At 35.1% G+C, this 72,089-nt stretch overlaps 1 protein-coding gene across 2 annotated transcripts; it reads right to left on the minus strand.

The window, feature by feature from the left end:
* Positions 1-18,130: 18,130 nt before the first annotated feature.
* LOC136226800 (MADS-box transcription factor 23) lies at positions 18,131-38,260 on the minus strand. 2 transcript variants are annotated; one of them, XM_066015456.1, is made up of 9 exons: positions 38,206-38,260; positions 37,808-37,992; positions 30,305-30,383; positions 20,410-20,471; positions 19,126-19,225; positions 18,986-19,027; positions 18,828-18,911; positions 18,454-18,605; positions 18,131-18,377 (listed from the first exon to the last, which is right to left on the minus strand). In XM_066015456.1, the coding sequence occupies exons 2-9, from the start codon at positions 37,987-37,989 to the stop codon at positions 18,362-18,364; spliced, it is 717 nt and encodes a 238-aa protein (XP_065871528.1). In that variant the 5' UTR covers positions 37,990-37,992; positions 38,206-38,260; the 3' UTR covers positions 18,131-18,361. The 2 variants fall into 2 exon arrangements, with proteins under 2 accessions (XP_065871528.1, XP_065871527.1); XM_066015455.1 differs by having other exon boundaries at positions 18,986-19,045.
* Between the last annotated feature and the right edge of the window lie 33,829 nt (positions 38,261-72,089).

The following is a 72,089-nucleotide window of genomic DNA, read 5'->3' on the forward strand; positions in this document are numbered from 1 at the left end:
AAACACGGTTATACAGTTACACTATTATTTTTAATAATTATATTTTTTTAGATACTAATAACTAATCCCTAAATCCTACTTAATAACTTCAAATATTTCTATTTTTCTTCTTTTGATCATTTTACTTGTCATTATTTTTTGTCTCCAAATCTTTTTTTTTTTCAAATACTCATTTAAGAAATTCATATATGTTTTTTATCAAAAAAAAAAAAAATCATGTTTATGAAAATGTCGAATAAAGGAAAAAAATGTTTTTTTTTATTTTTTAAAGGGTTAAGGTGCAAAAATACCTCTACTATTTTGGGCCAGGAGCAATTTTACTCCTAACATCTAAAATTGTGCAATTTTACCCCAACGTTGGGAGCCAAGAGCAATTTTACCCAACGTTTATAATTTGGGTCAATTTCAGACACTATTATAAAACACAGATATTTTTATTCCTTATTCTGCACCAATTGCATATCAATTCGTTCTAAAAAAAGATTTCATGTTTTTTATTATTAAAGAATAGAATTGAAGATTAATATTTATAAATTTAGTGAATTTTTTGAATTTTTTTTTTTGTCAAATTCGTACAAAAGACAATATATACTTTTTTTCTTTTAATTTTTTTTTCACATCCCAACATATGTTTGTAATTTGTCATTGATAAAATGACGCACGTGTGAAATGTAGATGACAATATTAATGACCGAGAAGATAGTTTGATGAATTATTTCTCAAATTTACCCAACTTATCAACGTTGGGGGTAAAATTGCTCTTGGCCTCTAATGTTAGAGGTAAAATTGCACCATTTTAGACGTTAAGGGCAAAATTGCTCATGACCCAAAACGTTAGGGGTATTTTTGCACTTTAACCTTTTTAAAATGGGTAAAAGTTGTTTTTTTTTTTTTTGATGAAAAAAGTTGTTGATTTCCTTTAATTGAGGATTTTCATATTTATATTGATTTTCTATTTAATTTTAAAAAACAAAAACGTATAACCATCCTCCTTTTTGCTTCAAAAGAAAATAACCACCCTACTTTGAAAGGATGTGATGTTTCAATAATAATTTAATAGTATTTGATATAATTGGAATTAGTTTCTTTGTTGTCTTGTGTAGTATTTATCAGCAAAAAAAAAAAAAAAAAAAGTCTTGTGTAGTATTTAATATGGTTAGTGAGTTTTATATAAGGAACCCTTTTATAATTTACCCTTTCAATTATCCATCCCAAAAGAATTATCTGGTTTAAGGATGCAATTGAGAAACCCGTTATCATGATCCATCGAAGAGAAATCAAAGCCAAAGCATGTTAAAATGAGAGGGGCTGTTTACATTTTGTCTAACAACATATGATAGACAATATATGCATGAATTACTTTTTTTTTTTAATTTTTAAAATTTTGGACATTATACAATATATACTTAGAAATTTTATTATACATCTTGCACACTCATTTCAATTCCACATCAAACTAATAATTTAATGTCACAATATACTTCTACCAAAAGTATTAAAACTGTATAATTAATTTTTTAGTGCATTAAATTATCAGTTACGTGAATCAAATTATTAATTTAATGTACAAATAACATCTAGCTTGTAATAAAAAAATTTATATAAATTATGAGAGATCACTCAGTAAAATTTGACATAGCTCAGTTCATAGCGAATAAAATTTCTAAAGATGACCGAGAGAGACAAAAGTTTAAAATTGTTATGGTTATAAATAATAGGTATTAGAGCAATCTCATCGTTAAATAGAAATTTCTTAGAATATCCGAAAATAATATACTCAATCAAATAGATAGGTATATACATACATAGATGCCTTCTATGATTATTTTGTTTTTGATAAAATAAGCTTTATTTCGGTTTTTCTACCATTGGATGAGCTTGTTTTGTCAAAGTTCATCACCATCCAATGGTGGAAAAAATAAAATAAGACCTACTTTATCAAAAACAAAATAAGCATAGCCTAACCCTACATATAATATATTAATTGATTTTTTTTTTTGAGAAATATATTAATTGATTAGTCAAATGTTTTATTCCCAAAGTATACGTATAAATTTTCAATTAAATCGAAGATAACTTCCTCCGATTAGTTTCCAAATATTTATTAATGTATGGTCCATTGTAGAAATTCTAAAAGGAACTGACCGGAGAATCAATGCACACCTTAAATCATATGACCCAAACCCACCCTCCGCCCGTAGACTTGGATAATGGTGAAGGTCGTCAAGAGAAAAGTCCAGTAACACTTGCCATTGACTTGCTCAATATTTCATTCACATTTCCACTAGTCAATAAAATCATAAAATCTCAACAACTCGAAAAAAAAAAAAAAACTAAAAATATATGAGTTACTTTTTTTTTTTTAGGGTTAGTTAAAAGTAGATGTCACGTGATTATATGAATTTGTAGATGGATACTTTTGGTACTTTTCTTTACAAACGCTATATTTGGTTTGCAAAATTTTGCATTTTTGCTTATTTTGTCAAATTTGGTCGATAATGACATCAAAATGAAATTTTTTAAGAATTAAAGTTGTTTAATATCATGTTTACTGTGAAACCATATTTTTAATTTTTCAAAATCATCATTTTTTAGAGTTTTCTCTCTTTAAACATTAACTTTCTTTCTCATAAAAAAAACAACATATAAATGACATCAAACATTTTTTTTTTGAAACTAAATGACATCAAACCTAAAAAGTAGAAGAATTAAAGTTGCACAAAATACCATTTAATTCTTGAAAATTTTCATTTCGAGATCGTTATCAGCCAAATTTTGACAAAGTGAACTCAAATGTAAAATTTTGCAACGCGTTTGCAAAATAAAATGCATATTTTTAATTTTTCAAAATCATCATTTTTTAGAGTTTTCTCTCTCTAAACATTAACTTTATTTCTCATAAAAAAACAACACATAAATGACATCAAACCTAAAAAGTAGAAGAATTAAAGTTGCATAAAATACTATTTAATTCTTGAAAATTTTCATTTCGAGATCGTTATCAGCCAAATTGAACTGCACCTGTTGGTTAAAATCTTTGTTTTTGTAACATTTTCTGTGTTAGCAAGGACGGAAAATATTAAATATCTATCTTTTCTTTTTATTTTTTTTTTTGTAGAAAAAGGAAAGGAAAAATAAACAGAAAACAATGTTTTCTTTTTACTAATTAGATTTTTGTATTTATTTCAACGGATTGGTACATCGAAATCATCTCAATACAGTGTTTCAACAGTATAATAAAACATTAGATCAACAGTTTATCAAAAAAAAAAAAAAATATTAGATCAATATGTGAGAGATTGTCCTTACTTTCATTTGAAGTATCTTGATTTTAAGTAGTCGAATCCTTTTCCATCTTTTTTTTTTATATATCAAATTATAATGTTAGTAAGCAAGACAGTCACATGTAAATATCCTAAATGTAAGTAAAATAATGTTTTTATGTCATTTCAGATTCATTATATTACACTTCCAAACATGTAGCCGAAATAAGATACTGTTTACGATATTTTTGAAATATCCCAATTTTCAACCTTGATATATGAGTGTGTGATTAAATAGTGGTAGCAATAATGCTGGCATGCCAAAACTAGTTCTCAAAAGGGTAAGGTGGTAAATAAATAAATGCGTCTAATATGACTTGATTTCTAACGAAATGATTGGACGAGAGCTACAAAGACTGAAAATAAAAACAGCTCTCTTGGGTCCATGATGTCGCTTGACAGGTCGATCAGAAAACAATTTTTTCTAATACGGTACTGAAAATAAAAGCAATAAAAGCAACACAAAAATATGAATTTTTTAATTTTTCTTTTCTATTTCTATTGATTTTATAATTTTTCAATGTTTTTGTATTACACTTGTGGGAAATAAGCATAAAAATTAGGATAAGAGGGTTAAATGACACAGTAAACGCCGCACCGACCTTGCAATCTCCATTCACCACCGTTGTCCTTCATTCCTCCATCCCTTCCGTTTCGCACCGTCGTCCCTTCTCTCCACCATCGACTGGACATGAGCAGATCTGGCATTTGGTGAGGACGCAACACCGATATGTCTTCCCTAATCGACCTACAACGCCGATCCCGCCGGTTTCAGTTTAATCGGAGAGGAGACCAAGTTCTTTGCGAAAATCTTTGAGAGCCCTGGAAATTGGAGACGATTGTGAAGGAATCCTGCCTTCTCACTCTCTGATTTGTCCGATTCCGATTCAATTTTCGCAGGATCGGAGACAACAAACGCGATCTGGACTTTTGAATTATTTTCGCTGATTCTGATAAATTGATTATGAAATTATTTGTTCAGTGGTCCTTAATTTAATTTGATAATTTGAAAATGAAAATAAAAAATAATAACAAAATGTTGGTAAATGGCGATATGATGATTGCACGCAGCTCTCTCTCTCATGATATGTGAAACCCTAAGTCTTCCGTCTGAAATCCACCGCCGTCCGCTGCTCTCGCTACTGAAATCCACCGCTCTCTTTCTCCCTTTTCTTTCGAGATTATTCAACTAATGAAGTGATCGCATTATTATTAAGGAAATCAGAATGTCTCGTCCAATTTGACGTGCAGTACTAGTGTTCTCCTAGGGGTTAGAAATTCTTTGTTGTTGAGTTTGCGATCAATCTTGGTCCCTCGCTATCAGGATTCTTTTGTCAATTCCTCTGTGTCAATGGATTACATCACCGATCAAGCGGCACAGGTCACGCTGGATGAAGAGCAGGAATCGGGTCTGGTATTATAGGTGGAGGACGTTCAACCAATCGTTCGACCACCGTCTTGGTGTTTAATCGGTAGCTTCCTCACTGATAAGCCCATAAAAGTCACAATTATGAAAAACGTCTTGGCTGATCTCTGGAGACCTGCTAGAGGACTCTGCATTACCGAACTCAGTCCAAATCGATTCAAATTCGAGTTTTTCCATCCTTTAGAGAGAGACAGGGTTATCAAGGGAGGTCCGTGGACGTTTGATCAAAACATGTTGATTGTGGAAGTTCTGAAGGAAGGTCAGGATCCCAATCTGATGGTTCTGGACAAAGCAGACATATGGATTCAAGCTCACGACCTCCCATCGGGGTTTATGTCTGACAAAGTAGCAACAAGTATTGGTAATTTCCTGGGGGTATTCATCGAAGCTGATCAGAATAACTTCAATAGTGCTGATAGAACATACATGAGAATCAGAGTCAGTATCAATGTGCTCCTTCCGCTTAAACGTAAGATGTTAAGCCCAAAATATACCTAAAATATCATATATAAATACATTAAATTTACATTGAAATCGTGCTAATTATATTCATTTAGAATACTTTTACGTCTTTATTTACTTCTTTGATGCAAGGTACTTAATTATTTGGTTAAATCCAAATAGGAGCTAAAATGGAGCTAAAACCTAAATTACGTGCCAAGAATACGTATCAATCAGGAGACCGACTCAAGGAAGACAAGAAGCAGCCGAGAGACAGGGAAGAAAGCCCCTATCGCGACTGAGATTTTCAGAATCTCAGTCGCGATATACGAACACTAGTCACCAGAAATTTGAAGTTTTCAGCTCGTCCCTTCACCCCCTGTCGCGACTGAGATTCTCGGAATCTCATATGAGACAGCGAAGAATTCTGCACAGTTTTTACATGTTTAAATCCAAGAAATGCGTATGTTCATTTGGATAAAAGCGACCCTTCACCAGCGGACACGACCCATCAATTACAACCCTTCACCAACTATAAATAAGTGATTCATTTCAGAAATCAATGTTGGAAAATAGTTAGAGAAATTAGAGACTTGTTATGTTGAAGAAACTCTGACTCAGAATTGAGTCAGATTAGTTTACATTTCTGTATAAACAAACTTGCCGTACACAAGTTGTTATTAGATTAGTTATAAACACAGTAGTATTAGTTTAGTTTCAAAGGTTGATCAGAGACAAGTTTTCATTCTGGTAGTGGACCTAGCGGTCTCTATTCCGAAGATTCAGCGAGAAGAACTAACGGCTGAAGCGCAAAGAGGTCTGACAAACCTACGGAGTTTGAGGGAAAGATTGATAACCCGGATCTCAAAGTTTTCGTTAAAATGCTATCCATGTTTCTTCCTCTCTGTTAACTTGTGAAGATTCACAATTCACTAATAATATATTTATTTTATTCAATACATTCTTCCTGTTGATTATTTTGATATTGTTCTGACAAAATGATTTTCAAAATGATAAATTGGTGTTTTTATTAAAACGTTTTATACAATCATATTTATATAGAAACTTTGTTGAACACTTGAAAGAATTAGTTTTTATGGATGATATGATCGTTAGCACGGCTTATCGGATATAAAATACTAATTTGATTAAGGTAGAAATCTGCTCCGATCCAGAGAGATTTCTATGGTTCAAAGCCATTTAATTGCATAAATTCTTGTATTATTACATGTTCATAATCTTACCAAAGTTATAGTTGCTTTCTTTGCTTAATGAAAATAAGTTTTATATTTTTGATTCATTCCAAATACGAAAGCTTCTGTCTTGTAATTAATTCTCAAGACAGACCTGTACTCTAAGTTCAATATAATATTCTTATCTAATCCTAATTAATCCAAACCAATACAATCAATTAAACGATTTTCTTAAGTTAAACCTAAAGTCGTGAATAAAACTGAATTAAAATAAGTTTTAGTTAAAAAGCGTTCCCTGTGGGTTCGATATCTTTTATTACTACAAGCGTATACCGTGCACTTGCGGAAATCGCTCAACATAAGATGAAGATTAGCAAAGTTGGAGGGGAGTTCTCATGGATAAACTTCAAATACGAACGTCTTCCCACGTTCTGCTTCTATTGTGGAAGGCTAGGTCGAGCAGAGAGATTCTTCAGCAAACTTCTAGATATTGACGATCCTGAGGCAGCAGTTCGGTATTATGGGGCTTGGCTCCGAGCTCCCACAAGGCATTATCAAACTATACCACAGTCCAAATTCCTCTTAGCAGGACCAGGACCTGCTAATTTCACAATAGGTAATCAGCTTGAGGCAACAAAAGAGGCATCAAGCAAGGAGCCAAAAATATCAGAAGTTATCACAAATATTTCAAAAGAAGGAGTGGAGGGTATAGTTGTTGGTGAAGCCAAAAGGAAAAGGCAGGAGCAAGTCCTAAACAACACAAAAATACTAACTGGTGATTACACTACCCGACCCATGGAGTGCGACGCTATTGGAGGAGTCTTAAATATGGGAGATAAGGCAGGACCTGAGGATCAGGCCTGCCAGGGCCAATGAATATTCTCAGTTGGAACTGTCGGGGTTTGGGTAACCCCCGGGCAGTTCGTATGCTATCGGACTTGGTGGTCCGTTTTAAACCCATGGTAGTTTTTCTAATGGAAGTAAAATGCAATCGAAAGAAGTTAGAAGTAATAAAAAATAAGTTAATGTTTACAAGCATGTTTGTAGTTGATCCGGTTAACTTTGGGGGAGGTTTGGTGATCTTATGGAGGAAGGAGATAGTGTTGAAATTACTAAGCTATTCCAGAAATCATATAGACACAGAACTGTTGATTCAAGACAATCCAGGCTGGTGATTCACTGGTTTCTATGGGTTTCCTGAGAGAAGCAGGAGGAAAGATTCGTGGGCTCTTTTAAAAAACCTCAAGGTTCGATCACCTCTTCCTTGGTTAATTCTTGGTGACTTCAATGATTTAATGTTTCAGGAAGAGAAAAGCGGCATCCATCTCACCTCCTTAGGGGTTTCTGTGAGGCAGTCGATGACTGTGATTTATCTGAAGTCCGGATGGAGGGGCATCCATACACATGGGAGAAAGGTAGGGGATCACTGTTGTTTGTAGAAGAGAAGTTGGATAGGGGTCTAGCAACAGCTTCCTGGCAGTCGCTTTTTCCTCTGTCCTCTATTTTGAACGTAGAAGCCCCCATGTATGATCATTCAACCCTTTTACTTTGTCTGAGCACGGATCAAGGCATTAGGACTCGCATCTCCCGCTTCGAAAATGGTTAGAGCAGGGAGGCGGATTGTGCTGAGCGGGTTGAGGCAAGTTGGAACTCTACTCCGGAGGATTCAGTTGTGAATAAACTAAAGAACTGTGGGATCTCGCTCCTGGCTTGGGGTGACTGCCTACGAAACCAGTTTAAAGAAAAGCTGACAGTGTGTAGAAACCGTCTGCGCCAATTACAATCAAGCGAAGACATTCGAGATCAAAAAAATTATCTTGAAGCAAGGCAGAAGCTAGAGAACTTGCTACATCTGCAAGAGTGCTATTGGAAACATAGATCAAAACAACATTGGTTACAAGAGGGCGATCTCAATACCTGTTTTTTCCACACAGCTGCATCAAACAGGCAGAAGAAAAATTCCCTGCGCCAACTGCGCAACCACAGGGGTGAGTGAGTAAATTGGCAAAATGGCTTGGATGATGTTCTCCTGAATTACTACAGAAATATCTTCTCTTCTACGGGCTGTAATGCGGATGAGTTAATTGCATCAGTCCAACTAAGAGTATCAGCAGAGGTAAACAGGAAACTGAATGCAACATTCACTCTAGAAGAAATAAAAAGTGCGGTTTTTTCAATGCATCCAGACAAGAGTCCTGGACCGGACGGCTTCAATCCTTTTTTCTATCAGCGATACTGGAGTATAGTGGGGAATCAGGTCACTCAGGCATGTTTACACTGGCTCAGTACTTGCATCTTCCCCGAGGAAATACATGAGACAACTCTGATCCTTATTCCCAAAAAAGCAAAACCAGAAAAAGCAGCTGACCTCAGACCCATTGCTCTCTGCAATGTCATATACAAAATTGTATCTAAAGCAATTGCAAATAGATTAAAATGTGTTCTGTCAGAGCTAATATCGGAACAACAGAGTGCTTTTATTCCAGGGAGACTGATCTCAGACACAGTTATGGTAGCCTTTAAGGTAAATCATTATCTGAACCGTAAAACTCAAGGAAAGGTAGGAGTGGCGTCTCTTAAGCTGGATATGTCTAAGGCATATGATAGAGTAGAATGGAAGTTTTTAGATTTGATGCTTAGAAGGCTCGGGTTTGAAGAGGTTTGGGTGAACTTGATTATGCAGTGTGTAACAAAGGTTCGGTATAGTATTCAGTGTGGATTGCATAGGATGGGTCCAATCACCCCACAAAGAGGTCTCAGACAAGGGGATCCCATCTCCCCTTACCTCTTCCTTATATGTGCAGAAGGCTTGTCATCCTATCTAAAGCATTGTGAGTACCAGGGCCTAATTCTGGATGCAAAGTTGCTAGATCAGCCCCTGCTATAACCCATTTATTCTTCGCCGATGACAGTTATATGTTCTTTAGAGCTACACATGAGGAGTGCGACATAATTAAGGATTGCCTTGCCAAATATGAACGCGGCTTAGGTCAGAAAATCAATTATGATAAATCCTCAATTACGTTCAGCAAGAATGTTCACCTGGAGTACCTGGCATTATACTAATTGTAGTGATCTGAGCCCGACGGTCAGTAGTTTCAATCAATTTTGACAGCTGTTAATTCAGAGGAATGATGTGAATCTGTTAGCTGAGGCGGCAATGGTATGCTGGGGGCTGTGGAGCAATCGAAATAATTTAGTGTGGAATAACTTATGTGATAACCTTGGGATCGTGTACAGTAATGTTACGGCGCTGCTGTCGAATTAGAGATCAGCACAGGTTGTGCGATCTACTTCCCCTGCGGGTCCAAAAGCTGCAGTTCGGTGGTTTCTGCCGCCTCATGGAGTCCTCAAATTGAATTTTGATGCGGCTCTCTTCAGCAACAGCAGGCTCGGCTTTGGTTTTGTGCTACGGGACTCCTCAAATGTCTTCCTTGGAGCTAAAAATAGGATTATCTTTGGTCCTCCAGATTCTCTATTAGCGGAGGCTCTCAGTTTTCGTGAAGCGCTTAGCTGGCTCAAGATTAAGAGATATTCAGCAGTAGCTATTGAATCCGATTCTCAACTCTTGGTTGGTGCTTTTCATAGTAATAGTCGAGCTGAGTCTCCTTTCGGTTTAGTCGTTGAAGATTGTAAATCCCTTGCACGGGATATTTTTCTTCTTTCATTTTGTTTTGTTAAAAGATCAGCGAACCAGGTAGCTCATAGCTTAGCTAGAGCGTCTGTTTCAGTGCCTGATTGTGGTGAGTGGGGATCTGTTCCACCACCCTTTATTTGTTCAGTTCTCCGTTCAGAACCGTAATAATATTTTCTTCCATTTTTTTTAAAAAAAGCATAAAAATTAGGGAAAGTACGAAAAAAATGCTTGTGGTTTACCTTATTTGCAAATAGAGGTCTGTGGTTTAAAAGTTTGCAAATAGAGGTATGTGGTATGATTTTTTTATAAAACAAGGTATTTAAAATTAAACTTTTAAGTAATCGATGACAATAAGAGCATTTTTTAATTTTTTTTCAATTATATTTCTATATTAACAAAACACATCTCCCAAAATCAAATTTCAACTATGTAAAATGAACTTAAATATCAATTTAATTCATAAATTGTGAGATTAGTAAAAAACGTAAAATTTCACCATACTATTTATTGTTTCGATTTAGAAAATTGTTTTTTTTAGGTTATGTTTTGTTGATATGTACGTATAATTTTTGTTAAGATAAAAATGTCTTTGTTTGTAATTAGAACTTAAATGTGTAATTGTGATACTTTGTTTTGTAAATAAAACATATCATAGACCTTTATTTGTGAACTTTTAAACCACATATCTCTATTTGCAAATTGGTTAAACCACAAGCATTTTTTTCGTACTTTTCCCTAAAAATTACAACTAGTAATATCACTTGAAAATTCAAAGTAACAATGCAAGCTATAAAATTTAAATTAAAAATACTAGCAAAATATGTATGAGGCTAAAACAAAATTAAACAAACTTGCTGTTGTCGTTAGAGTGGCTACGGGTGAAGCTCGGAACGTCATGGCACTCGAATCGAAAATCGTTGCATTGTTCGAGTAATTCTGGACGAATTTGGAGCGATTTAAAAAGTTTAGGGACCACACCAGCAATTTTTCATTTAATTGAATAAACCGCAACAATTTCTGGAAAAAAGTTGGATTTTGTGCGTTTGGAGCTCGATTTCGGAGGCTGTAGAGATCGGACTTGAGCGAAACGAATTGAAGAAAAAGAAGAATGAAGAAAAAGAGAGATAGTGAGTTTGATTTTTTTTTTTGGGTTTGTTTCTTATAATTAGATAATAAGAGGGTTAATTTATAAAATAAATAAATATAAGGACAAAAACAATTATTTGCCCTTTGACTTCTGACTTTTTAAACATCGTTAGTCAGTTTGGACTATTTTTACTAACAGAAGGTAACTGATAACTTACGAAAATTACTCTACCGGAATGCTTCCCTGTGAGGCGTCGTTGGGTTCGATTGGGGACACTCCGATGCTTAAGTCAGTAATGATTCTTGAGACAATAACTATAATCACAAAGTAGGAAATCGGAAAGTGTACCTTGAATACCTCGAGATTGGGGTATTTATACATTATTTTCGTAACCATCGGAGTCGTTAATGAATAATCTTGCTTTTAATGCCATTGAATGTATTTAATGAGATATTCTTTATATCCGGCTGTTAGGGCATTTAATATAATGCCACTTGATTACCGATGTTTTCTAGGAAAATGGTCATGGCGGCGCGAGCGTATCTGCTTTGAACCGCGGATATGTCCCTTATATTATGTCGGATCCTCGTAGAGTATTTGTTGGATCCGCTTGTTTGAGATTAGCTTCTCACGTACACCACATCATTAACTTCGGCGGATATGGTCTCTATGTTGTACATTTATGTCATTTGATCCCTATATTTATGGATTCTTTTGGTTTTACCCCTAAGGGTAATTTTCGGATCTTATCAGAAGCCTCCCCTAAAAGGGTAAATAGGTCCTTTAGGACCTTCTAGCTTCTCATCATGTCGTAGGGCATTTATTGCCTGCTGGGAGCATTTTCCCAAGCCACTGAGAGGCTGCCACACAAGAGCTTTTGGAGGCGTTGGTTTAGAGCACCCCTAATGGTAAGTAACAAACTTTGTTACTTACCATATCCACATCATCCAAAACAACACTCCATAATCACACACCATTAGAATGCTTGTTACTTCAAATTTTGGCAGGCTCCACTTGTAATAAAATACTCTATATTTATTCATTTAACATACAATTACTAATTTTTACCTAACAACATAATAAATTCAATACTAATTATTAAAACTACAAAAATATTTATCCAATATAATAATTAATTCAATACGTATTATTATTTCAATAAAATTAAATAAAAAATATTTTTTACTAAATAAATGAACAATTATTATGTGATTAATTATTTATTAATTGAAAAAAATTAAAAAAACACTATTAGAATAATTATTATTAATTGATTAAAACACGGATTACATACGACGAAATAACATAATATTTTAAGAGAATCATGCATTAAGGTCGGTGACTCCGAAATGTTGCCATATATGTTCAACTAGATCGAGTTTGAGATTCATATGGGTGACTCTACTACGGAGCTGTAAATCCCGTGTGATATAAGCCGCAAAATCAGGAGCAGATCCATGACGAAGGTTTTCAATACCGACTGGTTCATATACTTCAAAAGGATAGGTTCTGGAGTATAGGTGGCGCTCATCTTCGACAATCATGTTATGCAGTATAATACAAGCTTCCATAATATCATGCAATTTACTTTGGTCCCAAAGCCTAGCTGGTCCACGAACAATAGCGAAACGGGCTTGTAGTACCCCAAATGCTCGTTCAACATCCTTCCTTGCACTCTCGTACTTCTGTTTGAAAGTGACTTTCTTTGGTTCAACTGCATGTGGAAAGCTTTTCACAAATGCAGCCTAGTCGGGATATATACCATCTGTTAGGTAGTATCCTATCTTGTACACCTTGTTGTTGACAGTGTATTGCTCTTCTGGGGCTACTCTTTGTAATTTGTCTCGAAACAAATGTGATCTGTTCAACACATTGAGGTCATTGTTTGACCCAGCAACACCAAAGAACGCATGCCAAATCCATAGATCTTGTGAAGCGACTGCTTCAAGAATGATTGTAGGAACCCCATGATCTCCTCTAGTGTATTGTCCTTTCCACCCAATAGGATAATTTTTCCAAGCCCAATGCATGCAGTCAAGACTTCCAAGCATCCCAGGGAACCCATGGGTTTCCTCGTGTTTGAAATAAGCGATGGACATCAGCAACATTAGGCTTCCTCATATAAACTGCTCCGAACACCTCGATAATATCACGACAAAATTTTTCAAGACATTCAAATGCAGTACACTCAGCAATTCGGATGTACTCGTCTTCACGATCAGCGACTTCTCCATATGCAAGCATGCGAAGTGCCATTGTGCATTTCTGAAGTGGAGTAAGTCCTTTCTTCTTTGTTGCATCAACCCTCTGTTGGAAATACATTGTGTGATTCCCCAATGCCTCCACAATACGTACGAACAATGGTATACTCATGCGAAATCTTCTACGAAAAAAGGTATCATCATATACTGGTTGGTCAACAAAGTAATCCTTATACAAACGTGATGCACCTTCTTCACGATTTCGATCTACATATTTTCGACGTCGAGGTGCAGATTGTTGTGATATTTGTTGCAAAAACTCGAGTTCCATTTGCTCATCTTCTTCGTCCCACATATTTCTAATAGCATTTACTCTCGATTGGTAAAAATTGTGTCCATCCGAACTTGACATTTTGTGAAGAATACAATAAAAATATGAGAATACAATTTTTGAGTTTCTGAGAATACAATTGTGAGAACATTAGACTTAATTTAATGGTAAAAATTTTACACATCCGAAGTTGGTATTTAATGTTATAAATTTATTGGTCAAAATTTGGTGTTGGTCATAATTTATTTGTAATTAATTTGTTGGTGAAAAAGTCAGGACCATTAATGGGTTGCAATAAATTTATTAGTGAAGCAATTAAATTAAACAAACTAATTGAACAACTATATTACACAAACTAGTTACACACACAAAGTTTGTAAACAACTATATTACATAAATTAAACAACTAAATTACACAAACTAATTAAACAACTATATTACTATATTAAAACCACATTTAAACAAACTAATTTAAACTATATATATTAAAAACAACGGAAATTAAAAAAACAAGCATAAACTAAAAACAAACTAAATTAAAATAAACTACTTATTAAAACAATCATACTTGGACTTAATGTATGCGCACATTTGCTCGTGTTGAACCAATTTTGTCGCATCCATATCCGACGTATCTTTCTCGAGAAATTCGAAATCTTTCACCCTAATTTCCTCGGTCTGATTACGAAGAAATGTTACCCCTTGATCCACTAATAGTTCGTTTGTTCTAATTTTTTCCTTTTGTAATTCTACGAAAAATTCCTTTCCCACCAAGTTAGAAGATGCACCCGGCTTTTGTTTTCCTTTAGCAATTTTCTTAGCGGCTTTCTGTCCCATTGGACATTGAGGAAACGATTGCACATCGTTCATTGATTCAGCGGGTGAACCATGTTTTCCCATCAATGAAAGTTTCGTTCTTTTTTATGAATCGCCATCGTTGTGTCTTTCTTTAAAAGCGAGCCATTTGGGTTCGTCTTTCATTATCATCCAACAATGAAGAAACTGAAATTTGGAGCCATGCCTCTGAGCATACAATTCCTCAGCCTTCTCAATAATTTGCGAATCTGAATGCCCGCTTGGTTTCAATTGGACAATATCAGAATAACACCCAACAAAATCACTTACTGTTTTACTAATTCTGTAAAATTTTATTGAAGCCGTATTCTCTTTGATTAAAGAAGGACCTTCGGGCTTGTAAATATTGTAATGGTTGGTGATTCTCTTCCAAAAATCACCCATCCTTTGATCAGTACCAACGATTTCGTCGTTTGCAATTGTTAACCAACTAGTGTATACAATTTTTTCAAGTGTATTATTCCACTTGAACCTCGTTGTTGACCCACCAACAGCTTGTGTTTGAGGTATTGTTGCTTCAACGCACTCATCTATTGAGCCCGTATTTGGAGATTCAACATTAATAGGGACTTAACTAGAACCGACCTTTCATTTTGTTTGTTGACCCGTATGCGGATCATTAGCAAATGGCACTCGTGGGTAGTAGTTCGGCCTCGTTGGGTAATTTCCTGACATATTCATATAGGGGTGAGGGAATTCAGGATTGAAAAAGTTTTGAGGGTTTGGAGGATAATGCATATACGGATCATAAAAGGCTCGTGATGTTGGCCTAATAGGAGAGCTTTCAAAAATTGACGTATTTGGGGTTTTTGCATTTTGGTTCTGGGATTTTGAGTTTTCTGTTTCGGGATTTTGAGTGTTTGGAACTTGAGAAAAATATTGGCTAAAATATTCTCCATTGTTCTCCATTGAAAATAAACAAAATACAATTAAATTAGAGAGAATAGAAGATTATTGGTAGTGAAGAGTGAAAATTATGTTGATTTATAGAGTAAAAGTAAAATTTTCCACCATTAATTATATTTACCAACTTAACTACTTCCTACCAATAATATTTAAAACCCATCAATTTACAAAAACAATAAAAAAAATATAGCATCACAAAAATGGAAACAAAATCCAATAAAATGATGAAACACCCAAATAATAATGCACACAATAAAAATAATAAAACCCATCAATTTACAAAATAGTCATAAATTAAATGCAACATTGAAAATGATGAAACAATAAAATAAACATTAAAATAAATACCTATGCACACAATAAAATGATGAAACAATAAAATAAACATTAAATATCTATGCACACAATAAAATAATAAACCAAACACTAAAAATAAAAGTAGAATAAAATATTATTATACCTTTTGTCAAAAAGTACAACATAATTAATAGTAATGAATGCAAAAGAAGCACATCACTTGCTGTTTTTGGTGCACGCGCCAAAAGCAGCAATTGAGGTGCTCATGTGCAGTTATGTTATATTTTTGAGAGTATTATAGTTAATTTTTTTAAGGAGAGATGAGTATGTTACTAGAATATGTAACAAACAATATTTAGCAATAAGAGCTCTAATGGTTTGTCATAACAAATTGTTTGAAAGTAACAAGGTTATTAGAACCATTAGATATGGTCTTATAAGGGGTATTTTCCCCTTCTTCTACTTTTTCTTCTTCTTCTTTACGCTTCTTTTGCAAAAGCTTTCATTTTCCATTTTTGTTCGTTCTGTGCTTGCTTCTTCTCTCCATTGTTTCTTCAAGCAACTCACGGTCACTTTCATGTAAGTTTCTTTTACTTTACTTTCTGTTTTTGTATCTTTTCTCTTTAGTAAAACCATTTTCTGGGTTTTTCTTTGTCTAGAATGAGCAATGAACGCACCCATGAGTTAGAACCCACTTCTCCTTGTTCTTCCTCAACCGAATCTGACAGTCCCCTTATTAAGCCAAAAAATTCTTCTGTTATACCCAGAAATCCTCATGTTTCTAGGGAAGGGGAAATGGAATGGGCCAGTTCCTCAGTACCTAGAAACCAAAGTATAAAAATTCCAAAAATGGAGATGACCCCCTCCACCGTTACTCAGGCAATGATTGATGTCTTGAAAGGGATTCATCATTGGCTGAGGAAATTAGAGTGTATGGTTCCTGAACTAGAACACCATGCATCTCGTCTGCCTAGGGGTCACTTTACTATATACGTCAGCCACATAGATATGGGCTTTGAGTATCCGGTTCTGGAAGTTATTGGGGATAACTTGAGATCATTCAATATGCCCATTGGCCAGCTGCACCCTAATGGGTGGATGGACTGCGATGCCTATTTGGCGTATAATCTTGGTGTGTCCATCACACCGCAGGTCTTCCGTGCTCTTCATTCACTAACCATCTGCAAATCTGAGGACTGCGTAACTTTTGTGTTGAAACCTGGAATTGGATAAGCCCCCTTTCATTCCAAAATCTCAAACATCCGTAATTGGGGGATCGCTTTCTTTTTTATTAAGGAAATGGTGGGCGTATCTCTTGGGTTTGTTAACTCATAGAACTAGAATCCCAAACCTAAGGGTCGTGGCTTGAAATACAACCTAAATCTTCAAGAGGCAGATATGCTGGCCCTTCTGTGATCCGTGAAGAGTGGCTCTTGGTCATATATTGAAGCTCTTGAATTCATTATAAAAGACATCCTATTGGCTGTGAGGGAAGAAGACTCGATCCGCTATATCACCTATCAGTAGTTTGGGGAAGGTAATATCATTCTTCCTCATTTTTGACAAATTTTCCATATGTCCCTTTGCAGGGGAAAAGCTAATGCAACCAATGTATATGCAGAGAGGCGCAAGAGGATGAGAGCCGCTAAGGCTAAGGATAAGCAACCAACATCTAAGGTTGAAGAGGGTACGCCTCTTTCCAAGAGGCAAAAATCAGGTGCCTTAAACATCAATGAGGGTGGAGCGGGCGGCTCTCTACAAACGTTAGCTGATGTTCAGAAGCCCTCTATCTTTCAACATTTTCTTGTAAGTAGCTTCAAATGTTCCTTTACTTTTGCCTCTTGTGCCTTTACTAACTTTTTATTTTTGTAATATAGTAAGAGAAGCCTCGCCTGAGTCGTTATATATATATATATATATATATATATATATATATATATATATATATATCTTCAAGTTTAGGATTTAAGTCGTAGAAATTCAGATTTTATGATTTATAATTAACACTTCGATTAATATACTAACAGTTTAGGATTCAAGATTAGGAATACGATTTAGGAATAAGAATGAAATTGATTGGAATTGAGAGGATTTAAAGAGATGGAGAGGGTTGAGGGGATTTATAGAGATGTAGGGGATTTAGAAAGATTAAGAGGAATTTAGAGAGAAATTGAGTTAAATTTTTGAAACATTTAGATAAATTTAGAGAAATTGAGTGGAATGAGGAATCATGCATGTTTTCTTTACTTGAATTTCTACTAAATGCATGCCCTGTAAATGTGAGTTTCTAGAAGGAACTCAAGATTATTAAGATGAGAAGTTTAGAAATGTTGTTAATTTTCACTATATATGTATGGATCTAACATTATGAATAAGCAGTTCAAATTCATTAGGCACTCTAAATTTTTAAAATAGGAGTTGTACCTTGGATCATATCAAAACCTTTTCCATTATTGCATAAGTTTGATCCAGCCAATAATTTACATAAAATAAAATCTAAAGTCTAATTTATAGAATATAACATGCCATGGACAATTGCCATTCTTCTGGAAGACATTTCCTATAGATGGCATACAAATGTCATTTTGAGAATTTGAATTTTGCAACACCGGTGCAAGTTAATCGGTAGATAACTGGTACCTTATGATGACGTTTAATGATATGTTATTGCAGTCGTAATCTGTTGAATAGTTTCAAAAATAAATTTAGTCAGTTGCTCAAGAAAAGTATTTCTCAATAGTGACAAGATAACTTACCCCAGTTTCATTGACTTTGGTGGTGCTTCGTTGGTAATAGGTTGTGGTTGGCTCAGTTGTAGATTAATTGGGGCATGCAAGTCATAGCCATTACTTAAAATGTATGGTGAGTGGAATTTGTTTGCTTGACTCACATCTCTTCCTCCATGAACCTGATATCATAGGTATCATGTCAGGTTTTATATCTTAATGGCCAATCTTGGTTTGCTCATGTGATCTTTAACTTTATTCGTTAAATCTACTAATGCAGGGGACATTCTTAATATAATAGTTGAAAATAGGTCCCTACTTGATAAAAAGAGTTGAGTTTAGAGTCAATTAGTTGGCGAATTATATATATATGATTTAGATACATATGGTGCCCAGAGGAATACCTTCTTACGCAATTCTGCATTTTCTTGACTGATGAGATCTACTTTCTTATGCAATTTCGTATTTTCTTCATAAATGTGATTCCCCTGCAAAATAATCAAAATTAGAGTTTGGAAACAAGAACTCTACAAGATGTTCATTTCTAGTATTTGAGCCAAACCTTTCTGTTTAGTTCTTTGATTTCATCAATTAACATTTGGTCCTGCAGAAACAAAAAGATCTATTAACAAATACGGATGTAATATATTTGCACAAAAAAGAGCAACCTGAATATATTTGTTTATTGATGGATTTCATTACCTTTCTCATTCGAACACCTTTTAGACTCATCTCTAGTTGATTTTCTAAATTTTGTAGGTCTGTGGCACTTAAACCAGAAAGTTCTTCTCCCATCAGGTGTCTGCATATGTCAAAACTAATAGGTTATATGCTACCAAACATTCCATGAGAAGCTTTTATATTCTTGTAAAAGATATGGGTGATTTGAGATATGCATGGTCAGTACTCATTTATAGTTTTACAATATATTCCTAGTGTAGAACCCTTAAGTGACTCGTAGTCCATGTGAGAAAGCTAGTTTTAACATCAATATGTCTTCTTTGATTTTGTTAAGTTCTTTTATATATTGGAAAAGGTATCTTATTGGAAGTAACATCACAACTTACTATTCTTTAGAGGAGATATGTATATTGAGATACATATGTTACTACAGGCTGGCCTAAGTTTGGAAGTCCATTTCATTTTAGAAATAGCTATTTTCCTATCTTTGATGTTTCTTATATGTCTTATAAAGTCAATAATTTCATTGCAGTCGACAAAGAATCTGTTGTGTTTGCTTTGATACCATAATTGGAATACACTTGAGGCAGTAAATCATGTTAGGGTCAATAGTTTGGAGTTTTCTTCAGTATATTGGAATGCTAAATAAGAAAACCTAAATTGCAAAATCATAATTTGGACATCGATCATATACTTTTTAAGGTATGGCTATTAAGTATTATGGTTTCTGTGACTAACATCATCAGATGCTTCAGATCAGAAAATCTAATGTGGCTTCACCAAAAATATCAACCGTTTTAGAACCTTTGTTATTGGGTATTAATAAGCTTATTAGGAAGTTCTTTTGAAAGTTTATATAGTCAAGAGTATTCGTGAACTAAAGAATCTATTTAAAGTTGTGTACTAAAAAAAAGAATGGCATATTAGCAATGTAGCACCACTAAGCATTAGGCTTGCTTGTTGGAGATCTCAAATTGTTTTAGCTCACTAGATTTGGTAGTGGAACAAATTATATTCTAGTTGGAATAACTAATATCCAATAGATATATAGTCACATTGAACAACAAATGCCTAATCATGCTAGGTTGTTATAACTCACTTAAATGCATTATGATTGCAAATTAGTATTGCATTCTTTGCTATATTGACTATTATATATCATATTCAGGAAAAAATCATGGCAATGGAAAATGCATAAGAATATTTTGAGAGTTAATTGTTCTTCAATTAGGATGAAATTATAAATATCATTATCATTAGCTTCACATTTTTGGACTCTGCTAATTACTTGGTGATTGATTGTACCTATTGCATTCTTGCAAGTATTGTAATTCCTTCCTCAAGCTTGTAGCCTCGTTTTGCCAAAACTATAAGAACACGGTAGAATCATCATCAAAATAACGACATGCCTAGTATTAATTTAATGACTTCAAAAATAAAGCTAACCTAGTGTTAGAATTATTAAACAATTATCTTAGCTCTAAGAAATGAGTGAGGAAAAGAAATTAGAAAAATATAAAAGCAAGTGTAAGGAGATTTTTTGCTTGTCGGAATTTGTTAGAGATAATAATAAAAGCTATTGTTGGCCTTAACTATCACCTTAAGCTTTTGGTTCAAGTGGTTCTTTGACATGGTATTAGAGTCTCTTAGACCAAGTGGTCGAGATTTCAAATCCTGACAACCTCATTCGTTGATTATATTTCAGGTGGTTCCTTGACAAATTTGAAGCTAAAAAAGAATAAAGAAACTAAAGGATAAAAAATGGAAGGCAAGGCATCATATAGAGTTAATAAAGAAAGTGCAAGTTTCAACATGGAAAGATTACAAGGAACAACTTATTTATATGGTGAAGAGTTGTCAAATGATACCAGTCATCTCTTGGTCAAGCACAATCACATGGAGGAATCCTACATAATTTATGACCAATATCGAGCGAATAATAGACTTACAACCTCCCACATCTCATTGACCCATGGGTAATAATCAACTCATAAAATATCCAACATGGTATTAGAGATTATTTAGCTTAACAATAAAAAGTGTCTTGGTGGACTAGGTTAGCTAGATAGATTGAAAAGGCTTATTGAGGAAAACCAGAAGAAAGAACATCTATAAGAATTGGAGATGGACATGCCTACTCTCAGTGCACAGAACTAATGATTATTCAAGCTAAGAAATGAGCATCCATGTTTAAGAAAAGAAACTGAACCATCTACTAGATCTTTTATGAAAGAAACACAATCATCAAAATTCTCAAAGAAATATGATATATCCGAAGCATGATTGCTAATAGCATTGACAATAATAAGATAATCAAATTGTATAGGTAACCATTATTCTATATCTAATTTAGAGCTTCACGAATAGCGGAGTTCTAGCTTTCTTTCATACCAGGCTCTTCCTTTTCTTCTAAGAAAGCAACTAACGCTTTCCCCAATGCAGTCCTTTTAGAGAAGGCTTGGCGGGTAGGCACTTAGACTCCTATGAAATAGACATTTTTCTTATTTGTAATAATGATAATTTATAGACTACTAGGCTTTATTTTGCTTATTCACCCTAGCCCCACGCGTGCATTGGTCCGATGTCTTGAACTTTTTCTCTTCAAAGAAGGGAAATAACTAGCCTGACGCTCGATAACCTCTTAGACTAGACAGAGAGGGTTCCCTTCTCCCGCATTTAGGAAAGTCCTTTTTTTTTGTAAATGAAAGAAGCAAGGGTCAATGTAATTGAGGGTGAGAAGGTTCATGAAACCACAACTGTCGCATAAATATCCGGTACGCTTTCCCGATGTCAATCCAATCCCGAAGATGCAAGTCTTTTTCTAACGTCCCACCGGAAGGCGCATAAGAGCTTGTTTTCCAACCGCGGAACGACCTAAAAAGCCATTGAATGATTTTACCTTGTGTTGCAGCACCGACTCCATCACCATCGCCATCTTCAAATCGTCAAAAGTTATTGGATTATCTTTTCTTTCTTTTTGGAGCTCGATGAAAGTAGCTGCTAACAAACCAAGAAGTTCACTTTTCCTTCCATGATTTGTTGTTAACAAAGAAAGAGAAAACTCCAACATGGAAAGATTACAATGAACAACTTATTAGCATAGTGAAGAGTTGTAAAATTACATCAACCATCTTTTAGTCAAGCAGAATCAAATAGAGGAAGCCTACATCATTCATGGACGAACTCGGAGCGAATAATAGACTTGCAATCTCCCACATCTCATTGACCAATGGATGATTAGCTCATAAAAATTGCAACATGGTATTGGAGCTTATTTAGCTTAATAACAATAATAATAATAATACATGGCACACCCTAATTATAAGGTCTTTGCGGACTACGTCAGCACACCAATAGGCTAGCTAGATTGAAAAATCTTATTAAGAAAAATTAAAAGAAAGAACATCGGTAAGAACCAGAGATGAACATGTCCACCCTCCCCGTGTAGACCTAGCAATGACTGCTCGATCTAAGAAATGAGCATCCAAACTCGCTGGATATTTAACAAAAGAAATAGAGCGATATACTAGATCTTTTAAGAAAGAAACACAACCATTAACTATCTCAGAGAAATAAGATATATCTGGTGCAAGATTGTTAATAACATTGACAACAATAAGACAAATAAATTGTATAGGTGGCCTTTATTCTTTAACCAACTTAGATCTTCACGAATAGCCATGATTTTTTATGTAGTTGACTTGAACCACCATTGAAAAGTGGCATTAATTGTTGTTAAACGCAATTGTGATCTCGGAGAAGAAAATCCAAAGAGTAGTGTCCCTCCTCCCAAAAAATCCCAGCGTCTAGATCTACATTATAGTAATTCCTACCTGCCACAGGTTTCCGCCACCTTTGTACAAATTGAGATAGAACCAAGGAACTTCTACTTATTATACTTTGTGCCATATGCCATTAAACTGTGTTTTAAACAAACCACCTAGATAGGACCCTCTTAGCTTCCCACATTGCTTTATTTCGATGACACCAAATGCTCCAAAAGCAAACATTAATTCACCTATTTTCTCAAGAGAAACAAAGTGCATCAAATTTAAAAACCATCCAATAAAATTAACCTTGGCCTTCACTGTAGAGGCATATGTTGCAAATAATTTTTTCCTCCATAAATAATATTTTTTTATCTTTGGTGGAATCTTTAACGCCCTAAATTTATTCCAATTCATTGGATTCACTCTAACTGTATGAGAGTGCAACTGGTCTATAGCCATTGGATAACTCTATTTAGCTGAATTAATTCCTAGTCTATTCGTTAACTAGAACCAAGAATATGCTAATCCAACCTTATTAGAATGGAGTAAATTAGACGATTATCATGGTAATTAAAAATAACATTGACAAGTTTAAAAAGCCAAGAACCATTTAGACGAAGGAGAAATAATACGTCCTCTGAAGGGATGTTTCCACTGAATGAAGTTAAAGTTCTCAGATTCGTTGGCCTAGGAGCTAAGGACTATTCTAAATATGGATGTTGTCACCATTCTCAATTTTATGGCTAAATTGCATTGACGGTCACTGAAGTTAAAGGTCACTCAACTTCATTTTGTTTTTATGAAGTCATTGAACTTTTCTTATATTGTGTAATTAATGTATAATATGTTGTAGACTGTAGAAGATCTGTTACAACATATTTAGGTTGCTTTTAAGGTAAATGTATCTGGTAAAGGTGTCTAGGCTGCTTGTAGGGTAGAGTTGTCTCACTGCCATTAGGGGTAATTTCAGATGTATATATATGTGTGTGTTCATGTAAGATAAAGATTATAGAAATACCATATATAGAGAATTTACATGGTATCAGAGCTTTAGGTTTTCTGGAATAAATTTTTTAGTTTTGTTTTGTGGGTAGTATTTCATAGGGTTGGGTCTCTTGAGTGTATTTCAAGACTTCAATTTATTTCACCACTCCTCCCATCTATATCCTCTGCCTCCGACCAACTCCTCCCTAGAATTTCATTGTCGTTCTTGTAGCATGTTCTCCCCACGCACCGCTTGTCTCATTCTCCGACGTCCTCACATTCCAACTCGTGATGCCTCCTCTTCGACTCCGGTTGGCTATTTCGGCATCAGAATATCATTTTCGACCACCCTGTACATCGCCTTTGTTAGGAAAGTCTTCCTTTTGCATCCGACTCTCTCTTGGCTTCTGTTGTCTATTGTGTTTAATTGTGGGATTTAAGTGTATTGTTTGGGATTTGAGTATAGTAATGCTATTTAAAAAAGGAAAATTACCTTATTAGTTCAATTGCAGAGGGAAGTGAAAAGAAAATTGTCACTAAACTCACTTTAGTCTTTTCTAAAATTACGGATAGAAAATTAATTGGGAGTCAAAACTATACTCAGTGGCAACAAACCATTCGTAGGTTTATCAATAGTGATGACTTAGAAAACCATTTAACTCGTAATCCCCCATCTAAAATAAATGTTGATGCTCGAAAGAAATGGTTAATGGAGGATTATAAACGGTTTAATCAAATTCAAAGCACTCTCGGTCCCATTGTTCATGATGTTGTGACTCATTGTGAGGCTGTCAAGGAATTATGTGAATATCTGAAGTTTCTGTATGCTAACAAAAAGTTTATGTCTCATCTTCATATGTTATTGTTAAAGATTTATCATATAGAACAAAAAAATCAATCTCTTCTGCAATATTATACTAAAGTGAAGCAGGCATATGAAGAAGAGAACATTATGTTTCCTATTGTGCCTGATATGAAATAAATGCAAGCATAGAAGGATCAAGTTGTTGTTAAGAGCTTTCTGACGGGCTTATGTCTTAATTATGATATGGCGCGTACACAACTATTGACTAGTGGGACACTCCTATCTTTCGTGGAAGTCTATTCTTGTTTACTTAACGTTTGTAGAGATGTCATAATGGCTTCTGGTACGTTGTCCTCTAACACACTCGTATTGGTAAGTAATGCTAGTCAAGGTCGTAAAGATGGAGACACTACTCTTCCTAGTGGCAACTGTACTTCCCCACTTACTTGTTATCATAGTGAGGGAGAAGGGCATGTCAAGAAAAATTGTTGGAAATTGCAAGGTAAACTGCCCTAGTACTCGGGACAGAATGCTCCCAAGAGATCTGCAAATATAGCAACTCAAGGTGCAATCGTACCAAACCCATCCTCCATCACTATTATGCAGATGTGGTTTCTCTGGTTCAACAATTATCTGTGACTTGTGATGTAGAACAACCATCAACCTCAACCTCCACTTTGGCTGATAGAGGCAATCATGCTAGATGTCTATCCACCTCCTCTCGTAGTTGGGTCATTGACTTTGGTTCTACAGACCATATGACTGGCAATACATGTATTCTTTCCTCTTTTCAACACCCGGTCAATTTTTTTTATCTGTTATGTTAGCCAATGGCTCAACTGTTTCTGTAATTGGACAAGGGACCGCTCGCCCAACATCTACTATTCCTTTATCATTTGTTTTGTGCTTACCTAATTTTCCTCTAAACTTGTTATCTGTCAGCCAACTTACTAAGACTCTTAAATGTTGTGTTATCCTACCCATTGTCTTTTTTAGGATCATGGGACGAAGAAAATGATTGGTAGAGGGAGCTTGGTGAATGGATTGTATGCTCTTGATTCAACTTATGGACAAGTGTTGAGATCCATTGCCTGCACAAGCTAGTCTCTTTTACAACTTCACTGTGAATTTGATCATCCTTTGTTTTCCGTTTTGCTGAAGTTACATCCCAGTCTTCTGCAGAGTTCTACTCTAGAGTGTGAAGCTTGTCAATTTGCTAAGCATCATAAAGATTTGTATCGGCATCGAATCAATAAGCATATCAAGTCATTCTTTTATTTGGTGCACACTGATGTATGGGGCCCGTGTCTTGTTGTCTCCAAACTTGGTTTTCGTTATTTTGTAAACTTTGTGGATGATTATTCTTATGTTACTTGGCTTTATCCTATAAAATATCTTTCAGAATTGTTTACTATCTTTTGTGCCTTTCATACTGAGATTCGCCAACAATTTAACAAATCTAATTATATTTTACAAAGTGACTATTCTAAAGAATATGTATCTAGCAATTCCCAGTCATATCTTTCCCAGTATTGTACTATTCATCACATTTCTTTCATCGTTACCCCTCAGCAAAACAATGTGACTGAACATAAGAATTTTCACTTACTAGAAGTTGCTCGAGCACTGTTGTTTCATATGTATGTTCCCAAAGCTTTTTGGATAGATGCGATTTCGAGTGCCTATTTTCTTATCAACCGAATACCCTCTTCAATCCTTAACGGTCAGATTTCATATTCCCTTCTTTTTTCCTCATCTTCTTTGTTTCCACCCACACATCGTGTTCTTAGGTGTACTTGTTTTGTTCAAGACACACAACCACAAGTCTCCAAACTTGATCCCAAATCATGTGCATCTTTGTGGGTTATCCTCGGACTAGTGTCAAGTTCTTTCTATGGTTTGGTATCAACTTTTTCTGTTAATTAGTCAAGTTCTTTTGACGATGATTATCTTGTTTATACTGTAAGTGAGGAGGTGGTTTATGTTCCTTGCAAACCGGTTGTACGTCAAGTTTATTTCTGATGCGTTGTCACTCAAGTACTGCAACTTCTTGTGCTCCAGTTGCTAGTGTTTCCTCTCATGATTCGTCTCCAGATCCTTCCCCATCTTCAACTCCTAGCCTTCACCTTCCTATCCCTCAATAAAAAGGTACTCGCCAATGCACTTACCCAATTTTTTCATTTGTATGTTATGATGTGTTACCACCTTGCTCCAATTCTTTTATGGCCTCTTTAGATTCTGTTTTTGTTCCTTCCTCCCTCCCTCTCTGAAGCACTGAATCATCTTGGATGGCTTAAAGCAATGCAAGAAAAAATGCATACTTTTGAACAAATCATACTTGAGATCTTGTGTCTCTTTTGTATCACAAACATGCTATTTGTTGTCCATGGGTGTTCAGTGTCAAATTCAACCCCGATGGTTCTATTGCTCGGCTGAAAGCTCACTTGGTTGCAAAAGTTATGCTCATACTTATGGCATCGAATATTTAGAGATAGTTTCCCCTGTTGCCAAACTCTCCTCCGTACGATTGTTTGTTTCCTTGACTGCTACTTACAACTGGTTTGAAAATGTGTTGTGCAACACCTATACGTAAGAAATGATGCTTAAATTGGTATAAGTTCTTAAAGGATTCACATACTGACCTAATATTGTTGAGTGATTGATTAGGACATCTAACGAGGTGGTTGAGTTAGATCCAAGAACTCATGTTCTGTCAATGATTGAGGAAAATTGCATTGGAGATCTATATCATGTCACAGCAGAGAACCTGCAGGCTGCCGTCAGAAACATTTGTTAGTGAACTTGGTTACTCCAGGAAGAAGTTATTATACATTAGTTCATATGGCATTTACTCATGAAAAGCATTAGATGTTCGAATTTATAGAGGCCAAGGACATTTTGCCTACAAATATGTAAAGGGGGAAGCTTATGTTTACAGGTATCATATACTGAATAGATTCTATGTTAGCACAGACACTTCAAGTTAGTAGCATTTCTACGTTTCGTGTCCATGTCAGTGTCCGTTTCATGTCGGTCTCTCTATTTTATAAAGGTTATGTTTTAGAAATAACCTTTCCCGTGTCCGTTTCTATGTCCATATCCATTTCTGTGTCCCTGTCCGTGTCCGTGCAACATAGGATTCTGTTAATGGCAAGATTTTTCAGGTTAAAGCTCGTGTAGCATTGCTAGCGAGTAACAGGAGATTTTAAGATCTGTAACTCGTACTCGAGTTACAAACCTTGTGATACTTAATCTTAGCTTAACAATAGGAGTCAGATGAACATCTGTGGTTCATTTTAGATCTTTGTGATTCAGTATCGGCTACAAGTTCATTTTAGATCTTTGTAAGATATATTCTGGGCAATGTCCTCCATGTTTAGATACGTCTATAAACTTCGTGTGCAAATATCTGTTGCTCCAAGTTTGCATTTCTCTCTGAATCAACCTTCATTTGACACTTTTGAGTCATATCCTTTTAATGCAGTAAACTATGCTATTTGTATGCCCTTTTCTGTTAAATGTTGCTACTACTTGACCATATGAAATGAGAAGGGTTTCAGAGATTTTGATAGTGCTTCTGACAGCAGAGAGGCAGGAGATTTCAAGCTGAAATTTGACGGTGGAATGGAGCGGATATTGGATATCATCTGCTGGTGACTTGAGCTTTCAGTTGAAAAACTGATTTAGATATTCCCTACTTGCTCCTGACAAGATCATCTTTTCTTTCGGCTTGTAGTTGCCCCTATTTTTCTTTTCCTCAATGGCCTATGTCTTTCCTGGCTGGTATAAATAATCTATAGATAGATTTACCTTTCATAGATATCTGGAGTCCCATATCGTTTGATTATTGATGACAATCATATTTGGTTGGTATCGTGAAATAGGATTGGCAATTTCTGACACGAAAACACGATTTACAGAGACAACCCGACTAACACACGATTGACATGAAAATAAATTTTCTAACATTTATAACATATGGTTCATATATATGAGATAACATGATTTTGACACGAAACACGAAATTGCCACCTCCTGTGATATGACAGCTCTCGAGCCATCAAGCTAGTATGAGACAAACAGGTAAGAATGTAAGGACCATGTTCGGAATGGGTGGCGCCGAAGTAGAAGGCCTGAATCTGCCCTAAAGCATGATGATGGTTAGGAATGAACTGAATGCCATGTTGGAAATGATGAAAAAGAGACTGTGGCTTATTAGTAAGATAAGAATCCATAACATACAGTTGCATTTTAAAGCAGTGAAAGTTGGATTTTGGCCAAAGCAAACAATATCTACGTAAGATTGGGGTATGATGTTACAAAAAAAAACGTCTAGAAGGCTTGGCATAGGCTTTAAGGGGCTCATTTGGGTTCGGGAGAGGGGATTATCAGGCATGAATGACAGATGAAGCGAGTTTCCTTCCACTGATTACATGTTTTGGTTGATATCTAGAGGTCCACGCAAGTCTGTCCATAATAGTATCCTCAACCATTTCAAGGATCTTTATTCACCAGAACTTGTTATTTTTACAGGTTGTACTTCTGGACAGTCTTTCAGAAAGGTTCTTACAATGTTCGAACAAAAAAAACTGCTTTTTTTATTAACTTAAGGAAAGGGAGGAAGGCTTTACGACAATATTAGATAGTATAGATATCAAGTTGATTGTTGAAATGATAATTGATACAACAGAAGAAAGGGTCAACATGTGTTAAATGTCTCATATTGTTTATTTGGAGAGCTACATAACTCCTTATGGGAGAAGTAACTGCCTAACTGCTCTTGCTTGCGTCGGTAATCAGTTTCGCACTAGGTTACATCTGACCGAGAATGGGTCAATATTGAGATCAAATATCGGTTACATCTGTCAGAAATTAATATAAGATCTAAGATTTGGCCTTAACGGTCGAGGGTTCGAGTCCTTGCAACCTCATTAATCGTGGAATTAAAAACACATGGTAGGATATGGGCATGTGTTGTGCACGCTACAAGCTCAAAGGGTATTTGCGTGTGGAGGTGTGTCAGAGATTAATAAAAGATCTATGATTTGGTCTTAACTATTAGCTCGATCTTTTAGTTCAGTAGATTCCATGATAACATGGACTGAAACCAATAAGGTTATGAAGGAAAAAGACAACCATCACTATGTTACTAAGCTCAACTACGAACCCAACTGTGCACATAACCTCTTAACAGGCCAGTCAAGTATTTGAAAGAAAATTCACCAATGGGGGAGAATACGGTAGCATGCCTACTTAAACAGACTCAAGATTCAATGATATATTTGAAAAATATTTCTTGATTAAGCACATTCTGCAACTATTGCTATTTCTATTTCTTTCATGTAAATTCATTGACCGAGCTCCAGGATGTAATATGATCATAAACTAAAGATACATGGGTCAATATTTGACTCTCAAGACACATTTTACAGTTTGTGACTTGATGCATCTAATTAATACAACACCTTCACTATGTGAAACCTTCATTTGATGGCTAATGGCCTGCTATTTTTATTGTGTTTCTGTTTGCTAATTCTGACAGACTACGGAAGTTGCGGGTTTCGCAAATCTCAGAGAAAATTATGGAAACTGGGAAACTTGGAATTTATTTAAAAGCAGAGAAAAAGAAGTAATTACGTACTTTGAGTTCTGAAGCTGGATGCACCAGCTGATTACTTTCCTCTTTCTGCTTGTTGTACCGTTCAATAATTGTGTTCATACTGAAATGGCAACAAAGTAAAAATAAATATTATGATTCTGCATGTCATATATGCCATTTTACAAGCATATATCATCGAATATAAGATATAGGATGTTTGTGCAAGTATTCATTTTACTTATTGAGATGAATGTGTTCAGTCTCATTATATTAATTTGTAGTTTTGTAACTTCCTGTTTTACTCATAAAGAAAGATAGAAATACAGTTGATATAAGAATATATATTATATGAGTTAATATTTTGAAACCACGAGCTTTATTATGTTCAATTATGTGTTTAACCCCATCTCCTATCAACTTGTAGATTTACTATTGTTACAAAAATAAATACTTTGCTTGCAATAGTTAGATTGCAGTAGTTTTGTAACTTCCTATTTTACTCCATTAGAGCATCTCCAACAGCCTCTTCAATTGGCTCTTAAGTTAAAATTTGAAGAGGGAGAATAAAAAATCAGCTCCAACAGCCTCTTAGTGGCTCCTCAAATCACTAAGAGTCTTTCCATCATCTCTCTCCACCTCTTAGTACCTCCTAACTTCATTTTTTATTAGTAATTTATTATGGATGAGTCTCTGAGATGATATATCTTAACCACTCTTAATATTATTTTTAGAGAGCTCACTAAGAGTCTCTTGGACATGCTCTTAGTTTCTTTTTCTATTTAGATTATAATTAGGGAAAAGATAAAAAAAGAAAAAAAAGAATTTTTTTTCCTGGATTTACAAATAGAGAAATCAATGTAGTACAACGTAAGCAAAATAAGTGTAAATTACAATTCTTTCTCCTCTTCAGCCTTGCAAAGTGTTTTAGGTTCCAAGATTGGGGCGTATGTTTAAGATGAAGTGCCCAATATTACTATAAATAAGGCAGATTCAAGTCTGTCCAAGAGCAAAACATCATAGGCTTCCTTTTCCACCTAGGCCCTTTTATTACATTACAATGTAACAATGAAAGTTCTAATGTAATCAAAATTGTTATGTGAATGACCATTTGATTGATAAATTGTAAATAATTAATGAAATCTAATTATTATTACAATAGTAATATTTGCTGCGTTAAATATAGTTATAAAATTTTATTCATACAATTAAAATTAACGAAAAACAAAAAAAAATGAGAAAAACGTAAAAATACAGAAAACATTCGTAAAAAAATACGAAAAAGATAAAACTAAAAAAAAAGGATTGAATAACAAATATTACGACATGAAAATATTATATGTAACATTTTTTATTCAATTAATTATCCAACCTAGTGAATTTTGGTACTAATATATATGTAACCAAACTAGTGAATTTATGTTATTTATTCTCACCTTTTTATAGCTTTAATCATGTATTTGTAACTATAAAAAACCACAAAAAAAAATATATACGATTAATTTAGTTGTATGCTTATACAAAAAGAAAAGGATATATCTGCATAGGAAGATTAGGATGTTTATATACAGTAGTGCTCACCTGGATCCTGAATGACCAAATGAATTTGGTCATCCACCGTTAGATTCAAGCTTATTAGAATCATGTGGTAGAAATTCAAACCATGCTTAGATTTAATAAGCTTGGATCTAACGGTAGATGACCAAATTCATTTGGTCATTCACTATGTTTATATAATTGTGTGGCTAACCTTTGCAGTTTTATATTTGTTAATTTTGTTCGTATTTCCCGTTTTTTTGTTTTTTTTGTGTTTTCACGTTTTTTCATTTTTCATATTTTTATGTTTTTCCTATTTTTCACGTTTGTTTCTCATTTTTTTAATTTTTCGTGTTTCATATTTTTTTCTCATTTTTTTGTGTTTTTCAAGTTTTTCCACTTTTTCCATTTTCATTTTTCCTTGTTCTTCGTGTTTTTCTCGTTTTCTGTTTTGCCGTTTAATAAGAATTGTGGATAATAAGTATTAATAATAAAAATAAAAGGGCTAATAGTAATGAGAATTGATGTCTATTTTTTGTATAAGGCCCATAAGTTTGTAAGGGAAAATTGAGTAGTGTAATTGGGATTCCATTACAACAAAAACAATATACCTAATCCATGTTTGGTAATGAACATCATAATGGACATTCCATTACAACACTTATTACGGCATACGAAATGAGGTCTTAATTCATGAACTACAACACACGAACTACAACTTAGATGTTTAGGGTCCTTATCAAATATTTCCATATACATACATGTGATAACTATTTTCTTTAGTTGATCATTTTACTAGGGCCACTTGGGTCATTTTGTACAACATATATGAAACATAGGTCTTTAATGCTATTGAAAATTTTATTAACATGATAGAAAAACAGTTTTGGGTAGAAATGAAACAAGTTAGAAGTGACAATAAATACTAAGTACGTATTTAACATTGCTTTTTTCAGGTCCTAAAAGCAGCATATGGTAAATGAAAATTTGGTTTCCTTAAAAGTTGAGAAAGCTGTTTTTTAGGAAAAGCTACAATTTGCAACTTTTAGGGAACATAAGTGTCACAAGTTATCAAGAAAGCTGATATTAATTTCTTTTTTTACAAAAATAATCATAACTTTTAATATAACTTAATATTATATATTTGTTATTTCTTTGACTTTTAGAACTTTTATTTTGTTTTTACCAAACACCCATCAATATTTTCCCACAACATCCAACACCCTCCCCCTAGTAGGTTATATTGAGCAATTTGACATTGTTTTCCCATAACCTAAAAGCAGTTTTTCCAGTTACAAGCAGCGTTTGGTAAATACAAAATTGCCTTTCTGGAAAAACTACAGCTATAATTTGTAGCTTTTAGAGAAAGCAACTTTTACAACTTAGGAGAAAAACTGATATTATTATTTTTTTACATAAAAATAGTCTTAACTTTCAATATAACACAATATCTATATTTTTTATTTTTTATTTCTTGACTTTTTCCCACAATCAACTTTTTCCTACAACACTTTCCCCCATCACATTGTATTGACACAACAATACAAGGTGTATAATTCATTTTCAATCCAAAGGTATATTGCATTAAAAGATCATGCACTTCCTCAATGTTATAGTTGAGAGAAAACATAGGCAGTTGCTCAAAATTGCTAAAGCTCTACTATTTCAATCTTCATTACTTATAAAGTATTAGGGGGAAGCTATATTTTTCTCTAATGCTATTGTTAATGATTTTCCAACCAAAGTGTTCCATTTTGATCTATTATGTGGCAAAGCACCAGATTATACAAAGTTCCATATTTTTGGTGATACCTTATAACGATACATTTCCTCTTAGAACACATCTTGTTGATTTATAGGTTTTTCTAAAGGGGGGAAGGGTTATAAGGTGTTGAATTTATAGACAAAGAAGATACAAGTGTCAAGGGATGTATTGTTTGAAGAAACTACTTTTCCTTTTTCTATTACTGGCAAAAAGGTGGTAGATGGTATCATAGAAGCATTACTACAAAAACCTTTTACTCCCGATTTCACATACTTCCAAAGTTATTCCTTCTAGGACTTCTTTTCCAACATCTATTCCTGTTGAGACTGAGTCTCATAACTCTGAAAATAGAAGGACATCTAGCAGCGTTAGCAAGAAGCTTACAAGGTTAGAATACTTTGTGTGCAAAGTTGATACTTATGTAGAGCTTCCAAATATATGATCTTTCTCTTTTAATCACACTTCCTTCATTTCCAACATATCTGAAACTAAGGAACCAAAAAGTTTTATAGAAGTTTGTTAGGATCCTAGATGGGTAAAAGCTATGAAAGACGAGCTTGAAGCATTAGAGAAGAATAATACTTTGGGAGTCTATTTCCTTGCTACCAAACAAGAAAACCATAGACTCCAAAGGAGTTCTTAGAGTGAAATTCAAACCCAATGGTGAACTAGAAGTTTCAAGGCCAGGTGATGCGGCTGAAGAATTGACTCGCAAGTTCTTGAAACAATTTGCTAAATTTTAATTTAGTGGCAGTTTAGAAATTTCTGAGTCTTTTTTAGTTTCGGGTTTTTTTTTTTTTTTTTTTGAGTTTTCAGAGCCTATTTGGGTGGAAACGGGCCATCCAAAATGAATCACATCATTGCATTGTGGTTGGTCTTTTTTGGCCGAATTCATTCGTTAGGCCTCCGAAAATGCAATTTACTATTTTTTTGGGTTTCTTTGTAATATCTAGCTAAGTTTTTTCATATTGCGTAGAAAACAGTCATCTTGCTATTTAAGAAGCATTTTACAAATGTAGGAGACAACTTTTGACATTCCATAATACTATTTGGCCTTTTCCAGAATTCTTTGAAATTTGAAAGTTGATTAACGGGTATTCGTTCGTGATCAACGTTTGTTAACGTTTGTGATATTCTTGATGCGTCACCAGGTCACTGGCTAAAGGTTACAATCAGATCCAATGAGTTTATTATCATGAATCTTTTAGCCTTGTGGCTAAGAATGGGACTGTTAGAGTAACATTGGATATTGCTTCAACAAATCAGTGATTATTCACCAAATAGATGTAAATAATGCATACTTGCATGGTTCATTGGAAGACAACGTATTTTAACACCTCTTGCTAGATATGATAAATTTCCTTAAGGGAAAGTTTGCAAATTAATCAAGTCTTTATATGGACTAAAGCAGGCATGCACACATTGGCACAAGGAAATTTCTAGTACACTGGTTAGTTTTGGTTTCAGAAGATCAAACTATGATCATTCAAATTCATTAGGGAAGATACAAGTTATGGTCCAACTTTTCTTGTCATTTACATAGATGACATACATTAGTTATAAAGTTCTCCTGGACATCAGATCCTTGAAGTCAAAAAAATTCTTCATCAAGTTTTCACTATTAAGGACTTAGGTCGTATAAATACTTTCTAGGCATTGAAGTTGCCAGATCAGAAGTTGCTTGTTCACAAAAGGTTCTAAGTCATCATGCTATATTACATGCCATGAAGAACATGGGAGTTATGCAGAAGTTGTTTGTTCACAAAGGCTTCTTTTGATTTATATTATTAGGTTTCACTCAAAGCCCTAGTTTTTATTTTATAGTATGTGTATTTTATCAAGTAATTGATTTATTAATATTCAAGGAAACAACATTGGAATTGGAAGACTTCCACATTAAATCATACTTCAAGGGTAATTTTGTTTACTGTTTTATGCTGCTGTTGCTTTTAATGTTAATCTGTTTAACAACCCTAAAAGATTCTTTCCACATTTCCAGAAAAATAATAATTGAACTTACTAAAATTTTCGCTGGTCTGATTCCTAATATATTAAGACTTTTGTTCAACATACACATAGGCTATATAGTTGTAATTTTGTGTTTGTATCTCTTATGAAATCAAAGAAAGTGATGATCATTGAAATGCAATGCAATGCGATGTAAATTTTAATTCATCCATGTAATTTTAATGGTGGGGAGTGGTATGATATTGATTTGAGGGTAGTGTAGTGTGAGAATTTTTCTGTGATATTAATACGGGTTGAATACGGTCTTGAGAGGGACGCCACGATAGAAGGTTTGAGTAAGTAACAACTCTAAGGGATTGTGGGAGGAAAGATAAACCGAATCTTACATCGAAAAATTGAGAGAAAGGTGTTAGGCTATAAACTGCGATGTGATGTGTTTCAATAAATGTAGATATGTTTTAAAAGTGTGAGTACTATGAGATTTGATCCAAAATCGACAATATCTACATGGTATTGAAGTAGGTTGTTACATATAATAAAGTTCAAGTTAATCAAAATAAGATGAGACCATAGATATGGTTTTTGATGGAAAAGATAAAAGGTATTGTTATGCAATTAGTTTTGACACTCGTTTCTTGTTTTTAAGGGTAAAAGCAGCAAATAAGGTATAAGACTGCTTTTAATTCATTTTGCTGTCTACTGGGACATTGGCTATCCGGGAGGTATTGAACTGGTTATATCGCAAAGAGTACCCATATCGAGGTTCAAAGTGATTGTCATGTGGTTGTTAATGCTATTAAAATAAAAAACTGGACTTATCCCATTTTTCTTATATATGTCATTCTTGATTGTACTATCTGTTTTGTTAGATGTTCAGCTTAATATTGTATGTTTAGATCTCCATATCTTGTACATCTCAGCTTGTATTGTATACAAGTAATACAATGGTATCCCTCATTGCCATTTCTCATATCTTCCTTAGCAAACCTACTCATGACACAATTTTTATTTCAACTTTAGCACATTAATTTGTGCCCCTAACTTATTTTTCTTTTTTTTTTTTTAATTTCACACAAAATATAACCCTCTTTAACATTGCATGTTGTGAATAAAATCGTCAAAGAACAGTCAAGATTTGGGAAAAAGAAAACACAGAATCCGGATTGAATTTTATGAGCCAAAATAACAAGTCTTGTCAAATACTAGAGAAGCTCTATTATGATCCCGATCCACCGGACCTTAGCAATGAAAATAAGATTAATTTCATCTTAACCAATCATTTCTTAATGAAATGTATGTCTTTTTTTTTCATCGGCCCGGTCTATTGCACTCGATCCAGTTATCTGATTTCGCAAGCTCTCATAAATGGCAATGAAGGATACCTTAATTTGTATACAAGCTGAAGATCATATATATATACATATACACAAAAGAATACAAGTATATCTCAGTGATATATCTTCAACAGTACTAAATGGTTAATCACAAGTCATCTATGCCCTTACCAGAAGTGGCCTTTTCTCTTTAATAAGCTTGATTACATAGATAAACTGTAAAATGAGATGCAAATACTACTTAATTAGAGCTTTTTAAGAAAAGTTTTAGTAGTCATTCACCATATTTAGATTGAGACAAAAGTTCAATAACCACTAAAGAACAATTAATATTTGATGTACTATTGGATAAACAACCATAACACATGATTACTGGTCAAAATGTTTAAATATTCCAGACATATTTCATCGGTTTCTCAACAACTTACTTCTTCGTTACTTGGAAATTAATCAGTACTATAAAAGCCAATAGATTAACAGTTAATCATTCTTAGTTAGCTTATTTCTCAGTAAAAAAACTCAGACAATAAAGCACTTTGATTAAACATAAAACTTTTGAAAAGCACATTTAAGATTAGAGATAAACCTAAATGAAAAACAAATGTTTATAATACTCGCGGGAGTAATACACTCGACCAATAAGATCGACAATGAATAAATATCTTCTTGTGTAAATTAGGGGTAATTATTTAACCAAAGGAAAAGACTTCATCTGCAGATACTAATAATATATGAACTAGTTTAAATAACAATCTGACTAATCTGACCATCTTTACCCTAATTATCTGAATATCACATGCTAAACTTAACCAAGTTGTATACTTTATTCATATATTTTCAGTTAAAACATTAAATTGTTTCTCATTTTTTACTTGATTATATAAAATTTAAACATGTATTAAACTCTAAGTAATCTTATATATTGATTAGAGATAGAAATCTGACCTAGAACTTGCATAATCATAGAGCTTCCCAGTACTGGAAAAAATAATGACTCCAACTTCAGCATCACACAGGATTGAAAGTTCCTTAGCTTTCTTCAACAATCCATTTCTTCTTTTGGAGAAAGTAACTTGCCTGCTCGTCGAATTATCGATCCTTCGAATCACTATTTTTCCTCTCCCCATTTCCTAGATCCAAGAACACATCTCAGAAAAAACAGCTTTCACTAAATTTCAACAGAAAGACTCAAAATTTAAGTCAAACCCAAGCTAAAAATTTCAAAACAACAAGAAAAAAGACTGAAAATGGATTAGGGCTGAAGATGTGTAGAAAAATAACATAGGAAAAAATCCAAAAAAAGAAAAGAAACAAAAAAAGGAAAAATTAAAAATAAAACTTACTTGTTTTGAGTTTAGGCTGGAAGAGGAAAGCAGGAAAAATAAAAGGCTGAAAACTAAACAAATATTAAGACAGCAGAGTCTTTATATGGAAACCTTAAACTGGTTTCTTTCTTAAACTAAAACCACTTGGCTGTTTTCTATTTCACACTTCTTTCCCTTTTTCTCCGAGTACATAAACTTACTATACTCGCTTTCTCGAATGGACAACTGTAACCTTGGTTTTTGGACCACTGTTAGAGAATCTATGAGACGGGGCGGAAGACTGTTATGGACAAGCGTCGGCTGTTAATAGCGAGTAAGATGATAATGTAGTCGAGCAAGTGTAGGAAAAGGCCATCCTCGTACCGGATTCGTTGGTGGTTTGATAATTGCAAAAGTAATTGCTGTATTAGGCTTATAGATTATCGACACGTTTTCTTTCCTAAACCGAGGGCGCTATGAGCTCATTTGCTGTATAAAATAGTTTTTTTTTATACAAATAGAAATTAATTATTTAATTTATTCAACAGCAAAAGGAATTCGTAATCAAACATATCTTTTATTTTTTTTAAAAGTAAGCTAACATTATTAAATCTTTCTGATAATGGCAAAGAACCTTTTTTAGGAGATACATGGTTAATCAATAAGATTTTATTTACCAAGTTGTTTTAAAATAAGAATATTTAATTAATATTGTTATCATACACCTAATTCAAACTAACATAAACAATATATACAAAATTAAAAGATAAATATTTTTTTAGATCCATTATCTTTTCAATTTTTACTAAGTTGATCTTTCAATCATAATTGCATACATTAATGAAATAAATAAGTAAACAACAGTAAAAAAAAATAGAATAAACAAACACCTACTAAAAATTATCAAAGAAAATATTATTAAATCTTACAGACCGATCAGATTAAACTTTTGGATGAATAGTCATTGTAAATTAGTGTTCAGTCTAATAATATAAATTATCTTACAATTTAAGAGCCCATATTAACAAAAAAAAAATTTAAAAGTTCATAGACTTCTACCACTACAAGAAAAAATGTTATCACTGACGGCAACAATCCATTGGTGATGGACAAATTTGCATCAGTGATCATTATCATCGACGGAATTCCGACAGATTCACCTGTCTCGGTATTGACCTCATAGGTAAGCAGCTGCGAGAAATTTCTACCGATGCAAAAAGTTTACCGACACAAATTGTAGTCGGCGTTATGCGTGAAATTCTGACTAATTTTAGTAGGTGGTTGTCGGAGATTCCAACCCACATGTGTCAGTGATTTATTTTCTGGAATATTTATATAAATAATTCACTGATGGATAATGCGACCAAAATGCGTTGGGAATTGTAAATCATTTTAAATTAATTTTATATTTTCTTTTAGTCACTCTAATATATATATATATATATATATATATAACTGTAAATAAATGCGATTGACAGATGTGTCTAATTTTTAAATACGTCTGACAGCTATGTCTAATTTGAAAAAAATTTGCGTGTTTGGATATTAAAGTTTATAAAAAATATTATTAAATCTTATAGAGTGATAAGATTAAATTTTTTGGATCAAATAGTCATTGTAAATTAATGTTAAGTCTGATAACATAAACCATCTTAGAGTTTAAGGGCCTATATTAACAAAAAAAATAATTGTTATAGGCTTCTAAGTGTTTTTTTTTGTCGTCGTCGTGGTCATCATATATATAACTGTAAATAAATGTAACCGATAATTGTGCCTAATTTAATTTTTTTTTTGACATGTTGAGATATTAAAGATTATAATAAAAAACTATTATTAAATCTTATAGACATACAAGATTAAACTTTTGGATTAAATAGCCATTGTAAATTAATATTCGGTCTAATAATATAAACCATCCTAGAGTTTGAGGGCCTATATTAACAAAAATTTGAAAAGTTCATAGGCTTTTAGATTTATTTTTTAATTATATATATATATATAATTATAAATAAATGTGATTCACATATGTGTCTAATAAAAAAATGTATTTTCATATATTAAAGATTATAATAAAAATATTATTATAATTTTATAAATTTTTTTGTTCAAATAGTCATTATAAATTAATGTTGGATCTAATAATATAAACCATCTTAGAGTTTGAGGGCCTATATTAACAAAAAAATTTAAAAGTTTATAGACTTCTATGTTTATTTTTTAATTTTATATATATATATATATATATATATATATATAACTATAAATAAATGTGACCGACAGCTGTGTCTAATTTAAAAACAAAAAAATTGCATGTTCAATGTTAAAGGTGATAACAAAAAAAAAAATTCTTAAATCTGATAAGGTTAAGCTTTTGGATTGAATAGTCATTGTAAATTAATGTTCGGTCTATATATATATAACTGTAAATAAATACGACTGACAGCTATGTCTAATTTGAAAAAAAAAAAAATTATATATTTGAATATTAAAGATTATAAAAAACTATTATTATACGATGAGATTGAACTTTTGGATTGAATAGTCATTATAAATTAATGTTCAGACTAATAATATAAACCATCTTTAAGGGCCTATATTAGCAAAAATTTGAAAAAAGTTTATAGGCATCTTTTTTATTTTGTCATCCTATACATATAATCGTAAATAAATGCGATTGACAGCTGTGTCTAATTTAAAAAGTATTATTGGATTGCGTGCTCATGATGCATCTCAATTTTTATTGGACAAATAAAAAGAAGACATAAAGTGATTGACCAACTGATTCGCAGTCATTAATACACATTACCCTATTTTTAAAATATATCAGAAATTGAGATGCGCTTCTTTCCTGTATAAATTTATCTCTCTCACCATGAATATGTAACTACATATGAAATCAATTTTATCAAAGTCTTGGAACTTTCATTTCTTCAAAATTTTGTATCCGTACTAGTAGTATGAGATTAAATCGTACAAAATGGAATTCATGTATATATTAATAGTGGTAACAAGTTCATAAAGTGAAGAAAGAATAGATGAGGTTGTTGGTTGGTCTGCCAATAGTATTTTATATAGTGAAATTGTGAAAAAAGTGAACTATTTTGGGTAAGAAATAGAAAGATGATCAAAGGTTTCCAAAAATGGTAAATGGATTAAGTAAAAGCAAGTTGCAAATAGTTTCTTGTTTCAAGGTCGTTAGTTGGAAGTTGCAACTGTCAGCCATCAAAGTTCCCATCAAACTTCTTGTAAAATTCTTAAGAATGTAAAAGGACAAAAGGAATATCAATTTACTACTATCAAGTAGTGCTACTTACTTCGCCTAAATGGAATCCACTTTTTCACTTTTTAATTTGTTTTGGGAAATTGTATAGCTAATTTTCAATTTAGATATCTAATTTTGTTTAATTAGGGAGTTATATAATATATGTGAGGTAATTCTCTCGCTTCAAAATATACCATTTGAACAAGTTAGAACTTTGTTTACATGCTATTAGAACCTTATTTCAATATTGGATCTCTTGATTCACATTTTAAATGATTTGAATGTGTGGTGTGCGTTACATTATCACACATTGTTTAATTAGAGAGTTATATTATATAGATATTTATATATATTTGAGGCGATCCTTCCCTCTGAGATATTTGTTACGAAATGAATATACAATCAAATTCATTCTTACTAGAACTGCCATCGCCACTGAAGTCTCAAACAAAATCTCCTATGGCCTTCATAATCTCTATACTGAACTCGAAGATATCAATGTGACTCTTCAGAAAGCTACTGAAGAGCATACTACTGAAAAACTAGAGTCAATCTTGCAGTACTGTTGAGATAATCGAAAAGACATTGAACTTCTGTATCAGAAGATCTCCATTATTTCCAAGCAGCACAAGACATTGGACAAAAGTCTAATCAGTATCTTTTAGAAGTATTCACACTCCCTTACTACCTTTGCTCTCTGGAATACTAAAGCTCTTCAACTTTTTCTCACTGAAATGAGCAAGCACGATAATTTCCTTCCAGCTTAACTCTCGACAATCTACATCTACCTTCGTTGATGTCTCTTCTCACCCAATTGTTGATGACAAAAAGGGAGAGAAAGAAAAAGAGACAAAACCAAGACTCGCAAATCTAGAAGAAGACCAAATCCAAAATCCAAAACCAACTCAGTAGAGTCTAGGTATTTTGCTATAGGTTTTTAAGTTGTTAAACTTCATCCCTTCATGTAACAATGTACTTCTTATAAGAAATTATCACAATATGAATTCTGAATTACTTACTCTTATGATTAAAAAAAATTATACTTATGAATATCTTTTGAATTGTTCTATCTTATGTCATGTTCTAATGTGTTCTTCTGAACCTTTCAAAAGCATCCTTAAACTTTGACTATGTTCAGCTCTGATATTTTTTAACTTTGATACTTTTCACTACTAGGCTCTGAACCTTTGCTATTGAAATTGTTAAACCTCTGAATGTTTTCTTTTTAGCAAAATTCAGTAGCTCAACCCTTATGGTGGAGTATTCAAAACCAAAATAAGTAAAATCTATTCATTGCTCTGAATATTTTTATCATCATCAAAATTGGGGAGATTGGTAAAACTCAATTTTGATGAAGTTTTTATTATGACAAAAAATTATATTAAGGAATTAGATCCCTCAAATTTATTTATAATTTAGAATTATACTTTGTCTTATTAATCTAACAATTGTGTTTAAGTGATTAAAATTGCATAAGGCATTAGAGGCTAATTCCAAAAGATAGCAAAAAGGACTTAAGCAGATTAAAGGCCCAATCGAAAGAAAGCTAAAAAACAGAAGCCAGAAGCCCATGTTGCAAAGTCAGACAAAAGACTTTCCCAATCTGGAAAAAGTCAGAAGAAAAAAGATTCTGTCAGAACTATCACCGATATGTAAATGCCCAATATGCAGGCTGTGGAATCAGAATTTAGAAGAAGATCATTAGATGAAGTTCTCAACAGTCTTCTAAAGGAAGAAATAGCTAGTTTCCTTAAATGGAAATATGGGCGCAGCTGTTAGAAGCTCCAGAGAAGAACAAAAGCTACTTCTTCTCAACGACCGGCTACTTTGAAAGCTCTGATGAAACACAATTTTCATAGAGTTTTTTATTATGACAAAAATAACAATTAAGGAACTAGATTCCCAAGATATTTAAATTCAGAATTGAATTAAGTTATTTTTAATTCTAATATATTTGTTGATTGTTTATTTTAACTCGAAGCATAAAACAAAAGCAACTTAAAAGGCCTTAAAATAATTAAAGGCCCAAGCCTAAATATGGCCCATAACCCAAAAACGGAACCAAAAGCATGTGACAAGCAGTCAACTCAAGGTGTTCCAAATATAGGAAAAACGCAGAAGATAAAAAAAAACTTTATCAGTCACACGTCTCTCTCTATCAACCAAATAAGGAAAGACGCAAACTGCAAGTCTGCAAAGTCAAAAGTCAGAAGATGATCATTTGACGCGCGACTCAATGATCGGCATAAGCTTGATTTCATAAACGACACCTTTCCTTTGGATAAATTGGCACAGTGGTCAGAAGCAAGACAGACGTTTTCCCTTCAATGACTCTTTTGAATTCAAACAGACTTCTTCAAATGCTTCACCTATAAAAGCCAACTCCAAAGTTCATTTTCACAACTGATCTTCATGCAAAAAAGAGATAAAGCTTTCAAGTGAAAAACTAGAGAAAATTGTTATACACAATCATTTCATATTTGTGTAATTCAATGGAGAGAGAGAGATAGAGTAGTTCAATTGATTTTCATATCAGAACCCTTTTCTATTGTAAAACCAGAAGCTCTGTTAGTACTTTGGTTATAGGCAAGTAACAAGAGAATAGATAGCTGAGTGTTGTTGTAAAGGAAAGTACTTTCATTCAGCTTTATCTATTGTAAAAGGTTTGTGCTCTACATGTGAAAGAGTTTGTTAGTGGATTAAAGCTCAGAAGATAGAATTCTAAGGACTGGAGAAGGCCAAACCATTATAAATATATTGAGTAACTTCTTTCCTTTTGCAATTATTAATGCTGAATATTGCTTGCTCCGATTATTTATTTGACATATAAGCTCTGAATATTGTATGCACATTAAATATTATATATCTTAAAAATCTTTAGAAGCTCTACTAAAAGAGTAGTCCTCTGAGTGAAAAAGTCAGAAGCAGAATCAAACTCATTAGACTGATAAACTCGGTAGACTGAAGTTGCCTCTGATTCCAAAGTTTTCCTTTGTGCATGCTATTGAACTAAAAGAGAATATTAAAGGTTAAAATTGACCAATAGTTCCATTCACCCCCTCCATTTGGAACTAATCCAACCTTATTAGGGACCAACAAGCTCCACCTATAAAAGCCAAGTCCAAGCTCAGGTTTCACAACTGATCATCAAGCATATACGAGATATATTTAAAAGTTTAAAACAGAGCAAAGAGCAAAAAAAAAACACAAAACAAGTTTATATACATGTAATCCATTAGAGAGAGATTAGTTCAATCACATTTCTCACCTGAAATTGTAATCCTTTCAATTGTAAAATCAGTAGCATTTTTGTTGCTTCAGTTATAGGCAAAAAAAAGTGTTTTAGTTAAGTGTTGTAGTAAAGGGAGGTACTTTACTCAAGCTTAGACTATATTATGAAAGGTTTGTGCTCTACCTCCGAAAGAGTTCAGTAGTGGATTAAAGCTCAGAAGAAGGTATTCTGAGGAATGGATGTAGGTAGAAGGTCGAACTAGTATAAATCTACCGAGTAACTTCTTTCCCTTCTATTGCCTTTTATTCTATTGAATATTGCATGCTCTGATATTTATCTCACATTAACACACTCTGAATATTTTGTTCATAACTTAAACATCATATGTCTTAAGTTCTTCAGAGCCTCTATTAAAGAGTTGTCCTTTGAGTGGAATTATTAGAAGCTGAATCAATCTCAGTAGACTGAAGTGCTGAAAAACTCAGTATACTAAAGCTACCTCTGATTCCGAGAATTGCCTTATATGTTCAATGACTTGAGTAAGAAAAGTTTTTAAAGGATTAATTTACTCAATAGTTATATTCACCCCCCCCCCCCCCCCCTCTTTAGAACTATGCCTTATTAGGGACCAACAAGGATAATGTCTATCTATATGGATATATAGATGAAGATATATACACGATACCACATGTTGGGTATACAAAGGCTAGCAATGGACAAGTTTGCAAATTACATAAGTCTTTATATGGTTTGAAGTAGGTAGGGAGCTAGTGGTACAAAAGAGTTTAGTCATATGCTATAGAAATTGGGATTTTAGAAGTCAGTCCATTATTAGTGCTTATTCACACGAGTTAGGGATTGCCATTTCTTAGCAATAGTGATTTATGTTGATGAATATATTTCTTACGGGTTCTTCAGCAGAGCAAATATCAGTAGTTAAAGCATCCTTGCATCAGTCTTTTACAATTAAAGATTTGGGTTTGCCAAATATTTTATGGGATGGAATTACATAGATAATGTGCGAAGGGATCCTACTTTCCCAAACAAAGTACATAGCGTACTTGATTGCAGACTTCAAAATTGTCTAATGCTCATTTTGTTTCAAGTCCAATTCTTAGCGGAGTTCAATTCGATCAACCAGAACAAACTTCTTATTTTTGTCAGAACCAGACAAATATAAAAGAATAATAGGGAGGTTATTATATCTTGGTTTCACACAACCATATATAGCATTTGTTACTCAATGGTTGAGTCAATTTATGAATACTCCAACACAATTGCATTGTAAAACGACAATAGTATTTGAAGGGAACTCATAGTTTAGGATTATTTTATCCTTGAGATAACGATTTGAAGTTAACAAGATTATATGATTCAGTTTGGGACATATGAAAAATCACAAGGAAGTTAGTTACAAGATATCGTATCTTTCTTGGCAATAATATGATATCCTGAAAATCAAATAAGCCAACGACAACCAGCAAATCTTCAGTTGAGGCAGAGTATAGGGAAACAACTACTATTGTGTGTGATCTCAAACGGTCGAGTTATCTGTTACCAGAGTTTTAACACCTGGTTACACTTCATATAGCTTTGAGCTATGATAATCAAGCAACCATCACAGTTCCATCTAATCATGTCTTCCATTAGAAGGTAAAACAAATTGACATTGAGTGTCATGTGGTTCGTGTAACATATAACCAATGGTTTTATCATTACACCCTACATTCCATTATAGATTGAGCTTGCAGAGAATCAATCCAATCCTCAAATGAAACCATCATGGATCATTTAAGCAGCGCCTCCCAACCCAAGACATGCTTCGTGCTCGGGGAATGTTCATCATGTTGGGGTTTAGTGTCCTATAGACAATTGTTCTAGGATATAAACTTAATGTAAATGAAATGTTCTTTATATCATTTGTTTTAATAAGATATGGTTTCATAACTGTATAAAGGCAACCTCTTTTAAGAACTAAATAAGTCTAATAAAAGGAAATCCCTAAGTTTGTTTAAAGTGATTATAAAGTATTCATACAAGCATGAAGTGAGACGAAACTTTATAATAAACTAATAAACTTAAAACCACCCCAAGTCAAGTAATATGTTTAGAAATAGGATTGACATATCACTGCTGAGACTTGCATGTAACAATGTCTTCTGTCGAGACAGAGAGCTGATCTCACAAGCTTTAAATATGCAGATATCTGGACAGTTACATGGATCCGATGAAAGGGAGTTCATTAGGATTGGGGACCCGAGTTGAGATAACAGGATGGGTAGATTTATCCTTATCACCTGTTCTTCTCATTGGTATTAATAGGTATAAGTAATCCTTGTTGGTCCCGTGTGATTAGTTCCAAGGGGGGGGGGGGGGTTAGGAACTAATATAACTTTTTCCAAATTTAATTAAGCTGACTTAATATATTTTCTTGAGTTTATCAACTCAGCTTTGGTCAGCACGGCCAATTGTAACGTAAGATAGCTTTAGTCAGATATTGACTAGAACTATTTTACATATGAGTTGGGAATTGACACTTTTGTGGTTAGCTTCCAACTCAGCACTCTTATTTACTCAAAATCAATTTAGACAATTTATATGCTGAGTAAATGTAACAAGCAACACATACAGATATATATATATATATATATATATTGAGAGAGTTAGAGATTACTCAGCATGACTTATCCTGGTTCGGCCTCTTCGTCTACGTCCAGTCCCTCCGGGCTTTTGAAATCCAATACTGAGCTCTTTAAAGGTAGAGCACAAACCGTTTACAGGCAGTTGAATATGCAAGAGTACCTTCCTCTATTCTTCTACTCAACTCCTACTAAGTGCTATAACCAAACACCTAGATTTCTCTACCACTAAGCACTCAACACCGAGTACTCAGCTCAACACTCTCAATATTACAATTGATACAGACTTGTTCTTTTTCAGACAAAGAACACTTTAGATGATTACAAAAAAATCATTTGAATTTGATTTGCCCGTTGAATCCAAAACGGCTCTTTTGGGGACAATATTCTGGTCAGCTTCAGATATGCAGGCCAATCCTGTCTTCTGAATTCTACAGTCGTCAGGTTTGTCTTCTTCTAGCAGGTTTCATCTTTTTGTGCTAGTTTGTCTTTTAGCAACGGAACAGTTGACCCATGCATCTCGGAATTGGCTTTGCGTAATTCCAAGGTTCTGGATTGGTGCAGACAGTTGTCGGATCTTGTCTTTTAGCAAACGGATCATTCATACTGTCCTGAAGATCACTCAGCTTGATCTTGATAGTCGTTGTTTGTGATTGTTTGCTAATGCATATACTGAGTTCTCTTTTACTCAGCTTCCATGGCCAGCTTCGTTCTGCTAGACATAGTTCTCGGAAGACTTTTCTACTTTTGTTACTGAGCTCCGTTCCACTCAGCTTCTTGATCTTTAAGCTTCTGTTCTGAAGATGACTTATCTTCTGTCACGCTGAGTTCCACTCTACTCAGCTTGTGTTGTGATCTCATGCTGACTTCGTTCTGTCTTACTTTTTATTCCTTTTTGTATTTATATTTATACTCAACATTGAACAAACATATTAGTATAATTAAATCAAAGCTTAAATTTAATTGTCCCTTAATCATGGATTAATTTAAATAATTTTGTCAAATCAAAATCATGTGGAAAGATGTTTCAACAAACTCCCCCATTTTGATGTTGGCAAAATATTTAATTGATGGAACTCAGCATTGAGATTCCCCATGATTGAAATCCTTTTTATGCTTCTGAAAGTACTCCCCCGTAAGGGTTGCATCTATTGACTTAACTTAACTCTAAACCTTCTGAGATTTAATTGAGTAAAATTAAGGCATGCTTATACTGACTTAGTTCAGTTCTAGACCTTCCAAGATCTTAATTCAGATGAGTCTAGGTCAGCTTTCAGAAGAGGTCAATATGTGAAATATGTTTTGACTCAGTTTTGATACATGGTTAGTTTGATATCAGAGTTATGTGAAACCTTTTTCAGAGCAATTGTATCAAGTCTAATGTGTACTGAGTATATTCCTATTTGTTTGTTCAATTAAGACAGATCAGCACAATACGTAAGTTAGCATCGCATAAAATTAATCAATTTGGAACAAGAGATGCATAATTTTATATAGTCAGCAAAACAAGATACGCCAGATAAGGAAAATAAAAGAATACAAGTCAAGAATAAAAACTAGCAAACTATTTCTTCCTATTGACTTGGACATGGGCAGTATTGATTTTGCCATTTCCTTTGTGCTGCTGAGTACCAGACGCTTCTCCTACGTGCTGAGTTCTATCAGCTTGGTCTTTCTCCCCCATTTTGCCACCATCGGGCGGAGGAGGAACGAATGTGTCGTTGAGGGCAGCACGAGTTAGCCTCACAGAATAAGCTTTAAGCCTTTTCGTGCTTTCCCTTATACCATCAAAGACGGGAATACCATCGTCCAAGGTATCTTGTGGAATTCGGATAGAGGCACTGAGCATACTCAATATATATTCCTAGGATTTCCCAATCCATGTGATTGTGTCAGTCAGCTGGGCATAAGCTTAATGGTACATCTTGAGCAAAGCCGAGTCATAAAACTGACGTTGGGCGTTTGTGTGGCGCACATGTTTGTAGGTGGCTCGTGAGTACTGCAATAATTCGTTCGTCTTGAGTTGATCAGTGTCCATCTCTTCCTTACTCAAGTTGAGTAGACGGACAGCTTCTCTGATTTGTTCGACCGAACATTGAGAAGTTGAGGAGATTAGCTCGCGAGTGCCAGTCAGCTCAGAGTTCAACTTGGTAAAATGTTGATTCAACTCAGCGGAGGTAGCATAGCCCATGTTGACTGCAAAAAGAGCATTAATTTGACCTTGAAGGGAATCCATGTGATTCACCATCATTAACTGCAGTTCGGCCAGCTTGACGATGGATTCTTGCTTGGGTTGCTGTGTTTGGACAGTTGTCATTACACTTACTAAATCTTTGAGACCCTTGATCTCATTGAGGAGCTGAGTGATAGACGAGATTTGTGGGGACTCAACATTTGCATACCCAGCAGCATCGGCATGAGAAGTGTTCAAATCCTGGAGAATAGTTTGAGTGGAGTCAATAATGCGACGTCCGGACTCAGTAGCATGCAGATAAGTATATGTTGCCTCAGGAATGTTCTCAGTGGCCGGAATTCGAGTGGAATTTGAAGGGCCAGCTTGATTAACAGCTGGGCTTTTGTTTGAAGTAGCAGCGAAGACAGGCTGCTCAATATTCTGCGATATTGGATGGGAAGGAGGTGGATCAGCACAGATATTGACCTACTCAATGTTGGTTTGAGTTGATGAAGGAGGAGTCAACTCAGTTTGAGCAGGATTTTCCTTAGCATGCTTTTCACTTTGAGCAGCTTGGACTTCGAGCTCTTGCTCGGCAGAGATTGGATTTTCCGGAGACTTGGCATGTTCCTCAGGATGAGTAACAGAGGCTTGCTTTTTCTGTAGTTTATTTGGAGAAGGCTCAGTGGGGTTGGAGAAAAATTGGAACTGTATGTCTGATAGATCAGTAATGGGCTCCCGCAGAGGAGAATCACCCAATAGATCAATAATTAGCGACTTCTGAGCCTTTTTCTTAAGTCTTCTCAATTTCTTAGCCTTTGGAGGAGAGGGGTCAGCTTGAATAGAATCAAGAGAGTCAGAAAGTGAATGTACCCCTAGGTCAGCATGTCCCTTTGCTGTGGGCTCAACTTGTTCTTCAACTAGCTCAGTATTGATTTCCTGTTCATGCTCAGCACCCATTGTTGGCTCAACATCCACATTCTCATGTTGCTCAACATTTGTTGTCTCCTCAGCATCAAACTGACCTCCGAGATTGCCCAATTCTTCTTCATTTTGGTCAGTGGGGGTTTTCTCAAGATCAATGCCTTGACTTCTCATAAAATGTGAGTCTTCAGAGATAACGACGTCAAGTGGGGGTGCATCGATAGGACTCAACCCAGAAGAGATCTTCTTCTTCTTTCTCAGTGGTTGCTCAGGAGTGTCCTCTATTTCTTTGATAACAACCCAAATTATTCTTGAATAAGGAATAAGGGAAAATTAATAGAGATAATGACAAACCATTATTTCTTCTAAAAGAGATATTTATGCATGATTAATGTGGAATTAATGATAATTAATGCAGGGGTGAATATGCAAATAATGAGGAAAAGGAAGGAGTTTCTAGCATTATGCCACACCACGTGGACCATGGCGAGATACGCCATAACGAGATACGCCCGATGAGAGCGAGTAATGGAGACCCGCCATTGTTCTCAAGGAGAGCGTACATACGCTTTGACGGATCCAAGAATACCAAAAGGCGCCTTTATTACCATCCATGAATGGGAATAAATACAATTAAATGGCAATTAATAGCCATTAAAGGGGAATAAAGACTTGACTGTTCGAATACCTCAACTCTGAGGGGTTCAATGCTAAATACTAGGATTAATGGAGAATTGATAGCAATTAAAGACGAGTAATGACACGACTCTTCACCTGCTTCCCCATTAATGCTGAAGGTTACAAAAACCTATATAAATACCCCAGCTTCCTAGGATCAAAGGTACACTTACTGATTCTCTACTTTTGTGCTTACAGTTTATTCTCAGAAATATTACTGACTTTGGCATCGGAGTGTCCCCGGCCGATCCCAACGGCGCCTCACAGGGAAGTGCTCCGATCAAGGATTTTTCCCCAAGTTATCAATTGGTGCGGTGAAGGTGGACCTCTAACAAACAGAAGATCACAAAATCTTGATTGTATAGAGTTTCACAAAAAACAAAACAATGGAGTCAACAGAATAGAAATCACAATCTCAAACTTTGGCTCAATCAGTACAACAAATCTATCCAAAGATACAGTTCTCCATATATTGGTGGGAAAGAGTTTTCTACATTAAATCTGGAATTTTATGATAAAAAAGATAAGTTTCCTCCCCTTTCTTATTCCATTTTTAATTAAAAAAAATTGAGATCCCTCACTCTTATAAAGTGATATGAATATCATTACATGTTATTATGATAAATCTAATAAACTGTGAAAGATGAAGTCATAGACACAAATCTTTCATTAAATCTTGCATGCTTACTATGCCCTCATATTTTTATGCATGACAAGTGTAATATGATATTATCATTGAATTAGTACAAACGCATGTATAAGACCCATAATCTTGGGATTTACAAAAAAAAAATCATCCATTCAATGTGATTTTGTCATTTGATATTAAAATATCATAAAAGGGCTCATGTAATTACAAATGATTTAGATCTGGTCGGTCTTTTGGATGAACATGCATATAACTATTAGAAGAAATTACAAAAAAATCATATTTGGTTTTTCCTTGTACAATTCACCATCTATATATGACTTTTCTCCTATATAGTACTTTTAATATCAGAAATTCATATTTTTGAATATTGTTTTGTCAAACAGTTATTTCATTCCATTTTTTACAAGGATGTGTCTATTCATATAAAAACTGTTTATTTGACATTGTTAGAATTTCTTTTACCAACGTAAGAGAATTGAACATATTGAATCTATTTGTGATTATCGTGTAATTGTCCCTAACTATTAAAGCCATTATGGACTGATGAATTACCAAATTGGATAAACGAAACTTTCATACCCTGAGCTAACTACAAAATAGTGCAAGTGTCAGTTTCGGATCAGAACATTAATTTATGCAAAATTCTTAGGATATACATGACAGTTCCTTAGAGATTGTTTGGATGATAGTATATGAAGGTAGGTGATGATGAATTTTGAGCAATTTTCCTTACACCCCAAATTGGAGGAGAATCATGGTACATGTATTTTTCTTCCAAAATTACCCTTTGTATTTTATTTTATTCGTACAAATGAAATGATTTAAGAGTAATTTTATATATACCTATATTATTAAATCATCACTTATATTTCTTTAATTACACCTCATTCAAATGAGGCTTTATGATCTCTGAATGCCATTAATGTACGGATGCACAATATTAATTGCAAGTAAATAGCAACTATGTAAGATATCTTACCCAATATCGAATGTCATAACTTTTATGACGTTTAAAATAACTATGCTATCTTGGATATTAATGCGCATTGAAATACAAAAGGACATTATTCTTAAACCATTCTCATTATGGTTATTTATTAAGAATTCATTATGATATTCATGTGCAGTAGCAATCTTTATGGTTATGACCGTTATACGTGATATTATTACTAAAACAAGCACGATTAAAATTCTATTATGAATTTGTTTGACATATAATATTTACTCGGTTTTATCTTTTGACTAAGTTCATTCTAGAGGCAGTGACCAACGTGAAGGAATTATTAAGTTGATTCCAAGATGAACTAAAAATTCCATAAAGAGAATTGCATCATACATGATATTTGCCAACAAGGCCAATGCAAACATTCTTTTGCTATGAAGTATGTTCCATGGATCAAGCCATTGATCCCCAAGGTAAGTGAATATAGCTTTTATGCCTTACCACAATCTTTTAATAATGGACAGAGTATGCCCCACTTCTGGAGTTCTTTCAGTGCTAACCCACAGGTACAAGGGAGTTGCTAATACTACAACCAGTGCAAACACTGATATGAAAAATAAAGCTCAATCCAAAGAAGTGTATATGCAGAGTCACTTCAGAAAAATTCCTTGACTATGTCATTAGCAAAAAAGGTGAAAAGAGCGCCTAAATAAAAGCCATGCGAGGAAAAAGGTGAAAAGAGCGCCTAAATGAAAGCCCCACTATGGGTGAGAAAGATCCAGAGGTTGAACGGGCGGATCATCATACTAGAAAGATTGTCAACAAGCATATCAAGGTATAAAACAATTCATAGCAGAACCACCCTTGATGAGCAGACCAATCTGAAGGGGAGACCTGCATTTGTATCAATCTGTCATGGATAAAGCTATGTGCACCGTGGTTATTCAAGAAGAAAAAGGTCAGCAGTTCTCCATCTATTATGTTAGCAAAATGTTGAAGGATGCGGAGACAAGATATTCGAAGCTAGATAAAACGGCTCCCACGGTTGTGACAACATCCATCCGCGTTAAACCATAGCTCCAAGCATAACCTCAACATGATCGAGATCAAGATCAAGAGTCGGCTTCACCATCACGATTCAACATTGAACACATGGATGATGAGATTGAAAGGCGAGTACATGCCGCTCTAGATAGACAAGAGAACAATTCAGAAAGATACGCCATCCAGTTAATAGGAATTCGCAATTCACAGCGCGGATCATGGGGTACGAGGCGGAAAAAACGATTAAAGCTTCCAACTTGCCACAATATAAAAGAAAAGAATCAATATAAGCGGGACATTACATATCCCGAACCCAAAGGAGGGGAGCATGTAACCGTTGGAAGAAACGCCAAAGCGTACTACAGGTTGGCCACCACACTAAAGCTTGCTGGGAGCTGGCAAACTAGATAGCTTTGTCCAGAATAACAAATAACAAGATGACAAGCAGAAGACAGATCCCAAAAATAAATTCAAAAGTGTCATTAATGTCATAGCAGATGGACCAGTGTATCAGCCACCCGTGGAAAAAGCAAAAATATCCGCTCTGGATAAAACATCCCTCCATTGCTCCTTTTGCAGAAACAGGTCCAGTAATCTCTCCACATGCAGATGCATTGGTAGTAACAATGGAGATTCAAGGATGGGAGATAAAATAAAGCGAGTAAAGACACGGGCAGTTCTCGCAATGTCATCACCAAAGGTGCATTCGCCAAACTAAAGGTTGATCCGATCCAAATAGAAACAACCATTGTTGACATCATTGGAGTGACAGGTCACACTATCCAGACCAAGGGCCAGAGGTTGCAGCCCTAATTTCCATCCGTCGTCTGACAATGTACATTCCCACCAGCAAAGGAGGAGTAATGATTAGCGGGAACCAAAAGGTGGCTAAAGAGACTTATACTCGGCGTCACTATCAATCCGCCCACAATCCAAAGAGGATGAAGGTGATAAATATTAACTTGTCACTACAGCTTTGGGCGACACAGAAACGCTCCTTATTGCTGATGGAAAGCGGGTGCAGATCGCCAAAGGATTAAAACTTGAGATCAAAGAGGATGTTAAAAAAGTTCTCATTGAGTCTGAAAGCGTATTTACATAGGAGAATGAGATCCCCACAGGAGTAAGCCCAGATGTGATTACTCATAAGTTAAACATCATTGAGGATGCGGTTCTAGTTGCTCAGAAAAGACGGAACCATGGGCCTAAAAATCAGTATTTTTACATATTCTTATATGTGCATTAAACTGTTATAGTATCCTATATTTTATAATTTATTCTTTCTCGCCATACTTCTTATATTCATTTGCCTAGCTTTTAGTGCTGATATACGCCCAGTGGCTGGCGAATGAAAAGTTCCACAGGTGGATCAATTACCTCAAAGATAGGACAATTGATCCCATCACGGGCGGATCCCCTTTCCATAAAGATAAGAAGCACAGACCCTCAGGAGCTTTCAAATGAGCTCAACTCTCTCCTCAAAGACAGGAAAAGGATTGACCACCATCAAAAGCGGGTTAAAATCGTCTCAAACATGAGATCATTACACCCTCAACTTTCTCCTCAAAGATAGGAGAACACTCTCATGGGCGGATCCATCTTTAGATGATCACCATTCGAGAAAGAGTTAAAACATTCCTTGGACGCAAGGACTTTACACTCTCTCACTCCCTTCCCAAAGAAGGGTTCACAAGTCCTACGGGCGGATCGCTTCACCTCAAAGATAGGTAGCAAGTTGATCCCCTAGGCAGCTTTACTTCCTCTAGAAGGAATAGAACAGCTTCAAACCTTCACAAAGGTTCGCACAACGGAGTATGGCTGGCCACCTACTCCATATTAAATCCTACAAACTTATATATTTACTTACGCAAACGTAAAAGTAAATGGCGACCATAAGGATTAAAACAATTGTACTTAAGTTTTACAAACAATCGGACAATAATCTCAGCGGCGGATCGATCTACCTCAAAGATAGGAAACAACTGATTGCCGTCAGAGACAGAGTTAAAACATTTCTCAGACGTGAGAACTTTACACTCTCAAATACTCTTCCCAAAGAAGAGTCTCAAGACCTGGCGGCGGATCGATTCACCTCAAAGATAGGAAGCAAATCGATCGCCTAAGGCAGCTTAACTTCCTCACCAGGAATAAAAGCTTCCAAACCTTCACAAAGGTTCACACATTGGGGTACGGCTGGCCACCTACCCTAAACAATCAGAGAAATCCTAAACCAGATTCTAAAAAATTACTTGCTAAAAGATATAATGCATTAGTAAAAACAGTTCTGGAAAGCAAAGGGTTCATCCAACTAATGAAGCCTCGTCTTCATCTCCAAATAATGAAGCCTCATCTTCATCATCAAAATAATGAAGCCTCGTCTTCATCTCCAAGTAATGAAGCCTCGTCTTCATCTCCAAACAATGAAGCCTCGTCTTCATCAAATTAATGAAGCCTCGTCTTCTTTCAATTCATGAAGCCTCGTCTTCATCCAAATAATAAAGCCTCGTCTTCATCCAAGTAATGAAGCCTCGTCTTCATCTCCAAACAATGAAGCCTCGTCTTCATCAAAGTAATGAATTCACGTCTTCATCATAGAAATAACGAAGTCTCACCTTCACAAATGCAAAGTAAAAACACTTTGGAAAATGAGTAAAGGCTAAAAAGGCAAGTGCCTAGAGTGCCAAAACCCTCCACAAAATGCACAAAAGTCCCTAAATGGCTGATCATTCTTACTGATCCCTAAGGCCGGGTCATTCTCCTCAATATGGAAGAACTGAAGAAAAAAAGTCCCTAAGGCGAATCATAATCCTATGCGGTAGGAACAAATGGTCCCATAAAGGGCAAGTTATTCCTTTCTAAAGGAAATATAACTCTCAAGAAGCCCCTAGAGGCTAACAATGGATACGGTTGGCCACCTATCCACAAGGAAGCAAAAGCCCCTAAAAGTGCATCATATCCATATATGATCCCACATAGGGCGGATCTTGTTCATAAGATCCCGCATAAGGAAGCCCCAAAAGGCGCATCATTTCCATATATGATCCCCCATCTAGGGCGGGTCCACTTTCCTCCAAGATAGAAAAATAAAACACCATTTAGACAGCCCTAAAGAGCTTTTTATACCATTAGGGGGGGCTTCTGATAACAACCCAAATTATTCTTGAATAAGGAATAAGGGAAAATTAATAGAGATAATGACAAACCATTATTTCTTCTAAAAGAGATATTTATGCATGATTAATGTGGAATTAATGATAATTAATGCAGGGGTGAATATGCAAATAATGAGGAAAAGGAAGGAGTTTCTAGCATTATGCCACACCACGTGGACCATGGCGAGATACGCCATAACGAGATACGCCCGATGAGAGCGAGTAATGGAGACCCGCCATTGTTCTCAAGGAGAGCGTACATACGCTTTGACGGATCCAAGAATACCAAAAGGCGCCTTTATTACCATCCATGAATGGGAATAAATACAATTAAATGGCAATTAATAGCCATTAAAGGGGAATAAAGACTTGACTGTTCGAATACCTCAACTCTGAGGGTTTCAATGCTAAATACTAGGATTAATGGAGAATTGATAGCAATTAAAGACGAGTAATGACACGACTCTTCACCTGCTTCCCCATTAATGCTGAAGGTTACAAAAACCTATATAAATACCCCAGCTTCCTAGGATCAAAGGTACACTTACTGATTCTCTACTTTTGTGCTTACAGTTTATTCTCAGAAATATTACTGACTTTGGCATCGGAGTGTCCCCGGCCGATCCCAACGGCGCCTCACAGGGAAGTGCTCCGATCAAGGATTTTTCCCCAAGTTATCATTCTTCTTCCTCAGGCTCATCTTGCCTTTTGAGGTTTTCTGCTGACTTAGGTCCAACCTGACCTTGTTGAACTTGAGGCTTTGTTCCTTTGGACACGAACCGAATCTTTTTCGGTGGAGCGTCAGCGTCTTTGGAAGAGGTGTGAACAGCTTTTCTCTTTCTGTCTTGCTTATCAGCTTGAGTTTTCCTTACTTTCTTACCTTCTCTAGTCAGCATCCCCTCAGTTTCCTTAACAACATCCCCTTTTCCTTTCTTGGACACAATCGGTTGGTCATAGACCAAGCCGAACAATGCAGCTGCGGTAATTTCAGTCCCCCAGACATTAATTTCCTCAACCAAACTTACTTGATAGTCTTTGAGGATTCTGGTAATGAGAGAGCCTAACCTAAGGCTTCCAGTACTTCTTTGAAAACCACCGATTAGAAAGACTGGCATGTTGATCGGCTGGTAGGTCAGCATGTGCCAGATGAAGCACTGCTCGAAGTTCGACGCTGAGGAAGTGGAGTTGACCTTTGGAAAGAGGAAGTTGGTCAGTATGTAATGGGCCATCTTTTGATTCTGACCCATGGAGGTACTTGAGATTTCCCCGGTATGACCAGCAGGTTTGCAAAACTCAGTGGGATAGTTAGTTTTTTCGTGGTCACCTGTTTTTCGAAGTTTAGCTCCTTCGGTTTTCAGTTTTAGCAGTTTGGCAAGGTAAGGAGGGTTGATGAAGATATCCTTCCCTTGAACCTTGGTGACCATGTAGTCCTGGTCATCATCAGCGGCTCTTAGGTTAGCGTAGAACTCATTCACTAACTCAGGATAGGTGGCTTCTCGAATCGAGAACAGCTCGGTCCAGTCGTTCTTTGAGATCCACTCACAGATGGGTTGCTCAGCTTCCACAAATCCCTTCGAGAACCAGCGGGAGTGGTCAACCTTATATCCCTTTACGCTGTTGTAAACTAGGGAGTAGGTACGTTCCATCGGTTTCTTTCCCTTATCCTGCTTCTGTTTCCCTTTCGAGGAGTTGGCTTGGTCAGCGTGTGGTTTCTTGCTTGGTGTTGTGACCTTAGAATGGTCACGCTGGCTTTCTTCCTGAGATTCAGTTGAGGTATCCTCGTGTTCTTGCTCAGTTTGGTACGATGGATTTTCATTGGAGTGATTTCTGTCGTAATCACCACCGGAGAGATTTTGTGAATCCGACATGATTAGAGATTCTTTGAGAGGTTTTGGGATTTGGAGAGTGAGAGAGAAGATAATCTATTTCCCAAGAATTTTGAGTGTAAAGAGTGATAAGTGGGAATTCTTCCACTATTTATAGAAATTCGAATGATCCTAAACGTTTGAACTAGCCGTTTTACCTCGAGATGATCAATCGACAAAGATTCTGGCATTTATGACACGTTCGGCGCGTTCATTTTTCTTCATTATTGCGATTACGTTACCCTATGTGGCTATTTATGGCACGTGTACTAGCATTAATTGGGCAAGTGAATTTTACTCAGTTTAGAATACTGAACGTTTTGTGGTACTGAGTGCACAGTTTTATATAGAGGGTTTTCATACTGCTTTTAGTAACTTAGCCTAAGATAATCACTCAGCATGTATGTCTTACTCAGCATAGGGTGATTTTCTATAACACATTTTAAGCTCAGCATGTAGAAGTTACTAATTTAGCATAAGTCACTCAGCATGGTAATCGCTCATCATTCAATTAAGCACACTGTATTATTGAAGAGGATTAGACATACCGATAGCTTCCCTTAGTATGTTGAATTGTTCACGAGCCAAAGGCTTGGTGAAGATATCCGCAAGCTGTTCATCTGTTGGAACGTAGGTCAGCTTGATCTCACCCTTGAGTACATGATCCCTAATGAAGTGATGCCTTATGCTGACATGCTTCATCCTGCTGTGTTGGATTGGATTTTTAGATAGGTCAATGGTGCTTTTGTTTTCACATTTGACTTCAATTGTTTCCGTTTTTACTCCATAATCCTCAAGCTGTTGCTTAATCCATAGGACTTATGCAACACAGCTTCCAGCAGCTACGTACTCAGCTTCAGTTGTAGACAGGGCAACTGATGACTGCTTCTTACTGAACCAAGATACCACATAGCTTCCAAGGAAGTGACATCCTCCCAAAGTACTCTTTCGTTCAAGCTTATCTCGTCCATAGTCAGCATCAGTGTATCCAATGAGTGTGAAGTCATTTGAGGTTGGATACCATAAACCTGCATTGACTGAGCTCTGTAAATATCTAAAGATTCTTTTTACAACTATAAGGTGAGATTCCCTGGGGTCAGCTTGATATGTTGCACAATAACATACTGAGTACTGAATATCTGGTCTACTAGCGGTAAGGTAAAATAGAGAGCCAATCATACCTCGATATAGCTTGCTATCTACAGATTTACCTTTCTCGTCTTTGCATAGGACAGTGTCAGTACCCATTGGGGTTGATATGGGTTTACAATCTTCCATATCGAATTTCTTTAGCATTTCTTTGGCGTATTTGGACTGACTAATGAAGATGTCGTTCTTACCTTGCTTGATTTGAAGTCCAAGGAAGAAGTTGAGTTCTCCCATCATAGACATTTCGAACTCAGTTTGCATCTGTTTACTAAACTCTTTGCACAAGGATTCGTCAGTAGCACCAAAGATTATATCGTGTACGTAAATTTGTGCCAGCAGGGTATGTTTACCCTTTTTCTTAATGAACAAGGTTGTGTTAGCTTTGCCTCTGACATAATTCCTGGTCAGCAGGAAGTTGGCCAACCTCTCATACCAAGCACGTGGTGCTTGCTTTAGGCCATACAGGGCCTTCTTAAATTTATAAACGTGGTTTGGGAATTTTGGATCTTCAAACCCTGGAGACTGACTAACATATACCTCTTCGTTTATAAAGCCATTAAGAAAAGCACTTTTAACATCCATTTGATATAATTTAAAATTCATATAGCTAGCATATGCACACAATATACGTATGGCCTCTAACCTAGCAACGGGTGCAAAGGTTTCACCGTAGTCAATGCCCTCTTGCTGACTATAGCCTTGAGCTACAAGTCGGGCTTTGTTTCTGACTACATTACCTTGCTCATCTAGTTTATTTCTAAAGACCCACTTAGTTCCTATGGGCTTTTGATTCCTAGGTTTTGGTACTAAATCCCATACCTCATTTCTTGTGAATTGATCAAGCTCTTCTTGCATAGCATTGATCCAATATTCATCGTGCTCAGCATCGGCGAAGTTCTTTGGCTCATTTACTGAGACGAATGCAACATTTTTGAGATACTTTCTAAGCTGATCTCTTGTCATCAGCTTGTTGTCAGCGGCATCAAGAATGGACTTCTCCGAATGTCCTCTTGGGATTTTTATTTCTTTAGGTAATGTTGAGTTGTCTGGAATAGATGTTTCTACAACATCTGTAGGAATAGATTGGTCAGCAAAGGTAATTTCGGGTTCGTGTTTACCTTTGGTCAGCCCTTGTACTGATGACTCAGTAGCTCCTATTTGGTCAGCGGAAGCTGAGTTTGGTTCATCTTCGGCGGACTGAGTTGTCTTTCCTATAGGGTCAGTTTCATCAAACTCTATATGGACAAACTCTTCAACAACTTGAGTTCGTTTATTATATACTCTATATGCTTTACTGTTAGTTGAGTACCCTAAAAAGATCGCTTCGTCAGCTTTAGCATCAAATTTTGCAAGGTTATCTTTTGTATTGAGTATAAAACATTTACAACCAAAGGCACGAAAGTAGCCAATGTTGGGCTTTCGTCCTTTCCAAAGTTCGTATGGGGTTTTCTTAAGAATTAATAGGTCTAACTAAAGCCCTATTGAGTATGTAGCATGCTGTGTGGACAGCTTTACCCCAGAAATACTTTGGAAGCCTATTTTCACTCAGCATTGTCCTAGCAATTTCGACAATTGTTCTGTTCTTCCTTTCAACAACCCCATTTTGTTGAGGCGTTCTAGGAGCAGAGAAATTGTGGTCAATACCACCAGCTTCACAGAATTCGTCAAACTGTTGGTTTTTGAATTCTCCACCATTGTCGCTTCTAATATGAGCTACTTTTAGGTCTTTGTCATTTTGAAGCTTTTTAATCAATGTTGTGAACATCTCAAAAGTTTCATTCTTGCTACTCAGCAAGATGATCCAAGTATACCGAGAGAAATCATCTACAATGACTAAGGAGAATTTCTTACCGCCCAAGCTGAGTGCCTGGACATGTCCGAAAAGGTCCAAATGTAGTAATTCCAATGGTCTCTTGGTTGAGACAATGTTTTTACTTTGAAAAGACTTTTTCGTTTGTTTACCTTGCTGACAAGCATTACATAATTGATCTTTTTCAAATTTCAATTTGGGCAATCCCTCAACTAGTTGTTTTCTAGCTAATTTGGCAAGGAGGTCCATGCTTACATGACCAAGTCTCCTATGCCATAGCCAGGAGTTATCCTCTTTAGACACTAAGCATATATTTTTTGAAAACTGTTTTTCTAAACTCAACATATATACATTGTCAACACGAGGGGCAGTTAAAATTAGTTTGTTTGTTTTTCCCTCGAGTATCCGACACTGAGTAGCATCAAATATAACCTGTCTACCGCTATCACAAAGCTGAGCTACACTCAATAGGTTATATTTGAGACCCTTAACTAAGGAGACTGACTCAATAGTGGGGTTACCTCCGATAGTACCTGACCCTACTATCTTACCCTTCTTATTGTCTCCAAAGCTTACGTTTCCACCTCGTTTAAGCTCAAGTGTGATGAACTGAGTTTCATCACCAGTCATATGCCTCGAGCATGCGCTGTCAATATACCAAAGCTTTGACTTCTCCACGCATCTCAGGCTCACCTATATTTTAAATCATTCAAATTTAGGTACCCAATTCTTTTTGGGTCCTCGTTTGTTAGCATAAGCAGGTGCTATGTCATGTTTCAACTTGTGACGACATATATTTATGGTGTGGCCTTGTTTACCACAGAAGTCACAATGAGTTACCCTTTTTGGGTGACTCTGTTTTTTGTCAGCACCATTGTGTTGAGCATGCCAACATACCTTAGTGGTATGCCCTTTCTTTCCGCAGAAGTCACATTGAACAATCCGCTTGTTATACCAACACACATCTCTTGTGTATCCCCTTTTCCCACAACAATCACATTGAGTGTACTGTCTATGCTGACTAGTACCTGAGTACTCAGCATGGGACTTATTTTTGTTTGAGCCTTTAGATTGGCTCTGTAGGTATGTGACATCCTTTTTCAGTTTCTTTGAATCTGATTGGACCTCCGAGACGAACTTGTGCATAATTTCCATGTTACTATGCAAAGCTGAGTTGTCTTGGAGAAGATATCGAAGGTCACTAAGTTTGACCTCTTCAATCTCATCACACCGCCTGCTGAGTGCTTTTATTTTCTTATTACACCTTTTAGTCAGTGTATATAAGTCACCCAGGGCATTAATCATTTCATTTCTAAGCAAGTGTATAGATGTTACCTCATTTGAGTATTCCTCCTATTCAGATTCTTCAGAGAGGTCAGCTTGCTCAGATCGAGTGTGGTCAGCAGCATCATTGGCCATGAAGCATATGTTTGCTGACTCGGTGGCATCAGCTTCAGATGATGTTGAGTCATCGTTGTCACTCCATGTGGCCACCATAGCCTTTTTGCTTCCCTTCTTGTCTTTCTTTAGATTAGGGCAGCTTGACTTAATGTGCCCGGTTTGATGGCACTCAAAGCACGTGACAGGCTTGGAGCTGTCCTTTTTGTATTTGTCACTGGACTCAGCTTTGTACCTATCACCTCTTACGAATGGCCTCTTGCTGTTCTTTTCATTCTTTCTGAACAGCTTCTTCATCTTTCTTGTGAACATGGCCATTTCCTCATCATCTGATGAGTCAGCTTCAGTTAAGTCAGCTTTCATGACAAGTGATTTTTGTTTCTTGTCTTCTGACTTTTCTTTTGCTTCAAAGTTTTTCATAGAGATCTCATGAGTCAGTAGAGATCCGATCAACTCGTCGTATTTGTATGTGGTCAAGTCTTGAGCTTCCTCTACGGCAGTTTTCTTAGCTTGCTAGCTCTTAGGTAAGCTTCTCAGAATTTTCTTCACCTGCTCTTCTTCAGTGAAGTTCTTGCCGAGTCTCTTTAGCTCATTTATGATGTTGGTGAATCTGGCGTTCATTCCTGAGATGTCCTCATCGTCGTTCATCCCGAACAGCTCGTATAATCTCATATGTTGGTTCACCTTTGACTCCTTGACCTTGCTTGTACCTTCGTAGGTTACTTCAAGCTTTTTCCAAATCTCCTGTGCTGACTCGCAACCTGAAATCTTATTGTATTCTGCAGCATCTAACGCACAGTGAAGCATATTGATAGCCGAAGCATTGTTTTGTAATTTTTTGAGGTCATCTTCTGACCACTCAGTTTCACTCTTAACAACTTTCTCATTGTCAACAGTTTTATATGGCACATATGGGCCTTGAACTATTGCAAGCCATGCACTCATGTTTGTGGCTTGAATGAAGTTCTTCATCCTATTCTTCCAGAACGTATAATTAGATCCAAAGAATAGGGGAGGCCGACTAATTGATAATCCCTTAGGGAGTATCTGTGTTGTTTGGTTCCCTGGAAGGAAACGAGTGCTGTTCTCAGCCATTTATCGGGATCAGCTCAAGATTGTTAAATCTTTGAATAGTGAGCTATTATAGCTCTGATACCACTTGTTGGTCCCGTGTGATTAGTTCCAAGGTGGGGGGGGGTAGGAACTAATATAACTTTTTCCAAATTTAATTAAGCTGACTTAATATATTTTCTTGAGTTTGTCAACTCAGCTTTGGTCAGCACGGCCGATTGTAACGTAAGATAGCTTTAGTCAGATATTGACTAGAACTATTTTACATATGAGTTGGGAATTGACACTTTTGTGGTCAGCTTCCAACTCAGCACTCTTATTTATTCAATATCAATTTAGACAATTTATATGCTGAGTAAATGTAACAAGAGTACTCAGCATGACTTATCCTGGTTCGGACTCTTCGTCTACGTCCAGTCCCTAGAGTCCCTCCGGGCTTTTGAAATCCAATACTGAGCTCTTTAAAGGTAGAGCACAAACCGTTTACAGGCAGTTGAATATGCAAGAGTACCTTCCTCTATTCTTCTACTCAACTCCTACTAAGTGCTATAACCAAACACCTAGATTTCTCTACCACTAAGTACTCAACACCGAGTACTCAGCTCAACACTCTCAATAATACAATTGATACAGACTTGTTCTTTTTCAGACAAAGAACACTTTAGATGATTACAAAAATCACTCTAGCTTTTACACAAGAATAGAAAGTTGGTGTAAGATCTCTTTTTGTTTTGATGTGCTTTTTACTTGTATTTTTCTCTCTTGCATTTTCTGTTATTTTGCAATAATCCAAGAGGTATACTTGTCCCTTTATAGTTGCAATCTGAAGATCAAATCATTTGAATTTGATTTGCTCGTTGAATCCAAAACGGCTCTTTTGGGGACAATATTCTGCTCAGCTTCAGATATGCAGGCCAATCTTGTCGTCTGAATTCTACAGTCGTCAGGTTTGTCTTCTTCTAGCAGGTTTCGTCTTTTTGTGCCAGTTTGTCTTTTAGCAACGGAACAGTTGACCCATGCATCTCGAAATTGGCTTTTGCGTAATTCCAAGGTTCTGGATTGGTGCAGACAGTTGTCAGATCTTATCTTTTAGCAAACGGATCATTCATGCTGTCCTGAAGATCACTCAGCTTGATCTTGATAGTCGTTGTTTGTTATTGTTTGCTAATGCATATACTGAGTTCTCTTTTACTCAGCTTCCATAGCCAGCTTCGTTCTGCCAGACATAGTTCTTGGAAGACTTTTCTACTTTTGTTACTAAGCTCTGTTCCACTCAGCTTCTTGATCTTTAAGCTTCTGTTCTGAAGATGACTTATCTTTTGTCACGCTGAGTTCCATTCTACTCAGCTTATGTTGTGATCTCATGCTGACTTCATCTTGTCTTACTTTTTATTCCTTTTTGTATTTATATTTATACTCAACATTGAACAAACATATTAGTACAATTAAATCAAAGCACTTAAATTTAATTGTCCCCTAATCATGGATTAATTTAAATAATTTTGTCAAATCAAAATCATGTGGAAAGGTGTTTCAACAATCCTAAGACTTAAAGGAATTTTAATTAGTGATTTTGGATTATGGAATGTGATGCTTTGATCCTGTTGTAACACGATCCATAACAGAGATGACTCTAGGGTGTGAACGGCAGACGTTGGGTATCACAGGAAGTAATTGCAGGATAGTTATATATTGGATTGAGCATTTGTCACTCCTGATAAATGGGAGATACGTCCAAGGATCGCTTGTGGAAGACTTGACTCTAAATCCTTGCAAGGTGATAGCTTAAGACTTGAAATGCAGATTTCACTTAACCTATCTAATTGGAGTTAACTCGGCCTGTACAAGTAAAATGAACGTCTCGCTATATGTGACTTGACATTATCCATAGTCATAAGATTCTGTTCAAGGATGTAGTTTATAAAGGATCGAATTATACTGTAACTAATACGGAAAGGTCAACGACAGAATCAACATGTCTTCTTATAGCTCTGGGGGAATGTTTCGGATCTGCCAATCACATTTCGCGTACTCATTCTGTTATGAAAAGATTAAATATAATTCTGAGAAAATTAATTTAATGGTTGCATACGGCTAGAAGCAATAAGAACCTAATGGGTCACACATAAGACTTGGAGCCCAAAAGAGAAACAGATGTTAATTAATTGATGGAAGCCCAACTGAGTCCACTAAGGCCCAGTACATAGGGGGGCGATTTTATGTATATAAAATAGATAAATAATTAATTTGATTTTTAACAATTCTAATTAGATTATGATTGTGAATTAAATTAATTAAAGGATAAATAAGTTAGGAGGTTTAATGAGATTAAATTGCTTCTATTATTATCCTGTCAAGTTATTATTATTATCTTTATATTTAGATATAATTATAGATAATAACTAATAAGAATTTTATTCCGAATTAAATTCTTATTCAGTAACCTAATTTTATCTAACTAGGGTTTAGATACAAGAGAGTATATATACCCCCCTTACATGAGAATTTCGGCCAACCCTAGTTAACCGAAGAGAGAGAATTTCGACACCCCCAGTTGAGGACGAAATAATCCACCGCTTCCTCCCGTTTCAATTGATTATTAATCTCTTTCTCTTATCCTTGATCTTGTGTTGATTTATTAGAAGCAATCTACTTTGGTTGCTTTTATACGGTTGAATTCTAATCATATTTTGAATTGTGTTTTTATCTTGTGCTCTGGAACTCGGAGTAAGAGTTGTGGGAACTACGATTGCAACGGTAGATAGATCTTAAAAAGGTATTTCATTCTATCCCACTTTATGTGAAATAACGATTAACGGATCTTGGTTAATGGAAAAAGGTTAAAAAAATTTATATTTCCGCTGCCAAACGTTAGCCTATTTTCCTTCAGTGGTATCGGAGCCTGCGTTAAACTTAATGTATGTTGGGGTTTAATGTCCTATAGACAATTGTTCTAGGATATAAATTTAATGTAAATGAAATGTTCTTTATATCATTTGTTTTAATAAGATATGGTTTCATAACTGTATAAAGGCAACCTCTTTTAAGAACTAAATAAGTTTAATAAAAGGAAATCCCTAAGTTTGTTTAAAGTGATTATAAAGTGTTCATACAAGCATGAAGTGAGACGAAACTTTATAATAAACTAATAAACTTAAAACCACCCCAAGTTAAGTAATATGTTTAGAAATAGGATTGACATATCACTGCTGAGACTTGCATGTAACAATGTTTAGTGTCCTATAGACAATTGTTCTAGGATATAAACTTAATGTAAATGAAATGTTCTTTATATCATTTGTTTTAATAAGATATGGTTTCATAACTGTATAAAGGCAACCTCTTTTAAGAACTAAATAATTTTAATAAAAGGAAATCCCTAAGTTTGTTTAAAGTGATTATAAATTGTTCATACAAGCATGAAGTGAGACGAAACTTTATAATAAACTCCCCATCTTAAAACCACCCCAAGTTAAGTAATATGTTTAGAAATAGGATTGATATATCACTGCTGAGACTTGCATGTAACAATGTCTTCTGTCGAGACAGAGAGCTGATCTCACAATCTTCAGATATGCAGTTATCTGGACAGTTACATGCATCCGATGAAAGGGAGTTCATTAGGATGGGGACCCGACTTGAGATAACAGGATGGGTAGATTTATCCTTGTCACCTGTTCATCTTATTGGTATTAATAGGTATAAGTAATCCTAAGACTCAAAGGAATGTTAATTAGTGATTCTGGATTATGGAATGTGATGCTTTGATCTTGTTGTAACACGATCCATAACAGAGATGACTATGGGGTGTGAACGGCAGCCGTTGGGTATCACAGGAAGTAAAAGCAGGATAGTTATACATTGGATTGAGCATTTGTCACTCCTGATAAATGGGAGATACGTCCAAGGATCGCTTGTGGAAGACTTGACTCTAAATTCTTGCAAGGTGATAGCGTAAGACTTGAAATGCAGATTGCACTTAACCTATCTAATTGGAGTTAACTCGGCCTGTACAAGTAAAACGGACGTCTCGCTATATGTGACTTGACATTATCCATAGTCATAAGATTCTGTTCAAGGATGTAGTTGATAAAGGATCGAATTATACTGTAACTAATACGGAAAGGTCAACGACAGAATCAATCTGTCTTCTTATAGCTCTGGGGGAATGTTTCAGATCTGCCAATCACATTTTGCGTACTCATTCCGTTATGCAAAGATTAAATATAATTCTGAGAAAATTAATTTAATGGTTGCATACGGCTAGAAGCAATAAGAACCTAATGGGTCACACATAAGACTTGGAGCCCAAAAGAGAAACATATGTTAATTAATTGATGGAAGCCCAACTGAGTCCACTAAGGCCCAATAGATAGGGGGGCGATTTTATGTATATAAAACACATAAATAATTAACTTGATTTTTAACAATTCTAATTAGATTATGATTGTGAATTAAATTAATTAAAGGATAAATAAGTTAGGAGGTTTAGTGAGATTAAATTGCTTCTATTATTATCCTGTCAAATTATTATTATTATCTTTATATTTAGATATAATTATAGATAATAACTAATAAGAATTTTTTTCCGAATTAAATTCTTATTCAGTAACCTAATTCTATCTAACTAGGGTTTAGATACAAGAACGTATATATACCCCCTTACATGAGAATTTCGGCCAATCCTAGTTAACCGAAGAGAGAGAATTTCGACACCCCCAGTTGAGGACGAAATAATCCACCGCTTCCTCCCGTTTCTCAGCAGTCCAGTTCTCAATTATCTGATATCTTGGCTGCTTGCTTTGTTATCGGGATTTGGTCAATTTGGCGTACTCGCAACAGAGTTATGTTCGACTTGGTAGCAATGAATATCCACGTCGTTCTTCGGGAACTTTGGAGGGCGGTACCTGAGACTTTAAATGGCAGCACGACTTCATCATTCAATTCTGATAAACATGTTTTGGATCAATAAATGGTCACCCTGCATCTTCTGGTGCCCCCCCCCCCCCCCCCCCCCCCCCCCCCCGAGTGTTGGATGTAATTTGGACTCTTCCTCTCACCGGCTGGACGAAATTAAACATTGATGGCTCAGTGACGAGTGAGGCTACAGAGGTGGTTGTTTTTTTTCGAAACTCGGCTGGTCATCCGACAGGTGCCTTTGCTATTCCTTTAGTGCCATGCTCACCTTTTGATGCTGAGCTGTAGGCAGTCATCTTCGGTATCAACTTAGCCCAGACCAAGGGCATACGCTTCCTCTAGAATGAGTTAGACTCAGCCTCCGTCGTCCATATTGTGGCTACAAGGTGTGGTCGGGTTCCGTGGCATTTGCGTCAATATTGGATTAATTGTTTATCCCACATTTCGAAATTGCGGTTATTTGTTTCATATATCTTACGAGAAGGCAATATGGCTGCTGATGCTTTAGCTAATTTGAGACGAACATCTGCTGATCCATCCATTTGGCAAAGTTGTCCTTCATTTATATCATCATTTATCTTATTCGATTATGTTGGATTTCCACATCAACGGTTCTGCTAGTTTTTTTTATTCTTTGATTTTTATCTCCATTCTTTACATTATTTTTGTATTACTTTACCTTCTTTATTTTTATAAATAATATTTGGGGCCGCTGTATAAGGCTCTGGGGGTGCTAACCTCGTGAGGAGGATAACCTTTTTTATTGGTTTCTAGTCGTTCAATTAAAAAAAAAAAAGTTAGGATTTGTTCCATTATCATCATTATCACTATTATCACCAATTATCCACTAATTTTAAGTTGTTTCACTTAGTTCCTTAGTATTTATATTTTAGCGAAAATATTAGTTAGCTAACTATTTTTTCAGCTCAGCACCAGCGTTTTATGTATGAGGATTAGTTTTCTCTTTCCTATACTTATTGCTCTTTACCTATAAATAGACTAATTTTTGTTTTTTTGGCCTAATATACAAATAATCCCTTGAATTTGTCCAAATATTGCAACTTCCCCTCGAACTTTCAATTGTAACAACTTACCCTTCAAATTTGCCTAATTGTAAAACATAACCCCTCAAACTTGTCCAATTGTAAAATATAACCCCAAATTGCTGACATGGACTGCAATTGAAGAAACACGTAAAATACAAAAACTGCAACGCTCGTGGAGTGTGATAATCAGATCTTTGGCGTGATACACATCTGGAGAAACGTTTTTACGGTTGCTTCAAGTATGAGGTAAAAAAATTCTCAATTTGGGATTATGTTTTACAATTAGACAAGTTTAAAGGGTAGGTCGTTACAATTGAAAGTTGGAGGGGGCTGTTGCAACATTTGGACAAGTTCAGGGGTTATTTGTGTATTAGACTTTTTTTTTTTTTTTTTGGTATTCAATGATTAAATATAAACTTAAATCTTCTTGCTCTTTATCTTTCTTCAAAATTATTTAAACCAGTTCATTTAAAATTTAACTTGAGACAAATTAGCAAGTCTGCCACATTTAACAAAATTAATCTTTCTAGTATAGTATACATTAATTACTTTAATAAAAATTTATTTTACCAATATGCTTAGAGAGCAACCACTGAAACCAAAATGAAATAAAAAAATAGAATAGAAAAATGAAAAAAAATGTGATTGGCTAAGAGGCACGTGATGAAGATTTAAATGTCCAATGAAGATACTATCATTTCATTTCCTTAATAAAAAAGCCAAGATTATTGGGTTCTTGGATTCAACAGAATGTCTTAAAGTTTCATACTTAGCCAAGTGTCAATCATTGACAAGTCATTCTTATAATTTTTTTATTTACCATTGCATCAAAGTACTCAAGTTTTTACTGTTTTATCAATTTAATAAGCCTCCCAATTGGAATTATAAATTTCCCCACAAAAATATAGAAATAATTTACTTTTGGCATACACTAATTTACATAATTATTTATTCGATGGATCTACATTTAGGCCCTGTTTGGGAATTAGCTTAGCTGATTACATTAGCTATTAGTTGATTACATTAGCTGATTTGACTAGCTGATTTAACTAGCTGTTTATGTAGATCTGTTTGGTAAAAATTAGTTGATTGATAATAGCGGTTTGTGCAAAAAGACGAATAAAAGCATTTCTTTTTTTAATACATAAAAATAATTTTAAAATAGATACAAGTGTTCTACAGGATAATTTTAGATTTCTACTAAATAAAAATTATGACCTATAGTGTTCTATGTATTGAAATTTAAAATTTCTATCATTACACCATATGATGAATAAGAAGAGAATCTTATGCAAGCAAACAAAAATTAATCAACTAACCTCCTTGATGAAGAGCTTCTTCAAAAAAAAAAAATTCTTCTGCAACAGACAGATTTCCAGATTTCTTCCTAAGGTCGCAAGAAGTAAAAAAATTGAAGAAAAGCGCAGGAGAAGATGAGAGGATCGAATGAAACATTTATTTGGCTGGAGGAGGAGTCTATCTATTAGGGTTAAAGAAGTCCATTAATTTTAATATTGCAAAACGCTAATTGAAAAAGCTCCTAAAATGAGCTTTTTTTAAATTAGCGTTTTCATCCCGAAACTCTCTCCCAAACCTCTCTCCACCAAACACTCCAATTAGCGGTTTCAGTGGTCAAACCGCTAAAGTTTGTCAAAACCGCTCTTTTTATCCCAAAACGCTCTTTACCAAACAGGGCCTTAATTTTCATAAAAAAATTTATATTTATTTAATCTTATATGTTTTATAAGTGATAATTCTTATTTGTTTCATATTAAAAGTTTATTTTTACGTAGGGGATATTTGTTTTACAAGAGAGATTCTATCGAATTTTTAATAGAACATTCGACAGAACCTTTAAAACGTGAATTTCATTTCATGTGTAAGAAATTCAGGATTAGTATTTGGAAAATTTATTTTGTAGTTTAATTTCTGTAATTTTAAATTTCAGAATAAATATTTGAACTACAT

The sequence above is a fragment of the Euphorbia lathyris genome, chromosome 4, assembly GCF_963576675.1.
Source record: "Euphorbia lathyris chromosome 4, ddEupLath1.1, whole genome shotgun sequence".
Lineage (NCBI taxonomy): Eukaryota > Viridiplantae > Streptophyta > Magnoliopsida > Malpighiales > Euphorbiaceae > Euphorbia > Euphorbia lathyris.

Excerpts from the sequence above, each read along its gene's own strand:
- LOC136226800 (XM_066015455.1), bottom strand. The coding sequence starts at position 37,989 with ATGGGGAGAGGAAAAATAGTGATTCGAAGGATCGATAATTCGACGAGC. Across the intron at positions 30,384-37,807 it reads TATGATTATGCAAGTTCTAG|TATGAACACAATTATTGAAC; the intron begins GTCAGATTTCTA and ends TTGCCATTTCAG. Across the intron at positions 18,912-18,985 it reads TCAAAGAACTAAACAGAAAG|GGGAATCACATTTATGAAGA; the intron begins GTTTGGCTCAAA and ends ATTATTTTGCAG.